The sequence below is a fragment of the Mirounga leonina genome, unplaced genomic scaffold (assembly GCF_011800145.1).
Source record: "Mirounga leonina isolate KUSES-001 unplaced genomic scaffold, KU_Mleo_1.0 Mir_101529, whole genome shotgun sequence".
In the NCBI taxonomy this organism is placed as follows: Eukaryota; Metazoa; Chordata; class Mammalia; order Carnivora; family Phocidae; genus Mirounga; species Mirounga leonina.
The window spans coordinates 1,434,372-1,506,460 of record NW_023270143.1 but is presented as its reverse complement, the minus strand read 5'-3'; positions in this window follow the sequence as shown (position 1 = coordinate 1,506,460).

The window sequence follows — 72,089 nt, the reverse complement described above, 5'->3', positions numbered from 1 at the left end:
CAAGAGCTTTGAATGATACATTGGACCAGATGGACCTCATAGATATTTACAGAACATTCCACCCTAAAACAACAGAATACTCATTCTTCTCAAGCACACACGGAACTTTCTCCAGAATAGACCACATACTGGGTCACATATCAGGTCTCAACCGATACCAAAAGACTGAGATCATGCCCTGCATATTCTCAGACTCCAATACTCTAAAACTGGAACTCAATCACAAGAAAAAAATTGGCAGAAATTCAAACACTTGGAAGCTAAAGACCACTCTGCTCAAGAATGTTTGGGTCAACCAAGAAATCAAAGAAGAACTTAAACAATTCATGGAAATCAATGAGAATGAAAACACATTGGTCCAAAACCTATGGGATACTGCAAAGGCGGTCCTAAGGGGGAAGTACATAGCCATCCAAGCCTCACTCAAAAAACAGAAAAATCCCGAATTCACCAGTTAACTCTACACCTTAAAGAACTAGAGAAAAAGCAACAAACAACGCCTAAGCCACGCATTAGAAGAGAAATAATGAAAATTAGAGCAGAAATCAATGAATTAGAAACCAGAAACACAGTAGATCAGATCGATGAAACTAGAAGTTGGTTCTTTGAAAGAATTAATAAGCTTGATAAACCACTGGCCAGACTTATCCAAAAGAAAAGAGAAAGGACCCAAATTAATAAAATTATGAATGAAAGGGGAGAGATCACCACTAACACCAAGGAAATAGAAACAATTATTAGCAATTATTATCAACAACTATATGCCAATAAACTGAGCAATCTGGATGAAATGGAGGCCTTCCTGGAAACCTATAAGCTGCCAAGACTGAAACAGGAAGAAATTGACAACCTGAAGAGGCCAATAACCACTAATGAGATTGAAGCAGTGATCAAAAACCTCCGAAAAAACAAGAGTCCAGGGCCTGATGGATTCCCTGGGGAATTCTACCAAACATTCAAAGAAGAAATAATACCTATTCTACTGAAGCTGTTTCAAAAAACAGAAACAGAAGGAAAACTTCCAAACTCATTCTATGAGGCCAGCATTACCTTAATCCCCAAACCAGGCAAAGACCCCATCAAAAAGGAGAATTTCAGACCGATATCCATGATGAATATGGATTCCAAAATCCTCAACAAAATCCTAGCTAATAGGATCCAACAATACATTAAAAGGATCATCCACCATGACCAAGTGTGATTTATCCCCGGGATGCAAGGGTGGTTCAACATTCGCAAATCAATCAATGTGGTAGAACACATTAATAAGAGGAGAGAGAAGAACCACATGGTCCTCTCAATTGATGCAGAAAAAGCATCTGACAAAATACAACATCCTTTCCTGATTAAAACTCTCCAGAGTATAAGGACACAGGGAACATTCCTCAAGTTCATAAAATCCATCTATGAAAAACCCACAGGGGATATCATCCTCAGTGGGGAAAAGCTGAGAGCCTTTCCCATAAGATCAGGAACACGACAAGGATGCCCACTCTCACCACTATTATTCAACATAGTACTAGAAGTCCTAGCAACAGCAATCAGACAACAAAAAGAAATAAAAGGTATTCAAATGGGCAAAGAAGAAGTCAAACTCTCTCTTTTCGCAGACGACATGATACTTTATGTGGAAAACCCAAAAGACTCCACCCCCAAATTACTAGAACTCATACAGCAATTCAGTAATGTGCCAGGATACAAAATCAATGCACAGAAATCAGTCGCTTTCTTATACACTAACAATGCAACTGTAGAAAGAGAAATGAGAGAAACAATTCCATTTACAATAGCACCAAAAACCATAAGATACTTCGGAATAAACCTAACCAAAGAGATAAAGGATCTGTACTCTAGGAACTATAGAACACTCATGAAAGAAATTGAAGAAGACACAAAAAGGTGGAAAAATATTCCATGCTCATGGATCGAAAGAATAAACATTGTTAAAATGTCTATGCTATCCAGAGCAATCTATACCTTCAATGCCATCCCGATCAAAATTCCAATGACATTTTTCAAAGTGCTGGAACAAACAATCATAAAATTTGTATGGAATCAGAAAAGACCCCAAATCGCCAAGGAAATGTTGAAAAAGACAAAGAAAGCTGGGGCATCACGTTGCCCGATTTCAAGCTATATTACAAAGCAGTGATCACCAAGACAGCATGGTACTGGCACAAAAATAGACATATAGACCAATGGAACAGAATAGAGAACCCAGATATGGACCCTCAACTTTATGGTCAAATAATCTTTGACAAAGCAGGAAAAAACATGCAATGGAAAAAAGACAGTCTCTTCAATAAATGGTGCTGGAACAATGGGACAGCCACATGCAGAAGAATGAAACTCAACCATTCTCTAACACCATACACAAAGATAAACTCAAAATGGATGGAAAGACCTCAATGTGAGACAGGAATCCATCAAAATCCTAGAGGAGAACATAGGCAGTAACCTCTTTGACATCGCCCACAGCAACTTCTTTCAAGATACATCTCCAAAGGCTAGTGAAACAAAAGCAAAAATGAACTTTTGGGACTTCATCAAGATCAAAAGCTTCTGTACAGCCAAGGAAACAGTCAACAAAACAAAGAGGCACCCCACAGGATGGGAGAAGATATTTGCAAATGACACTACAGATAAAGGGTTGGTATCCAAGATCTATAAAGAACTTTTCAAACTCAACATCCAACAAACAAATAATCAAGTCAAAAAGTGGGCAGAAGAGATGAACAGACACTTCTCTGAAGAAGACATACAAATGGCTAACAGACAGATGAAAAAATATTCATCATCATTAGCCATCAGGGAAATCCAAATCAAAACCACACTGAGATACCACCTTACACCAGTTAGAATGGCAAAAATGGACAGGGAAAGAAACAACAAATGTTGGAGAGGTTGTGGAGAAAGGGGAACCCTCTTACACTGTTGGTGGGAATGCAAGTTGGTACAGCCACTTTGGAAAACAGTGTGGAGGTGCCTCAAAAATTTAAAAATAGAGATACCCTATGACCCAGCAATTGCACTTCTGGGTATTTACCTCAAAGACACAGATGTAGTGAAAAGAAGGGCCATATGCACCCCAATGTTCATAGCAGCCATGTCCGCAATAGCCAAACTGTGGAAAGAACCAAGATGCCCTTCAACAGATGAATGGATAAAGAAGATGTGGTCCATATATACAATGGAATATTACTCAGCCATCAGAAAGGATGAATACCCAACTTTTACATCAATATGGATGGTACTGGAGGAGATTATGCTAAGTGAAATAAGTCAAGCAGAGAAAGTCAATTATATGGTTTCACTTATTTGTGGAACATAAGGAATAACATGGAGGACATTAGGAGAAGGAAGGGAAAAAGGAAGGTGGGGAAATCAGAAGGAGACATGAACCATGAGAGACTTTGGACTCTGAGAAACAAACAGAGTTTTAGAGGGGAGGGGGGAGGGGGGATTGGTTAGCCCGGTGATGGGTATTAAGGAAGGCACGTACTGCATGGAGCACTGGGTGTTATACAAAAACAATGGATCGTGGATCACCACATCAAAAACCAATGATGTATTGTATGGTGACTAACATAACATAATAAAATTAAAATATATATATACTAGATATCTGCTTCTCTCTGTACATTTCCCTCATGCTCCTCTCTCAACTAAGAATTTCAGCTGGCACTTGACCTGGTCCATAATGCCCATCTTCCAGCAGCATCCTGGTCTTCTGGACCTATTCGATCAACTACCCACAACTAACTGGCAACTCCTCTCTGAATCTCTCAGTTCATATTCTCAAAAAAGCAATTTGATTGGCCCACCTCATCTTTTCAAGCTGGGCAATAAAACACACACAGGTTGTGTGGTTAGCCTTAGCTCAGGTACTGTACTCTAAAAGAGGGGAGGATACAGAACATAGTTAGGCCTCCTTTGACCATTCAGCAGGAACTGTAAGTAGAATAAATTCTCCCAGAGGGGTTGCAAGGATGACAGGCAAGAAGGGGCATTTCTTTTTTTTAAATTTAATTTTATTATTATATTATGTTAGTCACCATACATCATTAGTTTTTATGTTCTGTTCCATGATTCATTGTTTTCCTATAATACCCAGTGCTCCATGCAGTACATTCCCTCCTTAATACCTATCACTGGGCTAACCCATCCCCCCACTCCCCTCCCCTCTAAAATCCTCAGTTTGTTTCTCAGAGTCCATAGCCTCTCATGGTTCATCTCCCCGTCTGATTCCCCCCCTTCATTTTTCCCAAGAAGGGGCATTTCTGATGCATGTGTGTAGCACAGTGACTGGTACATGGAAGTGTTTAAGAAATGGTCATGATTATTAACAGTAACATTACACCACCTCTTACAGAAAGCCTTCCCAGAATTTTCAAGCTTCCAAACATTTTCTACTACTACTACTGCAAGAATCATCCAATAAGAAACCAGTGAAGTTCCTTCGTTCTGGATAGACTTATAAGGTCTCCTAGGTGTAAAGGACTGTACTAGGCACTGGGAAGAGGGATATACAAATGAATCAGGCCCTTATCCTGTCCTCAAGGAGCTCCCAGAATAGTGCAAGGAAAAAAGCTACCTCAGCCATGAGAGATCCACAGACAGGGAGCTCTGGGAGATCAGAGAAAGGCAAAGACTGTTGTTTATCCATTTGTATGCCTGTCTCCTGGATACCTCCCCTTAGGTGTCCCAAAGGCACCTTGAACTAAACATATGTAAAACTCATCTCATCTGCCCCCTCCCAAACCTGTTCCTCTTCTCAGATTCCCTGTCTCAGTAAGTTAAGTTCATCCACTCCAGTTGCCCAAGTTTGAAACCTGAGCAGCATCGCTCACAGTATCAGCTGTTGCAGTTGCTAAAGTTGTCCCTGAACCTTTGGTGTGTGTCTGTCTTGCCCCAAAGGTCAGAACTAATAATAAACTTGAGCACCGGGGCAGGATGGAGAAATTAAAACCAGCCTGGAGACAGACAAGACATGGAATTCACTAGGATTGATTTTGGATTTGGTCTCTTCGTGTCAATGGGTACAATCCCTTTCAGGAAAGCAGGTTAACAAGAGCCCAAAATATGTTCAAGCCATTTTTCCAGTAATTCTGATCCTAAATCAATATCCATCCACTCCCACTTCCAAACAGGAAAAGCTCTAAGCACAAAACCATTTCTTGCAGGGCTATTTTCTGATGGTCAGAGAAGTAGTCTTAATATACAACACGAGGGGAAGGGTTAAGTGGTTCGTGGCAGTTGTCTGATGGAACATTCTACAACCATTCCCGAGGAATGGTGGCTGTGGAGATCCTATAGCAACGGGGAAATTTTATTATGTTGTAACTAAGGATACAGGGTTATATGTACACTCCAACTGCAACAACATAAAACCTGTGTGAGCTCAGGGTCTGCTGGTAGACAATTAAATGTCTTCTCTATGAAAAAAAGGGGGGGCTAAACTTTCTTTACATAAACTATAAAAATCTCTGAGCTTTTTTCCCCACAGGTGAATCACCCATGGTCTTTTCTCTGAGAGTATAGGGCAGAAAAGGAAAGAAATACAAAAAATTAACGGTTTCAAAATGTATGGGCCAGTCTGTGTGGCCCACTTGTGGGAGTAGGCAGGCACGGTCACCCCCTGGCGGCCACCCGACTCCCTACCCTTGGGTGGCTCTAACCTTCTGGGCAGCGGCTTTCGCTCTCGGGGGTCCAGCCCCAGCCTAATTCTCAGCGCGTCCAAGATGCCTCCCTCTCCCCTCTTCTGGGGCTCTTCATCTCCTAGTAGGTATTCCACCCTGGGCTACCCCCAGATTTATCCGACCCCGCTACTCGTATCCGAGTTCCTCCCTCCCCCAAAGCCACTCTCCTGGCTCTCACCTGCACGAGTTCGTCATTCTCACTGGTTCGCATGCGCCCCCACCACTGGCCAATTGGCTGCCTCTGCCACAGTGGGGCGGAGCTTCAAGCTCCAAACTTCTCCCTTTTCCTTTTTCTGAAGCTTTAAAAAAGTGGCAACGCCCTACTCAAGAGAAATTCAGGCAAACTCGTGGTTCTGAGGGAGGAATCCAAGAAAAAATGTGAACCCCAAACTCATTACTCCTTGGTCCGCCTTTGTCCTACCCACTGCTGAGATAGCTACCGCCCGTTTCTGACTCTTCCCACCTCCCTCCTCGAAGCGTGGGAATCAAAGCCGCACCCGGTGGGCGTCTTATTCCTCCGGATAATATCAGGTCGCTTTTACTCAATCCCAGCCGCTCTTGCATGTGCACACCCACAGGGGCGGGGCTCGCGGAAGGCTGAGGCAGTCCAGCCAAGTGGGAGCGACACATCGATTGAGATGGGGAGGTAGATTGGGAAGGAATATTCCAGTCCATTCAGAAACAATGTTCTAAATGAGACCTTAGTATATGTATAAGTGAAAGCTTGTGCCTTTTTTGGAGGCCTGTTTGATGGTGTCTATTACAGTTTTTAAAATGCATGTATCCTATTGTCTCAGCAAGAGCAGTGCATTAGAATCACAAGAGGGCTTGTTAAAACGCAGGTTGTTGAGGCCACCCCACTAGCAGAATTTCTGATTCAGTGGATTTGGAATGGGCCTGAAAATTTGCCTTTCTAAAAACTTCAGGGTAATGTTGATGCTAACTGGTTTGGGGACCACACTTAACCTTTGATCTAGAGGGGGAAAAAACTTTCAAGAAAGCATGTAGAAACAAGTATAAACCTTGCTAATTTGTTCGCAATAATGAAAAATTAAAAGCATTGCTAGGGAGGGTGATTTGATCAGTTAGAAATGGGCTATATATTTATAAACTGACATGGAAAGGTAATGGTGGTGGTGGTGATGATAGCTAACATATATTGAGCACTTACACAGTCCCAGGTACTGTGCTAAGGACTTAATACTCATTTAGTTCTACAGCAATGCTCACTGTTATGGCCCATAACTAATTCTATATTTCCAGTCCAGAACAGATTTTGGCACCAACATTCTTTTCAGTATATGTTTGTGGCCTCTTATAATCAGACCCACACCAAGTCTGGTAAAGGAGACAAAAATACAAGCAAAGGATGACTGTAACGAGGAATGGATGGGGCAGGGTTCCAGGAGGAGTTAGAACCTAAAATGTAGGTAAGAGTTTGCCAAAGAGAAGAAAAAGGCCATCTCAGACAAAATGAGTGAGTGACAAAACATCCCATTCCAAGTTTAGGACTTCAAAGGCCAAATAACACTTAAAAACTTTGTGAGGTGACATCAAATGCTGGCAAGGATTTGGAGCAACAAGAACTCTCAGTCATTGCTGGTAGGAATGCAAAATGATACAGCCACTTTGGAAGACAGTTTAGTGTTTTCTTACAAAACTAAACATGCTTGGGGTTCCTGGGTGGCCAAGAGGTTAAGCATCTGCCTTCAGCTCAGGTCCTGATCCCAAGGTCCTGGGATCCAGCCCTGAGTCAGGCTCCCTCCTGGGTGGGGAGTCTGCTTTTCCCTCTTCCTCTGCCCCTCCCCTCCCCACCCTGGGTTGTGCTCTCACTCTCTCCTGCTCTCTCGCTCTCAAATAAATAAATAAAATCTTAAAAAAAAAAAAAAAAACACTAAACATGAGCTTACCATATGATCCAGCCATCCCATTCCTTGGTATTTACCCAAAGGAATTGAAAACTCATGTCCACTGGCAAAGACTCTTTTTTTGACCAGACTTTAGTTAGGCTTCCCTGAACCCTCTGCCCAACAAGGCCCATGCATGTACTTCCTTGTATAACCCGGTTTTAGCAAGAATCCTGCTCAGTTAGGTTAATGAGAATTCCCTAACTTTGCTGTCTGATCAAATTCCTCATCGCCACTATCCCCCAGGTGATGTCTGATCACCCCAGCCTGCCCTCAGCAAGAATCCTATGAGGTCAGTTCCGCCAGAATCTTCCCAGACTTGATGTCCCTTAGTAATTCTCCATCCACCAATGCCCCCCAGTGTCAACTTGCTCCTTAATTATAAATCTCCACTTCTTCTGTTTGTATTCAGAATTGAGCCTAGTTCTATACTGGCATCTCTCTTCCCCTATTGCAATAACTAACTAAATAAAATCTATCTTCATCACTTTAATTTCTGTCTGGATTGGGTTCTCTTTAACAGTTTTTGGTGCCACAACTGGGATCTGGATCAGAACCACCATCAGGCCCTTGGGTGGGATAACCAAGCCTCCCAGCTCCCACCAAGGCCTTTTTTCTCCAGTCTTCTTGTTCATTTGGGTATCTGGTGGTGAATCTGACTCCAACCAAATTCCAGTGCTCCAGATAAATGTCCACTGAATCACAGTGAGGATAGACTTTGATTCTGAAGATTCTGAGTATACTCTAGAAGCTGGGTTAGAGTTCCAGACAAGCAGAAGCCAGGTAGAGTCCCAGATTTCCCTGTTTGTATCAACTGGGTTAGAATCCCAGGAAAACAACTGTTTCTAAGTATCTGGGTTAGAGTTCCAGGAAAACAGAGGCTGGGTTAGAATCTCAAGTTTCTCTGTTCATAAGTGTAAAGTTATCATTAGTCAGTAACATGGGAGTTTCTCAATTGCTGACTATCTGCTTCGCCATTATGGCCTTAATACTATCTGACAAAATTTGGCAAAATTTTACTTAAAACATCTCTTGAGCTACATGGCCGCTTTGGGGCTCCTAGGATATGCCCAAATTACTCCACTTATAGGGAGTACAAGAGCAAAAAGGAACAAGAATCTCATATGCACACTGGTCTGTTTTCTCTGGTGGTATGAAAAAGCCAAAAAAAAAAAAAGGCTAAATAATTCAAAACTCATTCAAACTATTGAGAGTCTTAAACAGTGTCTTCAGAAAAATTTTTCTGACCCAGTAAACTCACTAGCATCCTCCACAGCACCCTCCTATTCCTCTCCCAGCTCTCCTTTATATCTTCCTCTCCCAGAATGTCCCTCACCAATGGCATCCCCAGCCCCTCAACTCCCTGTAACTGTAATATTCAGTGGGCCTTCCTCTCTTATAGATGAAGCCCAGGGTGCAGCCAGTGCTTGTTCTCCAGTGAGGTCAACATAAGACATAACATTTAAACGTTGGTCTTGGTCCAAAATATGTGCCATCGTCAAAAACTTTCCTGACTCTCAGAAAGAAAGGAAAAGATTTCTTGAATTTAGAATGGTTCCGGGAGCATAGTCTCCATAATTCCCTGATTTATATCACCTTATCTACCCATTGGTCGGCCCTGGATTTGCTTCCCTTTGGTTTGAAAAAGCCAAATGGAACATCATTCCTGAAGCCTTTCAAGGGTCTCAGACAACCCTGTGATTCCCATAAGAAAAAAAAAAAATTACTAGGAGCCATTTCTCAGGTCTAGTCCACCAAAGTTGATCAGTCATGTATTCAAAATTGTAAATAATAAAAAGATAAAACTTTAGCTACCTACTGCCATCCATTAAAAACAACATGTAAAGAGCATTTGGGGCTGGAACTGACTTCCCAAACAGCCTCTAATGGGCCACAAACTTTATAAATGGTTTCAGACTGGAATTCAATGACACATTACAGAGAAAAAGAACATTAACTGGCAGAAGGCAAATATGTCTGAGTTCCAGATATTAGCCCAGCATTATGAAGATAGTATTTTTTTAAAAAAAATGGAAAATACACAACACAAGCTTATGGTATTGCAATTAAAACAACTAGAAAGACCTGAAAAATTTAATATATGGCAAGCCCCAAAATCATGTTCTCCCATTGATCAGGACACTTACCAAAATTGTAGGGGAAAAAAGGACACTGGGACCTTCAGAGACAAGAGGAAGCTCAAGTCCCCCTCCTCACCAGAAAATTACTGACTCTCCTCTGGGAAGGTAAATGTCCAATGCCCTCAACTGTGATTAAACTTGGAAGGGGAAATAACCCTGCAAGTGTAAGGATGCCCACCGCATTTCTCAATGATACCAGTGCAATCCATTCTACTCTTAATACTTCCTTGTTTCCTTTCAAGTTATATTACAAAGTTGTAGTAATTAAAACAATATGGTACTAGTCAGATAAAGACAAATACCATATGATTTCACTCATATGTGGAATTTAAGAAACAAAATAAACAACCATCAGGGGAAAAAAGAGGCACACCAAGAAACAGACTCTTAACTATAGAGAACAAACTGATGGTTACCAGAGGGGAGGTGGTGGGGGATGCGTGGAATAGATGATGGGGATTAAGGAGAGGACTGGTCATGATGAGCACCAGGTGATGTATGGAATTGTTGAATCTCTATATTGTACACCTGAAACTAATACAACACTCTGTTAACTACACTGGAATTAATTTTTTTAAAGTATTATCCATTAAAAAATATTTCCTTGTTTCTTGCTACCATTGTTTAGAGTCACCAAACTTTATCAGTAGTGGGTTTTGATGAGTCGCTTCATGATTTGCCTCTATCCCAGCTCCTCATTATTTCTATGAGACGTCTTAAAGCTCAACACAACTTTCTTTTCACTTCTACCACTCTAGTAAACGTGTTAGGAAGGAATATTCTTATGAATTTGGGTATAAAAATTCATTATGCTCCCAAAGGATTTGTTCTACAGGCCCCTGACTCCTCCCTTTCACATCTGTGTTCCCTAATGGCTTTGTCCAACTTCCCTGAGTTCCTTTGCCCCTTCAACCTAACGCCTATTTCACTGAAGATTTAAATCAACTATTAGAATTTCCTCTTCTTTATGGGCAAAAAAAAACACCACGAGTACTGGGCGCATATGGCATGCAGAACTTCTTAAGGTAAAATAGATCCTTCTGTGACCCTCCCCAGGATTCCCCAATATCATTTAAAGCCAGTAGGACTTGAGGAGTTCTGCTCAATAATCCAAGTCTTATTAGACAAAAACTTCTAGTCCCCACTTCTAGTCCATGCAGTACTCCGATTTTGGCCAAAAAAGAGAGTGAGGCTTGGGGAGGCTATTGGTTAGTCCAAAATCCAAGATCTAGCAATAAAATTGTCAAACCCAGATTTCCCTTGGTGCCTATTCCTAACTCTATCCTGTCTGCTCTCCCTTCCAACACCCAATATTCCATAGGCATCTATCTATGTTCTACCTTTTCTAATATTCTTCTTCATAAGCAATCCCAATACTTATTTGCCTTCACCTGGACTGTTATATCCCATGGATTTACTGAGTCCCCTACCTACTTATTGTGCACTTTAAATACCAGTTTGAGGGACTTAAAATTCCCAGGAGACTCCACTGTAATCCAATATGTAGATGACTTCCTTCTGTGTTCTGACAGTTATGACCACTCCCCCTTTTTTTAAATTTTTGTTAAGATTTATTTATTTATTTGAGAGAGAGAGAATGAGCTGGAGGGGCAGAGGGAGAGGGAGAGAGAATTTCAAGCAGACTCCATGCTGAGCATGGAGCCTGACTGAGGGCTTGATCTCACGACCATGAGCTGAAACCAAGAGTTGGGTGCTTAACTGACTGTGCCACCCAGGCGCCCCATGACCACTTCCTTTTAGACACTGAATACCTTCTTAAAGCATAAGAGGCAAAGGTACATAAGGTGGCTAGAGACAAAATTCAATTTTGCTCTCAAGTGTGTCTGATTTCTGGGTCATGCTATTTCAGCTGCAAGTAGAACTATCTCCACAGACCAAGACTTTACTACCAACATTTTCCTCTCCTTGAAAAAAACAACCAAGAGTTTTTTCTGGATCTTGTGGGGCATGGATACATAATTTCTCTGATTGCCTCACCTCTCTACACATGACTAGGGAGTCATATCTAAATCCAGTAGTCTGGAACTCCCTTTTCAAAGATGCTTTTGTGAACCTTAAGGTTTCTGTACTTTCACCTCCCACACTTGGACATCCGAATTACTCCCTGCCTTGTTCCTTGTTTGTACATGAATGAGAGAACTGGGAGTGCTATCTCAGAAGCATAATGTACACCAAAGACCTCTGGGATATTATCATTTGGCCTTAGACCCAGTAGCTAAGACCATTCCCCCTTACATTCAAGCGGTGGCTGCAACCACCAATTTTGTCCAAGCTACCTCTGATTTAGTGTTAGGTAATCTGCTTAACATGCATGTTCCTCATGCTGTGCAGACCCTATTAATGAAAATGCAGCACTGGTCTGTGTATCAGCTTACCCCATGAAATACTACTCTCTCCCATCACCATACATTGTCATCAAAATCTTAACCCTGCCATCTTGTTTCCTTTACCCACTGATGGGACACCCCACAATTGTATCATTAATACTATGTCATTCTCCTGTCCTAGACTAGATTTATCAGAAAACCCCTCCTCCAAGTTAACCTCAGTCTTCATATTGATGACTCCTACGTCCAGAAGGAAGATGGGGCCTTCCAGGCTGGATATGCCATCCCTGATCAACATAAATCTCTAGAATATTAAGCCCTGCCAAATGTTAAATCAGCTCAGGTCACCAAGTTAATTGCTCTAGGTATAAGAGCAGAGGGAACAAAGGTTAATATTTATACCAATAGCCACTATGACTTTGGGGTGGTACACGATTTTGGTATGTCCTGAAACACAGAAGATTCATGACAGCAGCTGGTACTCCAGTCAAAAATGGGCTCCAAATAGCAGAACTTCTGGAGGCATTGTTAATACTCCATCATATCATTATAGTTAAAATTGAGGGATGAAGCACAAATAAAATCAGATGAGGCTTGGGGAACTAAACTAGTAGGTAAATATGCCAAATTACCAGTATCTTCTACAACCACCCAAGAAATTGAAGCAATTTCCAAGCCTTGGACTATGCTCCTAGATCCCACATCAAGGTTCTAAACCTCTGGTGGGATTTTCACCATCCCTGAGAGAGAGAACTTCTTTAGGATGACTCCTAAGGAAATTGTGAAAGAGATATTCATAAACTAACAGCCTCAGACTCAGAAAGAATTGGATGGAGGAAATTTGGATGATCTATCCACTCAGATGGACTTTGAAAACACCAAGAAAACTGCCTGAGAGTTTTGAGAGTAAAGTCTACTTCTCAAGCCATTGTCTATGGTTTACACAACATGACTAACCATGTAAAGGATAAAATGCAGTATATAATAGACAAACAGTGGTTTGGACCCTTTAGTTTTATTTGGACCAAGCAGTTGCCATTTGCTTCATTCACCAGAAACATAATCCTGGAAAAACTGTGAAAGTGGGGGCAAGGAAAGGAAGTGGCTCTCCCAGACATTTCCTTCACTGACAAATAGGCTGTATTTTATCCAGTTACCAAAAGCAAAAGGCTACCAATATGTACACACTCTAATTTGCATGTTTTCTTTTTTTATTATGTTATGTTAATCACCATACAGTACATCATTAGTTTTTGATGTAGTGTTCCATGATTCATTGTTTGCATATAACACCCCGTGCTCCATGCAATACGTGCCCTCCTTAATACCTATCACCGGGCTAACCCATCCACCCACCCCCCTCCCCTCTAAAACCCTCAGTTTGTTTCTCGAAGTCCATAGTTTCTCATGGTTCCTCTCCCCTCCCCCCTGACTTCCCCCTCTTCATTTTTCCTTCCTACTATCTTCTTCTTTTCTTTTTGGTGGGTGTTGAGAGTGGTCTGGTAGATATCCAGCTCAACTCAGGGGACCGATTGTAATAGGGTCCCCTACTCTTCTACCATCTTTTCCTCCTCCCCTGTCTTCTCATTTCATCTAGGTTTCTATCTTTTGTGTGTTATGAAAACTTGTCATGTTTCATGTTCTTGAGAGTGATGCTATATTAAGAAGGGGTCATACACTCTCTAGAGCCTGGCACTTCAGGATGTGTTTCTGGTGTATGCTGTGTGCACTCTGCTGCTGTGTTTTGGCTGCTCTTTCCCACAAGTCAGTCTTCTGCAGAATTCCTCCTTGCTTGCAGTGGGGAGTGTTTGGACCTTTAACTAGGTGTGCTTTGATTTGTTTGTTAAAATAAGCCTGGTAAAAGAACAGAAAAGCATGATCCAAAAGAGATAAAAAGGAAAGGAACAAAACAAACAAACAAACAAACAAAAACAAGCAAACAGACAAACAAAAACCTACAAGCCTGATTCTAAAGAAAAAGAAAGAAAGAAAAAACAAAAACCCCCGTCTTATTTTCACCAGAACTGAAGCTGATGCTTTTGATCACTCTATGATCAGTAGACTTGATGCATGTGGTGGGCCTATGCTGATCCTCTGAGGGAGAGGCCCACTGGGCTGGCTTACAGTGAGACCCACCCTATTAAAGATGTCCCTGCAGGGCAGGGGGGTGGGAAAGGATGGGGTTTGTTGTAAATCCCTCCAGCCTCCACTGGAAGAGTTGTGTTCCTAATGGGGAGCAGGGAGGAAGATGGTGTCACCCTGCTCTCTCGTTCCCAGGGAGGGGATCTCACGACCACTGCTGTTCAGGAAGCCTTCACAGAAAAACAATCTCCCCTCTTGTGTCCCAGACTTCTGTCAGTTCTTTGCCCTTGTCCTGCCTGTTCCTGGGACTTTGGCATGACTGGCACCACAGTTCGGTGTTTTATCTCTGGCACATGGCTGGTATACAAAACCCCAAATCTTAAAGAACCCGGCAAGGTGTGGACATGCTCACCTCCTCCAGAGGATAGCTTCACAGTGCTGTGTCAGGTGTTGTATTGTCACAGAAAAGCAGTCTCATAGCTGTGCAGGTACTTAGAGTGCATGGTGAAGTGCAGCAAAAAAGCTGCCACCAGGTTATCTGCCCTTTGCCCACACTTCTATCCCTTGCTGATGAACGGCTGTTCAATGGTGCCCAGTGGGTCTTTTCTCCTTGGAGAGGAAGTACACCCTCTTCCAAATGTACTCCTGGAAGGGGAATGCTCTCGTCCAGTGTGACTCAAGGGCTCCCTACCCCACATTGTCCACTGTCCACTCCTGGGCCTCCACCTCCCTCTCTCCAGGAGCACCACAGCCCACCAGGCTTGACTCCAGCAAATGGCACGGGCTTCTAAAACCTCAGAATTTGAGCTCCATGGTTTGTAAAAACTTACAATAGTCAGTTCCTCTCGATTCTCCAGTAAATGACTTTGGGGGAGTGTTTTTCTTGTGCAAACCCAATGTGCTGCTCTCTCCCCCTTTCTCTTTCTCTCTGTTCTCTCTCCATGAAAAGTGTTCCCTCCCCTCTGTGGTATGTTCTCTCCCTCTAATTGTACAGATTGTTCTCTCAATCCTCAGATCAATTTCCTAAGTGTTCAAAATGATTTGATATTGATCTAGCTGTGTTCAAGGGATGAGACAAGCCCAGGGTCCCCTACTACTCTGACATCTTAACTCCCTCCCCCTTCCTAACTCCTTTGATGTGGCTTTTTCTCTCCCTTTAGTTGTGGAGTTTGTTCTGTCAGTTTTCAGGTTGATTTTTGGGGTACTTAGAATGATTTCATAGTTACCTAGTTGTGTTAATGGAATGAAACAAAGTATATGGTCCTCCTACCTTGCCACCATCTTTTCTTCAATGCAATTTTTTTTTACATTTTTTGCACAAATTAGCAACTAAATAAGGTAAAGGACATATCTTTAAAGCAAATATATTTTGTTTATCAAAAGTTCACTAAAGTGTCATTTTGCTTTTATAATTTCACTGCAAACTGGCAAAAACTTTGTCATGCTGGTGTACAAGACTAGTTACAAAAGACAAAGACAAAGACTAACTAGTATTTGGAAGCAGTGGCATAATATTCATTCACTCAGCAGTAGATAGTATATATATATATATCCTGATACTTTTATGGTAGGCACAAGGTAAACAAGACAAATACAGTCCTTGTACTCCTGGACCTGATATTCTAGTAAGGTAAATAGACAATAAACAAGTCAACAAATAAATCCAGAAATATATCCAGGATAATATTATGGTTATGATCAGTACAATGAAAAAAAATGAATAGAAAACATTAAGAAAATAAAAAGTGTTGGAGGCAGGATTTCAGCAAAATGGTGAAGTAGACAGCTCCAACCTGTTATCCTCCTACAGAAATAGCGAACACCAAGCAGAAACTGACAGAACCAGATTCATCAGAACTCTCGAAAGCAGTCAAAGGTTTATAATAACCGAGGGACTGCTGAATCAAGAAAAAGGCAACCCCCAAAATATTAAGAAAGCTTTGTGGTATTTTCACTTTTCTTGCCCTACACCATCTCCAGTGCAGCGGTGGTCTTAAACAAGTAAGCCCACATTCCCATACGGGACCTGGATGATGGATCAGGAAGGGAACAGAAAAGACCATATGTGCAAATTATTGTGTATGTATATTCTAACCTGCCTGGGGACTACCTGAAAGACACACAAGGCACTCATCTCAGTTCCATCTAACTCAGAACTCAAGCTATAAAAGCAGTAGACACTGTTAAAAATCAATGCAAACAAAAATAGCAACATGCAGATGCCTGGAGTAAAGGATTATGGCTAGAACATAAAATAGAACATCCCAGACATGGGAGAAAACGCTGGTGAACGTTTCCTTGATAAATTAGGACATTCAAAAGAAGTCATGTATATGGGAGAATTTAGAAAGATAAATACATGCCTCATGCAAGAAACATGCTCAGGAAAGTCTTGAGAAGAATGTAAATTTTCACAACAGTCTGATATCTAGGTTCAGTAAAAGCCTGGTTGAGTATTGAAGGAGTGCCCTAGAAAAAAGTGATTCTGCAAAGATGAGGAAGTGGAGCTTTTGTTTGTTTGATTGGTTTAGTTTTGGAGTTTTGTGGGGTTTTTTCCCAAGGAAAACTATAAAAACACTACCTGAACACAAACTAAGAAACAGGGACTTGCATGAATACAGTTTTTGCAAAAAGAAATAGTTTGGGAAAATCACTAAATAAATGGACTACTATAGCCTTCAAAAATATAAAATAAGATAAACAGCAAATCCAGGGATTGGGAGAGAATCTAATTTACAGAATTAACATTTTATGATATTTAAATGTAGTTTTCAAACAAAAATCATAATGTACACAAAGAAACAAAAAAGTATGTCCCATTCAAAGGAACAGAATTAATTGACATAAGCCATCTCTAAGGAAGCCCAGGCATCAGATTTATTAGCCAAATAGTTTAAAGACTGTATTTATTTATTTGTCAGAGAGAGCACAAGCAGGGGGAGTGGCAGGCAGAGGGAGAAGCAGGCCCCCCCGCTGAGCAAAGAGCCCAACGTGGGACTCGATCCCAGGACCTTGGGATCATGACCTGAGCCAAAGGCAGACACTTAACTGACTGAGGCACCCAGGCATCCCTTGCCAAATACTTTAAAACAACTGTCTTAAATATGTTTAGAGAACTAAAGAAAAATTATAGGAAATCAGGAAAATTATATATGAGTATAAATGAGCATATCAATAAAAAGATAGAAAGTATAAAAAGAAAACAGAAATTTTGGAGCCAAATGTATACTAACTAAAATGAAAAATTCACTAGAGGTATTAAACAGCAGATCCAAGCAAGCAGAAGAATCAGTGAACTTGAAGATAAGACAATTGAAATTATTGAGTTTGAAAAGTAGAAAAGAAAAAGAATAAAGAAGGTGAACAAATCTTACAGGACCCATAGTACACCATCAATCTGATTTACATAGACATTATAGGAATCCCAGAAGAGAGAAAGAAAGTATACTTGAAGGAATGATGACCAGAAACTTCCCAAACATCAGGAAAGACATGAATCTATGAATCCAAGAAGCTCTAACTCCAATAGGACCCAACCAAAGATATCCACACCAAAGCACATTATAATCAAATTGTTGAAAGACAAAGACAGAGAATCTTTTTTTTTTAAAGGTTTATTTATTTATTTGAGAGAGAGAGCACATGAGAGGGGGGAGGGTCAGAGGGAGAAGCAGACTCCCCGCCGAGCAGGGAGCCCGATGCGGGACTCGATCCAGGGACTCCAGGATCATGACCTGAGCCGAAGGCAGTCGCTTAACCAACTGAGCCACCCAGGCGCCCAAAGACAGAGAATCTTGAAAGCAGTAAGACTAGTCATATAAAATGCATTCTCAAAAGATTAACAGCTGATTTCTCAACAGAACCTATGGAGACCAAAACAAGTAATACATGAATTCAGCAATTCACAGGATATAAAATCAATGCTTACAAGTCAGTTGCATTTTGATACACTAATAATGAGGCAGAAGAAAGAGAAGTCAAGGAATTGATCAATTTACAGTTGTACCAAAAACTGTAAGATACCTAGGAAAAAACCTAACCAAAGAGGTAAAGGATCTGTACTCTGAAAACCATGGAACACTTATGGAAGAAATTTAGGAAGACACAAAGAAATGGGAAAACATTCCATGCTCTTGGATTAGAAGAACAAATATTGCTAAAATGCCTATGCTACCCAAAGCAATCTACACATTCAGTGCAATCCCTATCAAAATACCATCAGCATTTTTCACAGAACTGGAACAAACAATCCTAAAATTTGTGTGGAATCAGAAAAGACCCCGAATAGCCAAAAGATTATTGAAAAAGAAAACCAAAGCTGGTGGCATCACAATCCAGGCTTCAAGGTCTATTACAAAGCTGTAACATCAAGACAGCATGGTACTGGCACAAAAACAGACACATAGACCAATGGAACACAATAGAGAACCCAGAAATGGACCCTCAACTCTATGGTCAACTAATCTTTGACAAAGCAGGAAAGAATATCCAGTGGAAAAAGGACAGTCTCTTCAACAAACGTTGTTGGGAAAATTGGACAGCCACATGCAGAAGAATGAAACTGGACCACTTTCTTACACCACACACAAAAATAGACTCAAAATGGATGAAAGACCTAAATGTGAGACAGGAATCCATCAAAATCCTAGAGGAGAACACAGGCAGCAACCTCTTTGACCTCAGCCACAGCAACTTCTTGATAGACACATCTCCAAAGGCAAAAGAAACAAAAGCAAAAATGAACTAGTGGGACTTCATCAAGATAAGCTTCTGCACAGCAAAGGAAACAGTCAACAAAACTAAAAGACAACCTAGGGAATGGGAGAAGATATTTGCAAATGACATATCTGATAAAAGGCTAGTATCTAAAACCTATAAAGAACTTATTGAACTCAACATCCAAAAAACAAAAAGTCCAGTCAGGAAATGGGCAGAAGAAATGAACAGACATTTCCCCAAAGAAGACATACAAATGGCCAACAGACACATGAAAAAAAAAAATGCTTACCATCACTCAGCATCAGGGAAATACAAATCAAACCCACAATGAAATACAACCACACACCCGTCAGAATGGCTAAAAAAATTTTTTAAGATTTTTTTATTTTATTTTTTTGACAAACAGAGACAGCAAGAGAGGAACACAAGCAGGGGGAGTGGAAGAGGGAGAAGCAGGCTTCCCACGGAGCAGGGAGCCCAATGTGGGACTTGATCCCAGGACCCTGGGATCATGGCCTGAGCCAAAGGCAGACGTTTAATGACTGAGCCACCCAGGAGCCCCCAGAATGGCTAAAATTAACAACACAGGAAACAACAGATGTTGGCAAGGATATGGAGAAAGGAGAACCCTCTTACGCTGCTGGTAGGAATGCAAAGTGGTGTAGCCACTCTGGAAAACAGTATGGAGGTCCCTCAAAAAGTTAAAAATAGAGCTACCCTATGACCCAACAATTGCACTTCTAGGTATTTATCCAAAAGATACAGAAATAGTGATTTGAAGGAGCACATGCACTCCAGTGTTTATAGCAACAATATCCACAATGACCAAACTATGGAAAGAGCCCAGATGTCCATTGACAGATGAATGGATAAAGATGTGGTATATTTAGATATACAATGGAATATTACTCAGCTATCAGAAAGAATGAAATCTTGCCATTTGCAAGGACATGGATGGAACTAGAAGGTATTATGTTAAGTGAAATAAGTCAGTCAGAGAAAGACAAATACCATATGATTTCACTCATATGTGGAATTTAAGAAACAAAACAGATGAATATAGGGGAATGGAAGGAAAAATAAAATAAGAGGAAAACAGAGAGGGAGACAAACCAAAAGAGACACTGAACTCTAGGAAAAAACTGAGGGTTGCTGGAGAGGAGGTGGTGGGGAGAAGGGACAACTGGGTGATGGGCATTAAGAAGGGCACTTGATGTAATGAGCACTGGGTGTTATATGCAACTGATGAATCACTAAATTCTACCCCTAGAATTTATTTAGTAATAAAGTATATATTAACTAAATTGAATTTAAATTTAAAAAAAAACTGTTACAAGAGGCAAAGAAGGACAATATATATTGGTTAAAAAATAAATTTATCAAGAAGATATAATAAGAGGGATTCTGGGAAGGTAGCAGAGTAGGATGACCCTAAGCTCACCACACCTAGATAACAGCCATATCATTGCAGCTAACACAGAAAATGACCCAAAGCCTGGCTGAATAGATTCTTCATGGTTAATCATAGAGAAGAGGCCACAGTGAAAATGATAGGAAGAGCAGAGTCCCAGTTGGGAACCAAACTACAGGTGAGACTAGCCACAAATGGGAGAGACACCACAAGCATGGAGAAGGGAGAATTACAGACCCCACACCAGGAACCCCAGACATGATGGCCCTGCACTGGGAAGACAAGTCCCCATAACATTTGTCTTTGAAAACTAGAGGGGTTTAACATCGTGATTTTTACAGTCAGTGGAGCATAAACCAGGAACATTAAATATCAGCAGGTTTGGCCCTGGGAGAGCCAGAGGGAAATATGGAACTGAGTCTCCCAACCTAAAGAGGTGGGATAACATACATCCCTGCTGAGATACAGCATAGAAGCAGCAGTTTGAAAAGCACCTGGGGCACATGGGAATGATATTTATTTACTAATCTCATAACATGCACTGGAGGGGCAGGGATCTTTAGGAAATTTCTCCAAGAACAAAAGAGCTGGAGGGTGTCATTTCTCCTCCTCCCCCTAGCCTAGATACCGGAACACCTATGGTAACCACCACAAACATTTTAAATATACCTTGCTAATACAGCACACCTTGCTCCCGTGTTTTCCTGCTGACTCTCCCCATCCAATCCACCCCACTCAGCAGGAGTCCCTCAAAAGTCCCTCAAAAGCTTCATTCTGTAAGCAGCCCCAATAGTGATCAGTACCCTGATTCCAAGACCAGACACAGACACTACAAAAAAGAAACTACAGGCCAATATCCCTGATAAACATATATGCAAAACTCACCAACATATATGCAAATAGTAGCATACCAAATCCAACAATGCATTTAAAAAATCATTCACCATGTTCAAGAGAGATTTATTTCAGGGATGCAAGTGTGGTTCAATATTCACAAATGAATCAATATGATACATCACATTAATGAGAGGAAGGATTTTAAAATGTGATCATTTCAATATATGGGGGAAAAAAGCATTTGATGATGTACAACATCCATTCATGATAAATACTCTCAACAAAGTAGATTTCAAGGGAACATTTCTCAACATAGTAAAGGCCACTGATGAAAAACCAATAGCTAACATCATACTCAATGGTAAAAAACTCAGAGTTTTTCCTCTAAGATCAGAAACAAGACAAGGATTTCCACTCTTAACACTCTTATTTAACCTAGTACTAGAAGTCCTAGCCACAGCAATTAGAGAAGAAAAAGAAATAAAAGTCATCCAAATTTGTAAGGAAGAAATAAAATGGTCACTATTTACAGATGACATGATTCTCTATAAAGAAAACCTGACAGACTCCACCAAAAATCTACTAGAACTAATAAATGAATTCAGTAAAGTCACAGGACACATGGTCATACATACTCAACATACAGAAATCCCTTGCATTTCTATACACTAATAATAAAGCAGAGGAAAGAGAAATTAAAACAATTCCATTTACAATTGCACCAAAATAATAAATAACTAAGAATAAACTTAACCAAGGAGGTGAAATACCTATACTCTGAAAAATATAAAACAGTGATGAAAGAAATTGAAGATGGCACAAATGGAAGAATAGTCCATGCTCATGGATTGGGAAAACACATATTGTTAAAATTTCCATACCATCCAAAGCAATCTACAGATGTAATGTAATCTCTGTCAAATACAAACAGCATTTCTCACATAACTAGAACAAATAATTCTAAAATTTGTATGGAATCACAGAAGACCCTGAAAATACAAAGCAATCTTGAAAAGGAACATAACTGGAGATATTACAATCCAAGTTTCAAGACATACTACAAAGCAGTAGTAATCAAAACAGTATAGTACTGGCACAAAAACAGACACATAGATCAATGGAACAGAAGACAGAGCACAGAAACCAACCCATGCTTTTATCTATGACAAAAGAGGCAACAATATACAAAGGGAAAAAGACAGTCTCTTCAGCAAATTGTGCTGGGAAATCTGGACAAGTACAGAAAAAAGAATGAAAATGGACCACTTTATTACACCATACACAAAATATACCTAAAATGGATTAAATACCTAAATGTGAGAACTGAAACCATAAAATCCCTAGAAGAAAACATAGGAAATTGACATAAGCCATAAAAATTTTTTTCTAAATATGTTCCCTTTGGCAAGGGACACAAAAGCAAAATTAAACCATTGGGACTACACCAAAATTAAACGATTTTGCACAGTAAAGGAAAACATCAACAAAACAGAAAGAAAACCTACTGAATGGGAGAAGATATTTGCGAATGATATATCTGATAAGGGATTACTATACAAAATATATAAAGAATGGATACAACTCAACACCAAGAAAAAAAATAATCCAATTAAAAATGGGCAAAGGCATGAAAAGACATTTTTCCAAAGAAGACATGCAGATAACCAACAGACACATGAAAAGATGCTCAATATCACTCATCATCAGGGAAATGCAAATCAAAACCACAATACAACACCTCACACCCCTCAGAATGGCTAAAACAAAAAAAAAAAAAACAGGAAATAATGAGTTTTGGTGAGGATGCCAAGGAAAAGGAACCCTCAGGCACTATTGGTTGGAATGCAAGCTGGTGCAGTCATTGTGAAAAACATCATGGAAGTTCCTTAAAAAATTAAAAAGAGAATTACCATAGGACCTAGTAATTCCACTGCTGAGTGATTACTCAAAGAAAACAAAAACTTAACTCAAAGATATATACACCCCTATGTATATTGCAACATTATTTACAATACCCAATATATGGAACTACCTGAGTGTCCATCCATAGGTAAATGGATATCACATCTTCTTTATATCTATACCTATATCTATCTCTATCTATAAATATCTATATCTATATATATTTTATATATATATTTGCCTCAATCCCAGTGCAGTGGGCTCCCTCCTCAAAAATATATATATATATTTCAGTGGAAATTACTGGGAATGAAGGAAGTGTGACTGGGAAGCGTGGTTCCCAGTGGAGTGGGAAGAAGAAGAGAGGGAGAAGGGGGCAGAAATTTTATTTCAGGAAATAATAACTGAAAAGTTCCTGTATCTGGGCAAGGAAACAGATATCCATATATATAATTGAATTTTTAAAAATAAATTAAAAATTTTAAAGAGGAATATACAAAGGGGAAAAGACTGTTTCTTCAATAAATAGTGCTGGAAAAACTGACAGCTACATACAAAAAATGAAACTTGGAAGGGTGGAAGATGGCAGCAGAGTATAAGGACCCTAGACTCACTTCATCACAGAAATACAACTAGATAACTATCAAATCATCATAAATACCCCCAAGACATTGACTTGAAAATGGGCAGAACAAAGTCCACAACTAAAGGTAGAGAAGAGGCCACATTGAGGAAGGTAGGAAGTGTGGAGACATGGTTTGGGAGAGAAAGGGATCATGGCCACTGCAAAGGGTTGAGAGCCATGGTCAAAGACAAGGGCAAGAGACAGACGATCACATAGGGGAGCTCATGGGAAAAATAAATCCCTGTAGAAATTGGCTTGGAAAGTAAGAGGGGTCAAATTTCATGAGTTCTTACAACCAGTGGGGATAAAAGCCTGGACTTTTAAAGGTCAGCAGGCTTGGTGTGTTAAGAGCCCAGAGGGCATTTCACTGCTTTTAAACAGAAGGCAGTCAAACAGCCCAGACATACAGAGTGGAAACAGTGATCAATAAAGCGCCTGGGGCACACAGTGGGCAGGTTATTTGCTCACCTCAGGGCACATCCCAGACAGACAGCATTCATGGAGAGACACCTCCAGGAACAGATGAACTGGCCTGCACCATTTCCCTCCCCAACTGCTCAAGGCCACCTGCGGGAACCAGCGCAGTGCTGACAATCCTTACCTAACATGCTTACACCAAGCTCCACCACTCCACACTCAGGTGGAACCACCCTTCTCAGTCACAATTGCCTCAATCCCAGTGCAGTGGGCTCCCTCCCTAAGAATATTACCCAAACTGCTGCTAACGCTGCATCTCCTGATGGAGTTTTGGGGAGCCTCATTTCCAGCAGTGGTGGTGACAGATCACATTTCACAAACAGACCACAGCACACCTAATTAAAAGGTCTTACATTCAGGCCAGGGACCAAACACTGGTCACAACAGGCTGAGTACCTCTGCCGACAACAGGCCTGAAAGATAGAGTGGGCAGGACAAAATGGCAGAACACACACAGCACTTATTGGAGACACTGCTGGAAGTGCTAGGCCCTCGGGAACAGGGGCACCACACAGCAGTGCACTACAAGAACTCTTCTTCATAAGACCATTACCCTCAGGAACAGGAGATGTAGCTGACTTTCCTAACACAGAGAAACAGAGAGACTTAGACAAAATGAGAAGACAGAGAAATATACCCCAAATTAAAGAACAGGACAGGGACACAGCCAGAGATCTAAGTGAAACATATGTAAATAACATGCCTGAGAGAGAATTTAAAGTAATGATGACAAAAATACTCCCTGGACTTGAGAAAAGAATAGAAGACATCAGGGAGGCCCTTAGCATAGAGATAAGGAATAACATAGCAGAGACAAAGGGCTCAATAAACAAAATGAGAAAACGCTTGATGGAATGAACAGCAGGCTGGAAGAAGCAGAAGACAAATTAATGATATAGAAGACAAAGTAATGGAAGGGAATAAGTAGGAAAAAATAGAAAAAATAATTATGCAAAATGAAAATAGTCTTAGGGAGCATGGTGACTCCATCAAACATAATAATATTCATAATATAGGCGTCCCAGAAGAAGAAGAAGAGAGGGAGAAGGGGGCAGAAATTTTATTTCAGGAAATAATAACTGAAAAGTTCCTGAATCTGGGCAAGGAGACAGATATCCAAATCCAGCACTCACAGAGAATCCCCAAGAAAATCAACAAAACCAGACATACACCAAGACATATTGTAATTAAATTGGCAAAATAGAGTGATGAAGAAAAAACATGAAAAGCAGCAAGACCAAGGAACACAGTAACACACAAGAGAAAACCCATAAGGCTAGCAGGGGATTTTTCAGCAGAAACTTTGCAAGCCAGAATGATATATTGAAAGTGCTGAGTGGGGAAAATCTGCAGCTAAGAAAACTCTATCCAGCAAGGCTATAAGTCAGAATAGAAGGAGAGATAAAGAGTTTCCCAGACAAATAAAAACTAAAGGAATTAATGACAATTAAATCAGCCCTGAAAGAAATATTAAACGGGACAATTTGAATGCAAAGGAGAGCAAAGGTGACAGTATAAAGGTAGGACAACACAAAAGCAGTAAAGATCAATATTTCTGTGGGAAATTAGTAAAGGAACTCACAAAAAAAAGACCTAAGACGTGAGGAGGACAAGAGTAAAGAATGTGTTCAAACTTAAATGACCATCAACTTAATATAGACTGCTATATGCAGAAAAGGTTCTATCCAAAACCTAATGGTAACCATGTATTAAAAACAGCTGATAAGTATGCAAAGAATAAAGAGAATGAAATCCAAATATATCACTAAAGAAAATCAGCAAACCATGAAAAAGAGAAGGACAAGAAAGGATTAGAGAAAGTCTTCAGAAACAACTGCAAAACAAATAATAAAATGACAATAAATGCTTACAATAATTACTTTGAATGAAAATTAACTAAATGCTTGAATCAAAAGACATGAAGTGACAGAATGGTTAAAAAACAATACCCATCTATATACTGCCTCAAGAGATTCATTTTAGACATAAAGATACCAGATGCAGATGGAAAGTAAGGGGACAGAGAAATACCTATCATGAAAATGGATGTCAAAAGAAAGCTAGAGTAGCAATAATTATATATGACAAAGTAGAATTTAAAACAAAGTCTTAAAAAAAGACAAAGAAAAACCACAATAATGAGGGGATGATCCAACAAGAAAATATAACAATTGCAAGTATATATGCACAAAAAATAGGAACATTAAAATACATAAACAGTTAATAACAAACATAAGAGATTTAATCAATGATACAATAATACTATGGGACCTTATCACCCTACTTATGTCAATAGAGATCACCTAAACAGAAAATCAACAAGGAAACAATGGCTTTGAATGAGACAATGGAACAGATAGATTTAACAGGTATATTCAGAACATTCCATCCTAAAACAAAAGAAAACACATTCTTTTCCAGGGCACATGGAAGATTCTCTAAAATATAACATATATTAGCCTACAAAACAAGCCTCAACAAATTCAAGAATGACAAAGTCAAACCATGCATCTTTTCTGAAAACAATACTATGAAACTAGAAATAAACCACAAGAAAACAACAGGAAAGACTACAAATACATGGAGGTTACATAATATACTACTAAACAATGAATGAGTCAACCAGTAAATAAAAGAAGAAATTTAAGAAGTACTTGGAAACTAATGAAAATGAAATACAATGGCGCAAAACCTCTAGAATGCAGCAAAAGCAGTTCTAGGAGGGAAGTTTATAGCAATGCCAGATTTATCAAAAAAAGTGAAATGACTCAAATACATAAAAACACAAATGAGAGAGAAGAAATAACATCAAACACCTCAGAAATACAAACAGTTATAAGAGAATAATATGAAAAACTATATGCTAACAAATTGGACAACCTAGAAGAAATAGATAAATTCCAAGAAACATATAAACTACCAAAACTGAAAAGGGAAGAAATCGAAAACTTGAATAGACCACTAACCAGCAAAGAAATTGAACCAGTAATCAAAAATCTCCCAACAAATGAAAGTCCAGGGCCAGATGGCTTCACAGGGGAATTCTACCAAACATTTAAATAATAGTTAAAACTTATTCTTCTCAAACAATTCCAAAAAATAGAACAGGAAGAGAAACTTCCAAATTAATAGTATGAGGCCAGTGTCACCGTGATACCAAAACCAGATAAAGACATGCCACACAAAAAAAGAACTACAGGAAAATATCTCTGATGAACACAGATGCAAGTGTCCTCAATAAAATAGTAGCACACTGAACACAACAATACATTAATAAAACCATTCACAACAGTCAAGTGGGATTTATTTCTGGGTTACAAGTGTGATGTAATATTTGCAAACCAATCAACATGATACATCACATCAATAAGAAAAAGGATAAAAATGATGTGATCATTTCAATAGTTGTAGAGAAAGCATTTGATAAAGTACAACATCCATTCATGATATGAACTGTCAACAAAGTAGTTTGAGAAGGAACACCTCAACATAATAAATGCCATTTATGAAACATCTGCAACTAAATCATCCTTAATGGGGAAAACCTTAAAGCTTTTCCCCTAAGGTCAGGAACAATATAAGGATGTTCACTCTCACCACTTCTATTCAAGATAGTACTGAAATTCCTAGCCATACCAATCAGACAACAAATGGAAATGTAAGACATCCAAATCAGTAAGGAAGAAGTAAAACTCTCACTATTTACAGATAAATGATACTATATATAGAAAACCCAAAAGACTCCACAAAAAATTTGCTAGAATTCATATGTGAATTCAGTAAAGTTTTAGGATACAAAATCAATGTACAGAAATCTGTTGCATTTCTCTACACCAATAATAAAGCAGCAGAAAGAGAAATTAAGAAAACAATCCCTTTTATAACTGCACCAAAAATAATAAGATACCTAGGAATAAGTCTAACCAACGACATAAAAGACCTATACCATGAAAAGTATAAAACACTGATGAAAAATTGAAGACAGGGTAGGAGTTAATATGGCAGAGTATTAGAGGGACACTAAGCTTATCTCATTCCTCGAATACAGCTAGATAGTTATCAAACCATTCTGAACACTTGAGAAATCAATCAGAGTTCTGAGAGAACAAAAACTTCAAGTCTACAAGTAGAAAAGCGACCACTTTTTGGAAGGTAAGAGGTACGGGTACTTGAATTCAGGGAGATATAGCTGTGGATATGGTGGTGGGTAGGGAGCCTACTTATGGAGGCTACCAGAAAGTATGATAAGCAGGAGAGTGAAAAACCGGAACTTTTAGAAGTCTGTTACCATGGGAGATGTGCCTGGCTTACAGGTGCTTAGGTGGTAAAGCAGGGCAGAATCCCAGGAGTGACACCATGGCTTGAGGATCCCCTGGGTTGCAAGAAGAATGGGTGAAACCTAAGTGCTGCACTGTTTCCATGCATAGGAGCATGGAAACCAGTTGAGAACAGTGAATCTAAGTGCTGGCTTTCTGCTGTTTTGCCATAAACTGTGAACTACTGCACAGCCATGTGGCCACTTTCCTGAGACGGCCCAGCAATTGGGATAACGTGGGGAGGCACTCACCAGGAGGAACAGGATGGGTCACACCACGGGAATCCCCAAAATTTGGAGTTTTGAAACTCAGTTGGGAGCCTGAGATAAAAACCTTGGACACAGGCAGGGTGAATGTAGGGTTCTGATGGAAATGGGGGACACAAGAGTGATTGCTCTTCTGTGAGGGCTCACTGAAGAGTGGGGGAGGTGCAAAATCTCAGTTCCAAGACTAGAGAGCAGGATGCCGCCATATTCATCCCATCCATCAGTGATGAAAGACTCCCAGGAGCAAAAGAGTGCCACCTAGTGGAGTCCATACCCACTTACACCAAGCACCTGCTCCCCGCACCCTGGAGGCACATTTCTAATAGGGCAAGTCTACCTGAGAATCAGCACAACAGGCCATTCCCCCAGAAGAAAAGCACAAACAACTCCCTCCCACAAAGGTTACTGATAATACAGGGCTGCAAAGCTTCAGCTCTAGGGTAAAATCATATCTAAGTTCTTCTGTACTTTTATTCTTTATTTTTTATTATTTTTCATTTATTTTCATTTATTTTCTTATTTTTTCAATTATTTTTTATTTTTTATTATTATTTTTTTCTAATTTAAATATATATATATATTCTTTTGTTTACTTTCATTGTATTTTTTTTTCTCTCTCTTATTCTGGGATATAGATTCTTTTAACAAGTCAACCAAAACACACCCAAGATCTAGGGTTTTTTTTCTTTTCCTTTTTGTTATTTTGGTTTTATTTTTACTTTTTCTTTCTTTTTTTTCTTCTCTGGAAAAAATGACAACATGGAGAAATTCACCCTAAAAGAGAGAACAGGAAATAATACTCACAGCCAGGGATTTACCCAATACAGACATAAGTAAGATATCTGAACTGGATTTTAACACAATGATTATAGGACAGGAGTCCAATATGGTGGAGGAGTAGAAGACCTTAATTTCATCTGGTCCCAGGAATTCAGCTAGATAGCTATCAAATCATTCTGAACACCTGTGAACTCAACCAGAGATTGAAGAATAGAATATGTGCAACTCTACGAATAGAAAAGCGACAACTTTCTGCAAGGTAGGAGGTGCAGAGAAGTGAATCCAAGGCAATATTTGGGAAGATACACTGTGGGGGTACAGAGCCTCCATCAGCCAGCTACTGGCAAGTGATATAGTAGCAGAGCACAAACATGGAACTTTTAGAAGTCTGCTCCAGTGAGGGATGTCACTCAAGCTGCTAAGCAGGGATGGAACCCTAGGTGGGACAGTGTGGTCTCAGGATCCTCAGGGTCACAGGAAGATGGAGGATGCCTGAGTGTGGCAGAGCTCCCAGGCATTGGAGCATGGAAGGCGGCTGCAATCTGTGAGCCCAAGAGTGGGCTCTCAGCTCACTGTTGCCATAAACCACAAACAGTGGCACAGTTGGGTGACTGCTCTCTGAGCAGGGGCCCAAAAGGCAGCAGAACCCCTGGGAGGAGCAGAGCAAGAGCACGCCACAGGAGTATGCAGGATTTGGAGACTTGAAATGGGTAGAATGAGATAGAAGCACTGGGTAACATGGAGTGCAGCTGGAGACCAGGGAGACAAGAGTGATTGACTGCATTTCTCTGAGGGCTCACTGAGGAGTGGGGCCCTGAGCTTTTAGATCTGGGGCCAGAGGTTGGGAGGTTGCCATTTTCATTCTCATCCTCTAAAGCTGCGTGGAAAGCCTTCAGGGAACAAAAGCCACATAGAGCAAACTGGAGCAGATTACTTAGCCTGGTCCCCTGGCAAGGGTGGTACAATCCCACTTGGAGGAAAGACACTTGAAAATCAATGCAACAGGCCCCTCCCCCAGAAGATAAGCAAGAACATCCAGCCAAGACCAACTTCACCAATCAATGAGAACTGCAAAACTCCAGTGCTAGGGGAATACAACACATAGAACTCATGGCTTTTTCCCCATGATTCCTTAGTCTTTAAACTTTAATTTTTTAATTTTTTTTTTCATTTTTAAAAATTTTTCTTCTTTCTTGGGTGCCTGGGTGGCTCAGTTGGTTAAGCCACTGCCTTCAGCTCAGGTCATGATTCCAGAGTCCCAGTATCAAGTCCCACATTGGGCTCCCTGCTCGGCGGGGAGTCTGCTTCTCCCTCTGACCCTACCACCTCCTGTGCTCTCTCTCTCACTCTCTCTCTCAAATACATAAATAAAATCTTTAAAAAATTTTTTTCTTCTTTCCTTTTTTAAACAACTTCTTATTTTATCAAATCTTTTTAAAATCTTTTTTAATTTTCATTTTTAAAGTTACATTCTATCCCATCATTGTATTTAATCTTATTTTTGTATATATACAAGTTTTTTTTCTTTAAAACTTTGGGTTGCAGTTTCTTCTAACAGACCAAAATACACCCAAAATCTAGTGTATGGCTCTGTGCTATTCACCCAACTGATCATATTCCTTTTTGGTTTGTTTGGTTGGTTTTTTGTGTTTTGTAAAAGTCTTTTTTAATTTTCATATTTACAGTTACATTATATCCTTTCAATGTATTTAATTTTGTTTTTCTTTCTTTCGAATTTTGAGATGTAGTTTCCTCTAACAAATTGACCAAATACACTCGAGATAATTTATTGCTCTGTTCTGTTCACCTGTCTGTTTATATCCCTTCCTATTTTAGTTGCTGTTGGTTTATTTTCCTTTCTCTTTGGTTTTTTCTTCTCTTTTAATTTCCATTTTTACACTTACATTCTATCCTTTCATTGTATTTAATTTTATTTTTGTACGTATATAAGTTTTTCTTTCTTTACAATCTAGGGATCTAGTTTTCTAAAAAACAGACCAAAATACACACAGAACCGAGAGTATTGCTCTATTATGCTCACATATCTGATTATTTTCTCTACTTTTCTCTTTTCTTCTCTCTCTCTCTTTCTCCTTTTCCCAGTTGTGGGTACCTTCTGATTTGCTTAGTGTATATTTCTCTGGGGTCGTTCTTGCCATTTTACTATCTTGTTTTCTTGTTCATCTATTCTTCTCTGGACAGAATGGCAAGATGAAAAAACTCACCTCAAAAAAAGAGAACAAGACGCATTATGGACTGCTAGGGACCTAACCAATATGGACATTAGTAAGATGTCGGAATAATGATTATAACAATACTAGCTGGGCTTGAAAAACGCATAGAAGACACTAGAGAATCCCTTTCTGGAGAAATAAAAGAACTAAAATCTAACCAAGTCATAATCAAAAAGGCTATTAATGAGATACAATAAAAAAAATGGAGGCTCTAACTGCAAGGAAAAATTAGGCAGAAGAGAGAATTAGTGATATAGAAGACCAAGCAATAGAGAATGAAGAAGTTGAGAAAAAGAGACACAAACAAGTGGATCATGAGGGGAGAATTCGAGAGATAAGTGACACCATGAAGTGGAACAATATAGAATAATTGGGATGCCATAAGAAAAGGAAAGAGAGAGGGGGGCAGAAGGTATATTGGAGCAAATTATAGCAGAGAACAACCCTAATCTGGGGAAAGAAGCAGGCATTCAATCTAGGACAGAGAGAACCACCCTCAAAATCAATACAAATAGGTCTACACCCCAACATATAATAGTAAAACTTACAAATCCCAGAGACAAAGAAAATCCTGAAAGCAATTTGGGACAAGAGGTCTATAACCTACAAGGGTAGAAACATTAGATTGACAACAGACCTATGCACAGAGACCTGGCAGGCCAGAAAGGACTGGTATGATATATTCAGGGTGCTAAATGAGAAAAATTGCAGCCAAGAATACTCTGTCCAGCTAGGAGGTCATTCAAAATCGAAGGAGTGATAAAAAGCATCCAGGACAAACAGAAACTAAAAGAATTTATGATCACCAAACCAGCCCTACAAGAAATATTGAAAGGGGTCCTCTAAGCAAAGACAGAGCCTAAAAGTAACATAGACCAGAAAGGAACAAAAACAATATACAGTAACAGTTACTTTACAGGCAACACAATGGCACTAAATTCATATCTTTCAATAGATACTCTGAATATAAATGGGCTAAATGTCCCAATCAAAAGACACAGCGTATCAGATTGGATAAAAAGCAAGACCCATTGATATGCTGTCTGCAAGAGAATCATTTTAGACCCAAAGACACTTACAGATTGAAAGTGAGGGGGTGGGAACGAATTTATCATGCTAATGGGCATCAAAAGAAAGCTTGGAAGGCAATTCTTACATCAGACAAATAAGATTTTAAACCAAAGACTGTAATAAGAGATGAGTAAGGATACTATGTCATAATTAAAGGGTCTATCCAATAAGAAGATCTAAGAACTGTAAATATTTATGCCCCTAACATGGGAGCAGACAAAAATATAAGCCAATTAATAACATAAAAGAAACACATTGATAATAATACAACAGTAGTAGGGGATTTTAACACCTCCCTCACTGCAACAGACAGATCATCTAAGCAGAAGATCAAAAAGGAAATAAGAGTTTAGAATGACACACTGGACCAGATGGACTTCACAGATATATTCAGAGCATTCCATCCTAAAGCAACAGAACACACATTCTTCTTGAGTGCACATGGAACACTCTCCAGAATAGATCACATCCTGGGTCACAGATCAGATCTCAACGGGTACCAAAAGATTGGGATCATTCCCTGCATATTTTTGGACCACAATGTCTTGAAACTGGAACTCAATCACAAGAGGAAATTTGGAAATAACTCAAATACATGGAGGCTAAAGAGTATCCTACTAAAGAATGAATGAGTCAACCAGGAAATTAAAGAATTTTTAAAATTAATGGAAACAAATAAAAATGAAAACATGACAGTTCAAAACCTTTGGGATGCAGCAAAGGTGGTCCTAAAAGGGAAGTATATAGAATTACAAGCCTTTCTCAAAAAATAAGAAAGGTCTCAAATACACAACATAAACTTATATCTAAAGGATCTGGAGGAATAAAAGCAAATAAAGCCTAAACCCAGCATGAGAAGAGAAATAATAAAGATTAGAGCCTGAATCAATGAAATAGAAACTAGAAGAAGAGTAGAACAGATCAATGAAATTAGGCACTGGTTCTTTGAAAGAATTAATAAGATTGATAAGCCCCAGGCCAGACTTATCAAAAAGAAAAGAGAAAGGACCCAAATTAATAAAATCATAAATGAAGGAGAGCTCACAACCAACACCTAAGAAATACAAACAATTATAAGAATATATTATGAGCAACTATATGCCAACAAATTAGGCAATCTAGAAGAAATGGATGCATTCCTGGAGACATATAAACTACCAAAAGTGAACCAGGAAGATATAGAAAACTTGAACAGACCCATAATCAGCAAAGAAATTGAAGCAGTTACCAAAAATCTCCCAAAAAACAAGAGCCCAGGGCTTCTCAGGGGGATTCTATGAAACATTTAAAGAAGAAATCATACCTATTCTTCTGAAGCTGTTTCAAAAAATCAAAATGGAAGGAAAACTTCCAAACTCATTCTATGAGGCCAGCATTACCTTGATCCCAAAACCAGACAAAGACCCCACCAAAAAGAATTACAGACCAATATCCCTGATGAACATGGATGCAAAAATTCTCACCAAAATACTAGCCAATATGATGCAACAGTACATTAAAAGGATTACTCACCATGTCCAAGTGGGATTTATTCCTGGGCTGCAAGGGTGATTCAACATCTGCATATCAAACAATGTGATACACTACATAAATAAAAGAAAGGAAAAGAACCATATGATCCTCTCAATAGAAGCAGAAAAAGCATTTGACAAAGTACAGCATCCTTTCTTGATTAAAACTCTTTAAAGTGTATGGATAGAGGGTACATACCACAATATCATAAAGTCATCTATGGAAAACCCACAGCAAATATCATTATCAATGGAGAAAAACTGAGAGCTTTTCCCCTAAGGTCAGAAATATGGCAGGGATGTCCACTACCACATTGCTGTTCAACATAGTACTAAAAGTTGTAGCCTCAGCAATCTGACAACAAAAAGAAATAAAACTCAGGCGCCTGGGTGGCTCAGATAGTTAAGCGTCTGCCTTCGGCTCAGGTCATGATCCCAGGGTCCTGGGATCGAGTCCCACATCGGGCTCCCTGCTCCTTGGGAGCCTGCTTCTCCCTCTGCCTCTCTCTCTCTCTGTCTCTCATGAATAAATAAATAAAATCTTAAAAAAAAAAGAAAGAAAGAAAACTCATCTGAATCAGCAAAGAAGTAGTCAAATTCTCACTCTTTGCAGATGATATGATACACTATGTGGAAAAAACAAAAGACTCGACCAAAAATATTGCTAGAACTGATACAGGAATTCAATAAAGTGGCAGGATATAAAATCAATCCACAGAAAACTGTTGCATTTCTATACACTAACAAAGAGACAGAAGAAAGATAAATTAAGGAGTTGATCCCATTTACAATTGAACTGAAAACCGTAAGATACCTAGGGATACACCTAACCAAAGAGGCAAACGATCTGTACTCAGAAAACTATAGAATACTCATAAAAGAAATTGAGGAAGGCACAAAGAAATGGAAAAATGCTTCATGCTCATGGATTGGAAGAAAAAATATTGTTAATATGTCTATGCTACCCAGAGCAATCTACACATTCAATGAAATCACTATGAAAATACCATCAACTCTTTTCACAGAACTGGAACAAATAATCCTAAAATTTGTATGGAACCAGAAAAGACCCCAAATAGCCAAAAAATTATTGAAAAAGAAAACCAAAGCTGGTGGCATCACAATTCTGGGCTTCAAGGTCCATTACAAAGCTGTAATCCTCAATACAGCATGGTACTGGCACAAAAACATAGATCCATTGATCCATAGATCAATGGAACAGAATAGAGAATCCAGAAATGGACCCTCAACTCTATGGTCAACTAATCTTCGACAAAGCAGGAAAGAATATCCAATGGAAAAAGGACAGTCTCTTCAACAAATGGTGTTGGGAAAATCGGACAGCCACATGCAGAAGAATGAAACTGGACCATTTCCTTACACCACACACAAAAATAGACTCAAAATGGATGAAAGACCTAAATGTGAGACAGGAATCGATCAAAATTCTAGAGGAAAAGACAGGCAGCAACCTCTTGACCTCAGCCACAGCAACTTCTTGCTAGACACATCTCTAAAGGCAAGGGAACAAAGGCAAAAATGAACTATTGGGACTTCATCAAAATAAAAAGTTTTTGCACAGCAAAGGAAATAATCGAGAAAACCAAAAGACAACCGACAGAATGGGAGAAGATATTTGCAAATGACATATCAGATAAAGGGTTAGTATTGAAAATCTATAAAGAACTTACCAAACTCAACACCCATAAAAAACAAATAATTCAATCAAGAAATGGGTAGAAGATATGAACAGAATTTCTGGAAAGACATCCAAATGGCCAACAGACATATGAAAATGTGCTCACCATCACTCAGCATCAGGGAACTACAAACCAAAACCACAATGAGATACCACCTCACACCAGTCAGAATGGCTAAAATGAACAAGTCAGGAAATGACAGATGTCGGTGAGGATGAGGAGAAAGGGGAACCCTCCTGCACTGTTGGTGGGAATGCAAGCTGGTGCAGCCACTCTGGAAAACAGTATGGAGGTTCCTCAAAAAGTTGAAAATAGAGCTAATGTATGACCCAGCAATTGCACTACTGGGTATTTACCCCAAAGATACAAATGTAGAGATCCGAAGGGGCACCTGCACCCCAGTGTTTATAGAAGCAATCTCCCCAATAGCCAAGATATGGAAAGAGCCCAGACGGCCATCAACAGATGAATGGATAAAGATGTGGTATATATATATATATACAATGGAATGTTACACAGCTATAAAAAAATGAAATCTTGCCATTTACAACAATGTGGATGGAACTAGATGGTATTATCCTAAGCAAAATAAGTCAATAAGAGAAAGACAATTATCATATCATCTCACTGATATGTGGAATTTAAGAAAGAATGCAGAGGACGGAGGAGCAAGATGGCAGAAGTGTAGGAGACCTAAATTTCATCTGGTCCCAGAAATTCTGCTAGATAGTTATCAAACCATTCTGAACGCCTACAAACGCAACAGGAGATCGAAGAAAAGAATAGCAGCAACTCTCTGAACAGAAAAGCGACCACTTTCTGGAAGGGAGGATGTGTGGAGAAGTGAATCTGAGGAGATATTTGGGAAGATAGTTGGTGGGGAAGGGAGCCACCGTCAGCTGCTACCAGCAAGTGATAGAGACGTGGAGCACAAAATTGGAACTTTAAGAAGTCAGCTCCACTGAGGGACGTTGTTCCAGTGGCTAAGTGGGGGGTGGAATCCTCCCTGGGACAGTGTGGTCTCAGGACCCTCAGGGTCACAGAAAGACCAGGGGTGCCTGAGTGCAGCAGAGCTCCTAGGTATCAGAGCGGGGAAGCCGGCTGCAATGATGGAGCTGAGGAGTGGGCTCTCAGCTCGGGGTTGCCATAAACCATGATCCACAGCACAGTCGGGCCACTGCTCTTCCAGCAGGGAACTAACAAGTGGCAGATCCGGGGAGACACCCCTTCTTCCCCCCGGGAGGAGCAGTGTGGGAGCACAACACAGGAATCTGCTGGGTTTGGAGACTCCAAATGGGGTTGGGTGCCAGAGATAGAAATGCTTGGTCACAGGCCGGGGGAGCACCGAGTGCAGCTGGAGACCAGGGAGACAGGAGTGATTGACTGCTATTCTCTGGGACCTCACTGAGGAGTGGGGTCCCAAGTTTTCAGCTCCTCCCGGGCAGAGATTGGGAGGCCGCCATTTTCATTCTCGTCCTCCAAAGCTGTACTGAAAACTTTCAGGGAACAAAAGCTATCGAGAGCAAACCAGAAGAGATTACTTAGCCCGGCCCCAGCAAGGGTAGGGCAATTGCGCCTTGGGCAAAGACATTTGAGAATCACTGCAATAGGCCCCTCCCCCAGAAGACCAGCAAGAACAGCCAGCCAAGACCAAGTTTACCAATCAATGAGAATGGCAGAACTCCGAGACTAGGGAAATACAGCACATATAATTCATGGCTTTTTTCCCATGATTCTTTAGTCTTTCAAAGTTAATTTTTTTTAATTTTCTTTATTTTTTCTTTTTCCATTTTTCTTTTTCCCTTTTTCAACCAACATCTTATCAATCCTTTTTTTTAAATCTTTATTTTTCATTTTTAGAGTCATATTCTCTCCCTTCCTTGTAGTTCACCTTATTTTTTGTATATATATAAGTTGTTCTTTCTTTAAAATTTCAGGATACAATTTCTTCTAACAGACCAAAATATACCCTAAATCTCTAGTGTATGGCTTTGTTCTAGTCTTCTGCCTGATCACATTCTCTCCCTTTTTTTTTTTTTGTTCTTTTTTTAATTTCTCTTCTTTCTTTTTTCAACCAATTTCTTATCAATTCCTTTTATAAAATCTTTTATAATTTTCATCATTACAGTCCTATTCCATTCCTTCATCATATTTACCCTTATTTTTGCACATATATAAGTTTTTCTAGCTTTAAAATTTTGGGAGACACTTTCTTCTAACAGACCAAAATATGCCCAGAATCTAGTGTGTGGCACTGATCTATTCACCAGCCTGATCATATTTGATCATATTCTTTCCCTTTCTTTCCCCCCCCCAATTTCAAGTCTCTTCTGATTTGTTTAGTGTATATTTTTCTGGGGTCATTGTTACCCAGTTAGCATTTTGCTCTCTTATTCACCTATTCTCCTCTAGATAAAATGACAAGACAGAAAACCTCACTTCAAAAAACAAAAAACAAAAAAAAAAAACAAGAGGCAGTACTGACTGCCAGGGACCTAATCAATATGGACATTAGTAAGATGTCAGAACTAGAGTTCAGAATGACGATTATAAAGATACTAGCTGGGCTTGAAAAAAGCATAGTAGATACCAGAGAATCCCTTTCTGGAGAAATAAAAGAACTAAAATCTAACCAAGTTGAAATAAAAAAGGCTATTAATGAGGTGCAATCAAATATGGAGGCTCTAATTGCGAGGATAAATGAGGCAGAAGAGAGAATTAGTGATATAGAAGACCAAATCATGGAGAATAAAGAAGCTGAGATAAAGAGAGATAAACAACTACTGGATCACGAAGGCAGAATTCGAGACATAAGTGATAGCATAAGATGAAACAATATTAGAATAATTGGGATCCCAGAAGAAGAAGAAGAAAGAGAGAGGGACAGAAGGTATGTTGGAGCAAATTATAGCAGAGAACTTCCCTAATTTGGGGAAGGGAACAGGCATCAAAATCCAGGAGGCACAGAGAAGCTCCCTCAAAATCAATAAAAATAGGTCAACACCCTTACATCTAATAGTAAAACTTACAAGTCTCAGAGACAAAGAGAAAATCCTGAAAGCACCTCGGGACAAGAGGTCGGTAACCTACAATGGTAGAAACATTAGGTTGGCAGCAGACCTATCCACAGAGACCTGGCAGGCCAGAAAGGACTGGCATGATTTATCCAGAGCACTACTTGAGAAAAATATAGAGCCAAAAATACTATATCCAGCTAGGATGTCATTGAAAATAGGAGAGATAAAAAACTTCCAGGACAAACAAAAACTAAAAGAATTTGTGAACACCAAACCAGCCCTACAAGACATATTGAAAGGGGTCCTCTAAGCAAAGACAGAGCCTAAAAGTAACATTGACCAGAAAGGAATAGAGACAATATACAGTAACAGTCACCTTACAGGCAATAGAAGGACACTAATTCCTATCTTTCAATAGTTACCCTGAATGTAAATGGTCTAAATGCCCCAATCAAAAGACACAGGGTGTCAGATTGGATAAAAAGACAAGACCCATCAATATGCTGTTTGCAAGAGACTCATTTTAGACCCCAAACACCTCCAAATTGAAAGTGAGGGGGTGGAAAACCATTTACCATGCTAATGGACACCAAAAGAAAGCTAGAGTGGCAATCCTTACATCAGACAAATTAGATTTTAAACCAAGACTATTATAAGAGATGAGGAAGGACACTATATCCTACTCAAAGGGTCTATCCAACATGAAGATCTAACAGTTGTAAATATCTATGCCCCTAACATGGGAGCAGCCAATTATATAAGCCATGAAGGAAATTGAGGAAGATGCAATGAAATGGAAAAATGTTCCATGTTCATGGATTGGAAGAACAAATATTGTGAAGATGTCAATGCTACCTAGAGCAATCTACACATTTAATGCAATCCCTATCAAAATATCATCAACTGGGGCACGTGGGTGGCTCAGTCATTAAGCGTCTGCCTTTGGGTCAGGTCATGATCCCGGGGTCCTGGGATCGAGTCCCACATCGGGCTCCCTGTTTAGCAGGAAGCCTTCTTCTCCCTCTCCCTCTCCCCCTGCTATGTTCCTGCTCTCGCTATCTCTGTCTCTGTCAAATAAATAAATAAAATCTTAAAAAAAAATACCATCAACTGTTTTCAAAGAAATGGGACAAATGATCCTAAAAGTTGTATTAAACCAGAAAAGACCCTGAATAGCCAGAAGAATGTTGAGTAAGAAAAGCAAAGCTGGTGGCATCACAATTCCAGACTTCAAGGTCTATTACAAAGCTGTAATCATCAAGATAGTACGGTACAGGCACAAAAACAGACACATAGATCAATGGAACAGAATAGAGAGCCCAGAAATGGACCCTCAACTCTATGGTCAATTAATCTTTGACAAAGCAGGAAAGAATGTCCAATGGAAAAAAGGCAGTCTCTTCAACAAATGGTGTTGGGAAAATTGGACAGCCACATGCAGAAGAATGAAACTGGACCATTTCCTTACACTATACACAAAAATAGACTCCAAATGGTTTAAAGACCTCAATGTGAGACAGGAATCCATCAAAATCCTAGAGCAGAACACAGGTAGCAACCTCTTCGACCTCAGCTGCAGCAACTTCCTCCTAGAAACATTGCCAAAGGCAAGGGAAGCAAGGGCAAAAATGAACTATTGGGACTTCCTAAAAATAAAAAGCTTTTGCAAAGCAAAGGAAACAGTCAACAAAACCAAAAGACAACCGACAGAATGGGAGAAGATATTTGCAAATGACGTATCAGATAAAGGGCTAGTATCCAGAATCTATAAAGAACTTCTTAAATTCAACACCCAAAGAACAAATGATCCAATCAAGAAATGGGCAGGAGATGTGAACATTTTTCCAAAGAAAACATCCAAATGGCCAACAGACACATGAAACAGTGCTCAACATTGCTCAGCATCAGGGAAATTCAAATCAAAACCTCAATGAGATACCACCTCACACCAGTCAGAATGGCTAAAATGAACAAGTCAGGAAATGACAGATGTTGGCGGGGATGTGGAGAAAGGGGAACCCTCCTACACTGTTGGTGGGAATGCAAGCTGGTGCAGCCAGTCTGGAAAACAGTATGGAAGTTCCTCAAAAAGTTGAAAATAGAGCTACCCTACGATCCAGCAATTGCACTACTAGGTATTTACCCCAAAGATACAAATGTAGTGATCTGAAGGGGTACATGCACCCCAATGTTTATAACAACAATGTCCACAATAGCCAAACTGTAGAAAGAGCCAAGATGTCCATTGACAGATGAATGGATAAAGAAGATATGGTATATATATACAACGGAATATTATGCAGCCATCAAAAAAAACAAAATCTTGCCATTTGCAATGACGTGGATGGAGCTAGAGGGTATTTTGGTAAGTGAAATAAGTCAATCAGAGAAAGACAAGTATCATATGATCTCACTGATATGAGGAATTCTTAATCTCAGGATACAAACTGAGGGTTGCTGGAGTGGTGGGGGTGGGAGAATTGGGTGGCTGGGTGATGGACATTGGGGAGCACATGTGTTATGGTGAGTTCTGTCCATTGTGTAAAACTGATGAATCACAGACCTGTACCTCTTAAACAAGATAGTAGGAAGGGAAAAATGAAGGGGGGGGATCGGAGGGGGAGACTAACCGTGAGAGACTATGGACTCTGAGAAACAAAATAAGGGTTTTAGAGGGAAGTGTGTGGGGGGATGTGTTAGCACAGTGATGGGTATTAAGAAGGGCACGTATTAGGGTGCCTGAGTGGCTCAGTTGGTTAAGTGACTGCCTTCAGCTCAGATCATGATCCTGGAGTCCCGGGATCGAGTCCCGCATCAGGCTCCCTGCTCAGCAGAAAGTCTGCTTCTCCCTCTGATGCTCCCCCATCTCATGCTCTCTCTGTCTCTATCTCATTTTCTCTCTCAAATAAATAAATAAAATCTTAAAAAAAAAAAAAAAAGAAGGGCACATATTGAATGGAGCACTGGGTGTTATACCCAAATAATGAATCATGGAACACTACATCAAAAACTAATGATGTAATGTATGGTGACTAACATAATATTATAAAATTAAATTTTAAAATAAATAAATAAATAAAGGGAAGCTAGGGGGAAAAAAGAAAGAAACAAGGCAGAGGATCATAGGGGAAGAGAGAAAAAAATGAAACAAGATAAAACCATAGAGGGAGACAAACCATAAGAGACTCTTAATCATAGCAAACAAACTGAGGGTTGCTGGAGGGGAGGAGGATGGAGGGATGGCATAACTGGGTGATGGACATTGGGGAGGGTATGTGTTGTAGTGAGCACTGGGTATTATATAAGACTGATGAATCACATACCTGTACTCCCAAAACCAATAATACATGTTAATTAATTAAATTTAAATTAAAAAATAAACTTTTAAAATATCTTAAAAATAAAACAACGATTATAAAGATACTAGCTGGGTTTGAAAAAAAAAGCATAGAAGACACTGGAGAATCCCTTACTGCAGAGATAAAAGAACTAAAATCTTGTCACGCCAAAATTAAAAATGCTATAACCAATATGCAATCCCATGTGGAAGCCATAAAAATGAGGGTAGATGAATCAGAGAAGTGAATCAGTGATGTAGAAAATAAAATTGTGGAAAAATAATGAGGCTCAAAAGAAGAGGGAAATAAAGCTAATGGACATGAAGGTAGACTTAAGGAACTCAACAACTTATTAAAACGTAATAACATTTGTGTGACAGGAGGCCCAGAAGATGAAGAGAAAAAGGGGCAGAAGGCTTATTTGAACAAATTATAGCTAAAAACTTCCCTAATCTGGGGAAGGACACAGACATCAAAATTGAAGAAGTATAGAGAACTCCCATTAAATTCAACAAAAGCCAAACATAGCCAAGGTATATCATAGTCAAATTCGCAAAATACACAGACATGGTAAGAAACCTGAAAATAGCAAGGGAAAAAAGTCCTTAACCTATAAGGGAAGACAGATCAGGTTCACAGCACATCTGTGAACTGACATATTGCAGGTCAGAAAGGAGTTCAACGTGCTGAATGGGAAAAATATGCATCAGAGAATTCTTTATCCAGCAAGGCTGTCATTCAGAATAAAAGGAGAGATAAAGAGTTTCTCAGACAAAAACTAAAGGAGTTTGTGACCACTAAACCAGTCCCACAAGAAATTTTAAGGGGGACTCCTTGTGTGGAGAAAAAAAAGACCAAAAGCAACAAAGACTAAGAAGGAAGAGAGAACATCACCAGAAACACCAACTCTATAGGTAACACAATGGCACTAAATTCTATCTTTCAATAATCACTATGAATGTAAATGGACTACATGCTCCAATCTATATGCTGCCTACAAAAGACTCATTTTGGACCTATAGACACCTGCAGATTGAAAGTGAGGGGATAGAGAACCATCTAGCATGCTAATGGATGTCAAAAGAAAGCCAGAGCAGCCATACTTATATCAGACAAACTAGATTTTAAACCAAAGAGTATAACAAGAGTTGAAGAGCATTATATCATAATTAAGGGGACTATCCATCAAGAAGAACTAACAATTGTAGGGTGCATGGGTGGCTCAGTCAGTTAACCGTCTGCCTTTGGCTCAAGTCATGATACTGATCCTGGGATTGAGCCCTGCATTGGGCACCCTGCTCAGCAAGGAGTCTGCTTCTCCCTCCCCTTCTGATGCTACCCCCTTCTCATGCTCTTGCTTGCTCTCTCTCACAAATGAAAAAATAAAAAAATCTTTAAAAAAAAAAAAGAACTTACGATTGTAAATATTTATTCCCCTAACTTGGAAGCACCCACATATATAAATCAATTAATAATAAATATAAAGAAACTCATTAATAATAATACAATAAACCAGGAGACTTTAACACCCCACTTACAGCAATGGACAGATCATCTAAGCAGAAAATCAACAACCTAAAAATGGCTTTGAAAGACACATTGGACCAGATGCACTTAAAAGATATTCAGAACATTTCATCCTGAAGCAGGAGAATACACATTCTTTTTGAGTTCACATGGAACATTCCCCAGAATAGATCACATACTGGGTTATGAATCAGGCCTCAACAAGTATAAAAAGAATGATATCATACCATGCATATTTTCAGACCACAGTGCTATGAAAATTGACATCAACCACAAGAAAAAATTGGAAAGACCACAAATACATGGAGGTTAAAGAACATCCTATGAAATAATGAATGGGTCAACAGGAAATTAAGGAAGAAGTAAAAAAAATACATGGAAGCAAATGAAAATGAAAATATGACAGTCCAAAACCTTTGGGATGCAGCAAAGGCAGTCATAAGAGGGAAGTACACTGCAATACAGGCCTACTTCAAGAAGCAAGAAAAGTCTCAAATAAACAATCTAACCTTATACCTAAAGGAGCTAGAAAAGGAACATCAAATAAAGCCTAAAGCCAGCAGAAGAAGGGAAATACTAAAGATTAGAGCAGAAATAAATTATATAGAAACAAGAAATTGAAGATGACACAAAGAAATGAAAAAACATTCCATGCTCATGGATTGGAAGAACAAATATCCTTAAAATGCCTATACTACCCAAAGCCATCTACACATTATTGCAATCTCTATCAAAATAACAGCATTTTCACAGAACAAGAACAAACAACTCTAATTTGTTTGGAACCACAAAAGGCCCAAATAGCCAAAGCAACCTTGAAAAAGAAAAGCAAAGCTGGAGGCATCACAATTCTGGACTTCAAGTTATATTTCAAACCTGTAGTAATCAAAACAGCATGGTACTGGTATGTAGACACATAGATCAATGGAACAGAACAAAACCACAATTATATGTTAAATGAGTCTTCAACAAAGCACAAAAAAATATCCAATGCAAAAATTACAGTCTCTTCAACAAATAGTGCTGGGAAAACTGGACAGCCATATACAAAAGAAGGAAACTGAACCACTTTCTTACACCATACACAAAAACAAATTCAAAATGAATTAAGAACCTAACTGTGAGACCTGAAAACATAAAAATCCTATAAGAGAACACAGGCAGTAACCTCACTGACATTGCCATAAGCAACATTTTTCAAGATATGTCTCCTGAAGCAAGGGAAACAAAAGCAAAAACAAACTATTGGGACTACAGTGAAATAAAAAGCTTCTGCACAACAAAGGAAACAATCCACAGACAGCCTATGGAATGGGAGAATTTATTTGCAAAGGACATATCCAATAAAGTGTCAGTATCCAAAATCTATAAAGAGCTTATAATACTTAACACCCAAAAAACACTCTAATTAAAAAATGGTCAGAAGACATGAATAGAGATTTTTCCAAAGAAGACATACAGATGACCAATGGACACATGAAAAAATGTTCTTCATCTCCTACCATCAGGGAACTTCAAATTAAACTACAATGAAATATCATCTCACACCTTTCAGAATGGCTAAATTAAAAAACACAAGAAACAACAGGTGTTGAAGAGGATATAGAGGAAGGGGTACTCTCTTGCACTGTTGGTGGGAATGCAAACCGGTGCAGCCACCCTGGAAAACTTTATGGAGGCTCCTCAAAAAGTTAAAAATAGAACTACCCTATGATCCAGCTATTGCATTACTAGGTATTTACCCAAAGCATACAAAAATTCTAAATCAGAGGGATACATGCACCCCTCTGTTTATAGCATCATTATCTACAATAGCCAAATTATGGAAACAGCCCAAGTGTCCATTGACTGATGAATGGATAAGAAAGACTATATATACATATACATGTGTATATACATATATATGTGTATACACACACACACACACATGTAATGGAATATTACCCATAACAATGAATGAAATCTTGCATTTGTAAGGACATGGATGGAGCTGGAGAATATAATATTAAGCAAAATTAGTCAGTTAGAGAAAGACAAATGCCGTATGGTTTCACTCACCTGTGAAATTTAAGAAACAAAACAGATGTGCAAATGGGGGAAAAAGAGAGAGAGGCAAACCAAGAAACAGACTCTTAACTATAGAGAACAATCTGATGGTTACCAGAAGGGAGGGGTTAGGTGGGGTTGTGTTAAATAGGTGATGGGGATTAAGGAATGCACTTGTTGTGCTGAGCACCAGGTGATGTATGAAAATTTTGAATCACTATATTCTATACCTGAAACTAATATAACACTGTATGTTAACTGGAATTTTAAAATACTTTTTAAAAATGTTGTTGGTATTTTGATAGGGATTGCATTAAATCTGTAGATTGCTTTGGGTATTATGGACATTTTAACAATATTTGTTCTTCCAATCCATAAGTATGGATACCTGTTTACTTGTTTGTGTCCTCTTCAGTATCTTTCATCGATGTCTTATAGTTTTCAGAGTACAGGTCTTTCACCTCCTTGGTTAAGTTTATTCCTAAGTATTTTATTGTCTTTGGTGCAATTATAAATGGGATTGATTTATTAATTTCTCTTTCTGTTGCTTCATTACTAGTATATAATATGCAAATCAATGTACATTGATTTTGTATCCTGCAATCTTAATGAATTCATTTATCAGTTCTAGTAGTTTTTTGAAGTCCTTATGGTTTTCTGTATTTATTTTCATGTCTTCTCCAAGTAGTGAAAGGTTTTTTTTGTTGTTCTTCCTTACCAATTTGGATTCCTTTTACTCCTTCCTCTTGTCTGATTGCTGTGGCTAGGACTTCCAGTACTATGTTAAATAATAGTGGTGAGGGTGGACATTCCTGTCTTGTTCTTGACCTTAGGGGAAACGCTCTTGGATTTTCACCATTGACTGTGATGTTAGCTTTTTGAGTTTTTCATATATGGCCTTTGTTATGTTGAGGTATATTCCCTCTAAACTACCTTGTTTAGGGTGTTTATTATGAATGGATGCTGTACTTTGTCAAGTGCATTTTCTACATCTATTAAAATGATCATATGAGTTTTATCCCTTCTTTTATTGATGTGATATATCACACTGATTGACTGGCAAATACTGAGCCATGCTTGCACCCCAGGGAATAAATCCCACCTGACTGAAGTGAATTTTTTAACATATTGTAGGATTCAGCTTCCTACTATTTTTTGAGGATTTTTGCAACTATGTTCATCAGAAATATTGGCCTATAGTTCTCTATTTTTGTGGTGTTTTTATCTGGTTTTGGTATCAGGGTAATGCTGGCTTCATACTATGAATTTGGAAGTTTTCCTTCCCTTACTATATTGGAATAGTTTGAGAATAGGTATTAACTGTTCTTAAAATATTTGGTAGGATTCATTCATAGAATTAATTAGGAAGTTTTTCTTCCTCTTCTATTTTTTGGAATAGTTTGAAAAGAATAGGTATTGACTCTTCTTTAGATGTTGGTAGAATTCACCCATGAATCCATCTAGCTCTGGACTTTTGTTTGCTATTTGTCTTTTGATTATTGACTCAATTTCATTGCTGGTAAGTCATCTGTTCAAATTTTCTATTATAGTCTCTCTTTTGCTTTCACACAGTTTTCTTCTGGTGCCTGATTGCCCTGTCTCCCTGTTGGGAAGAGACTTTGCCTTCTAAGCTTCAGGCTGCACTCATTTAGGGATATTGGAACTGAGGGGGAAAGATGGAAAAACATATAATGATAGCCAGTTTAACTTTACAAATAGGAGGAGAAAATACTATAACTAATAAAATACCTCCACACATCTTCACTAAAGTATATTTTATGAAAAATAGAAATCCCTGGATTTCTCTCCCATAACCATCTCTCTCAAACCAAATGTGAGCTATCATTGGAAAAGGCAATATCCAATAAGGCGAGAGGCACAAAGGGGCATTCAGCTGATAATCCAGAAGTTTTTAAAATATGGATTATTAACTCCTTGCCAATTGCCTTGTAATACTTCCATCTTACCAGTTAAAAGGCCAAACTGGGAATATTGCTTTGCCCAGGATTTAAGGGCAATCAACAAGGCGGTAATTCCTATTCATCCTATAATTCCCAGCACTTATACTATTTTTTCTAGATGCTCTCTTTTCTTAATTTGGTTACTTAACATACAGTGCAATATTGGTTTCTGGAGTAGAACTCAGTGATTCATCACTTACATACAACACCCAGTGCTCATCACAAATGCCCTCTTTAATACCCATCCCCCATTTAGCCCATCCCCCACCCACCTCCCTCATCAACCCTCAGTTTGTTCTCTAACATTAAGAGTCACTTATGGCTTGTTTCCCTCTCTCCTTTTTTTCTCCCCCCCCCCCCCCCCCCGTCCCATATGTTCATCTGTTTTGTTACTTACATTCCACATATGAGTGAGATCATATGGTATTTGTCTTTCTCTGACTGACTTATTTCACTTAGCATAAAACACTCTATCCACATCATTGTAAATGGCAAGATTTCATTCCTTTTGATGCTAAACCTTATACTATTAACTGAAGTTCCCTCAAGTGCCAATTGGTTCATGGTGCTAGATCTAAAGTATGCATTCTTCTGCATACTCTTGATGTGCAGTTCTGCATACTAATACACTCCAGTTCCCAATACCTTTTTGCTTTTGAGTGGACTGACCTTGATAATTGTGAGGCCTCCCAGGTGATTTGGACCAGTGTTACTTCAGGGATTCTGATTCAGTCCACATTTGTTTGAGAATGCTTTGGAAAGAGAACTGAGGGACATACAGCTTATCAAAGGAACTTTACTTCAACATGTAGATGATATATTGATTGCCAGCCCAACAAAACATTCTGATGAAAATAGAATTCTCACTCTTAACTTTTTAGGGCAATGAGGGTACAGATTGTTTCCCCAGAAGGCCCAGATCTCTAAACAAGAGGTTCAGTATTTGGGCTATGTCCTTATTCCTGGAGCTCAAGCACTAGCACAGGACAGAAAGTCAGCTATAACTAACATTTCAGCCCCACAGACAAAAAGGCAGTTGAGAACATTTGAAGGAATAGTTGGCTATTGCCACATCAGGATCCTGGGATTTAGCCTCATAGCTAGACCCCTTTATAAGGCCATGCAAGGAAGCATTCTGGATATATTAGAATGGGATGACAATTTTCACCAAGACTTTAAAGAACTCAAAGAAAAATTAAGTACTGCTCCTGCTCTAGGACTTCCTAATTTAGAAAAGTCCTGTATGTAGGAAAAAGGAAAGGAACAGCTTTTGGTGTCTAACTCAATAGCTAGGACCTATTCCTAAACCATTAAACTACTTCTCCAAGCAGTTAGAGCCAGTAGCAGGATGATGGTCTGGATGTTTGCAGGCCATGGCCACTATGGCTCTACTAGTTGGAGAATCCAGTAAATTTACTTTGGGGCAAAATCTGGATGTCATGATCCCACATCAAATTCAAGAAGTTTAGAAGCCAAAGGACACCAATGGCTAATGGGAGAAAGGTTGCTAAGATACCAACACCTTCTCCTTGACACCCCTAGCACAGCCTTCAGGGTGTGCTGAGTTTTAAACCCAGCTACTTTACTCCCAGATGAGAATGACAAGGGACTTGCAATTCACTTTTGTGTGAAGACTATAGAACAAGTGTATTCAAGCAGGCCCAATTTAAAGGATGCATTTCTGCTGAATCCAAAGGCAGAATGGTTTACAGATAGGAGCAGTTTTATGCATAAAGGAATAAGGAAAGTTGAATATGCTGCTCTCAGTCTGCAGGATGTGACTGAGGGCAAAGCTTTGCCTCCTCATACTTTGGCACAGAAGGCCAAATTGATTGCCTTAATTTGAGCTTTACAATTGGGTAAAAATTTAAGGTTAAATATATACACAGACTCAAAATATGGGTTTTTAATACTCCATGCCCATGCAGTTATCTAGAAAGAATGAGAACTATTAAGTTCAAAAAGTTCTCCAAAGATATAAAGAGGAAATTCTGTCCTTACTAGAAGCTGTACAACTCCCCTGAGAGGTGGCAGTCATGCTTTGTAAGAGACCTCAAACAGATCACTATGTAATGAGTAAGGGAAACAATTTTGCTGACAAAATAACAAAGGCAGCAGCAAAAAATGAGAAATATGGCAAACAATATGGCCTTAGTTCCAGAAGCTCCTCTAAAAGGTATACATCCAAATTATACTCCTTTGGAGGCCCAGTAGGCTTTATTAAAAAGACTTGAGTTTAATCTTGATGGATGGTATGAACTAGAAGATAAACTTCTACTACCTGAGGTCTTATAGTAGAAGATAATTAAACAAGTACATGATACTACCCATTTTAGTAGAGATGTAATGGGAAATTTATTACATCAGACCTTTAGAGGGAGAGGATTAACTAAAGTTATAAGGGAGACCACTAGCTCTGTGAGATTTGTGCCTGAAAGGACCCTGGATCCAATCCATTGCCCCCCGCCCCCCCCCCCCCCACTGCTGAAACAAATCCAACATTGAGGCTCTTATGCTGGGGAAGACTGGCAAAACTATTTTACTCAAATGCCACCCTACCAATGGTATACTTACCGGCCTATGTTGATATTTTCAAAGGATGGAGATAGGTCTTTCCAACCAAAACTGAGAAGGCCACGGAATTTTCAAAAAAGAGAGAGAAAGAGAGGAAGGAAACAATAAAAGAGACTGTTAAGTATAGAGAACAAACTGAGGGTTACTGAAGGGGAGGTGGATGGGGGGACAGGGTAAAGGGGTGATGGGTATTAAGGAGGGCACTTGTGATGAGCTCTGGGTATTATATGTAAGTGATGAATCACTCAATTCTACTTCTGAAACTAGTATTACCTTATATGCTAACTAACTAGAATTTAAATAAAAACTTAAAACATAAAAAGGTTTCCAAAACATTATTAAAAGAGATAATACCTAATTTTGGGCTTCCCTGTAGCCTCTAAAGTGATAATGGCCCCTCTTTCATGGCCAAAATAACCCAGCAGTTGTCCATTGCCTTGGGAATTAATTATCAGCTCCATTCCATATGGAGACCTCAATCCTCAGGGAAAGTTGAAAAACAACTATACTCTTAAGAAAACCTTGGCAAAACTTTGTCAAGAAATTCATGAGACTTGGTTTCAGTTGCTTTCTATAGCCCTGCTGAGAATATGAATGGCACCAAAAAGTAACATTAAACTAAGGCTTTGGGGTTAATTTATGGAAAGCCCTTTTTATCCACTATCACATGGTTCAATGGGGAAACTAATCAAGTCCTAAAGTATGTTGTCAGTCTGAGCAAAGTGCAACAGGCCATACAAGAATATGGGAATAAAGTGCTTCCATCTCCAATAAATTATGGTTGTTCTGGGACTATAGAACCAAGGAGTATGGTATTACTAAAAACATGGAAGCTGGGATCTCCAGAAGAGCAACTTAGACCCAAATGAGAAGGACCCTATCAAGTTTTACTTAGTACCCTTACAACTGTAAAACTAAAGGGAGTAACAAGCTGGGTGCACTTATTGATAATTAAACCTGTTTATTTTGAGTCCCCACAGGATCCAATAGAAGAGACACCTGCCTATACCAGCAAACCTGTAGAAGACCTGAAGTTGCTGCTCTGAAGGACCAATAGGTAAGGATCAAAGAAGCTTTTAAAGTAATTTATCTTTCTGGGTTTTTTCCTTACATAGTTATCTCTAGGAAAACCAGATGGCCCCAACTTATTTTTGCAGTGGGCTCAACATTATGCAGGTAGCTTACAGAAAAGTTCTCGCTGGATTTGTTGTTTCCTCCCTTTATGAAGCATTTTAGGCCTTCCTTGGTGGGTTTCTCCACTACAAGGTATGGATTGGCATTATTTACACCAATATATAAAAGATATGATATACAAGGCAAATGCCAGCACATATAGAGACATCTCTAATAACAAACATGTTTCTTGTTGGCCCATGATAAATACTACATGGAATTCTCCAGACCATAAAAGAGCTTTTTCCTATCCTCAGACAATTAAAATCATGACTGAATATGCCAACTCCAAAATTAAAGATAAAAAAACCTCGTGCGGAAGAGCTAAACCCAATAATATGAGATATACTAATGATGGCTATTTTCTTTTATTTTCTTTTTCTTTATTAAGTTCAATTAGCCAACATATAGTACATCATTAGTTTTTTTAAATTTATTTATTTTTTATTTTTTTATTATGTTCAATTAGCCAGCATATAGTGTATCATTAGTTTTTGATGTAGCATTCAATGATTCATTAGTTGTGTATATCACCCAGTGCTCATCACATCACGTGCCCTCCTTAATACCCATCACCCAGTTGCCCCATCCCCCTGGCCCCCTCCCTTCTGTAACCCTCAGTTTTTTTCCCAGAGTCCAGAGTCTCTCATGCTTTCCCTCCCTCTCTGACTTCTTCCCATCCAGTTTTCCCGCCTTTCCCCTATGGTCCTCTGCACTATTCCTTATATTCTACATATGAGTGAAACCATATGATAATTGTCTTTCTCTGCTCGACTTATTTCACTTAGCATAATACCCTCCAGTTCCATCCATGTCGATGCAAATGGTAGGTATTCATCCTTTCTGATGGCCAAGTAATATTCCATTGTATATATGGACCACATCTTCTTTATCCATTCATCTGTTGAAGGACATCTTGGCTCCTTCCACAGTTCGGCTATTGTGGCCATTGCTGCTATGAACATTGGGGTGCAGGTGACCCTTCTTTTCACTACGTCTGTATCTTTGGGGTAAATACCTAGTGGTGCAATTGCTGGGTTGAAGGATAGCTCTATTTTTAACGTCTTGAGGAACCTCCATACTGTTTTCCAGAGTGGCTGTACCAGCTTGCATTCCCACCAACAGTGTAAGAGGGTTCCTCTTTCTTCACATCCTCGCCAACATTTGTTGTTCCCTGTCTTGTTCATTTTATCCATTCTAACTGGTGTAAGGTGGTATCTCATTGTGGTTTTGATTTGTATTTCCCTGATGGCTAATGGTGTTGAACATTTTTTCATGTGTCTGTTAGCCATTTGTATTTCTTCTTCAGAGAAGTGTTTGTTCATGTCTTCTGCTCATTTCTTGACTGGATTATTTGGGGTTTTGGGGGGGGTGTTGAGTTTGATAAATTCTTTATAGATCTCGGATACCAACCCTTTATCTGAAATGTCATTTGCAAATAACTTCTCCCATTCCATGGGCTGCCTTTTAGTTTTATTGACTGTTTCCTTTGTTGTGCAGAAGCTTTTTATCTTGATGAAGTCCCAAAAGTTCATTTTTGCCTTTGTTTCCCTTGCCTTTAGAGATGTGTCTTGCAAGAAGTTGCTGTGGCCGATGTCAAAGAGGTTACTGCCTGTGTTCTCCTCTAGGATTTTGATGGATTCCTGTCTCACATTGAGGTCTTTCATCCATTTTGAGTTCAAAGATAAACTCTTTGTAGTTTATGGATGATGGCTATTTTCAAATATGGGATGAATATGTGGCTTACTCCTACTATAAGTCAAGTAAATCAAAAGGCCCTTTTGTGTTGGGAACAGAAATCATACCTGTGATACCTGGTGTAATAGCACCTGTGAATTAGGATGGCTCTTCCCAAAAGCTTACATCCATACTTTGTTTTATGAGCATCCAGTTGGTTTGCTACCAACTGGATGAGATGACCAGGCATCAGATGGCTAGCACCCAATGGAACTCAATGGCTACGTGGTACATATTTGTGGCTATGGCTAACCCCTGGATGGATAGAGCACTGTACCCTAGGCTATCGCTGGATGCAAGGGAGATGGAATAAAGAAATATCTATGCTGCAAATTATCCCCAACTACTTTATCACTGGACATGGTCAGTCTTTCACCTGCTAACTATTTTTATGCCCAAACTGGGAATAGAAGACATGATCAGGCATGTGGAGCCCCTAATGAACTATACCCCACAAGTCTTTAATGATACTACACTTGGGTTCTCCTTGTTAAACTCTGAAGTTGCACTAATGAGAAAAGCTATATTATAAAACAGGATGGCCTTGGATATAATAACAGGAGCTCAAGGAGGAACTTCTGCTATTATTAAGACTGAATGTTGTGTATATAGCCCAGAAAACTCAGCTAATATATCCAAAGTTTTAGCAGACATGCATATTCGAATTAAGGCAATGTCTGATTCCTCTAGTTCTCTCAATAATTGGATTTCTTCCTGGTTTAGCAAAAATGGATGGTCGTGGTGGAAAAAACTTTTTACCAGTAATAATAATAATTATGCTAGGTCTTCTTCTTTGCTTCAGGGGCTATTGTTGCTGCATATTCTGCATAAATATGTCGGAAAAATTATCCGAATGTGTGCTCTCTAGGAAGCATCTTATTCATATGATGAGGTCTCATGCACACCTCCAAGTCAGACAATCTACAACTAGGACCCTTCATTTATCAGACAGTTCAGGATTTTTATGCCTCTCAATAGACAGGGTCTACAATCCCTTGAAGAAGTTACAGAAGATGAGATCTTCACACTTCAACACCCCTTAAGAATAAGGATGATGAAAATCCCAAAAAGGGGGGGTTAGATGAGATAGGGAAACTGAAGGGACCCCATGAATGACTGCTTGTTTTTTGTCCTTTAACTTGCTTCTATTCTTGCTAGGACCTGCACCCTGAATTACACACACTTATAGTACAGATTATGTATGTCTTCCTTGTAAAGGTCAAGGGGTTTAATGATTTCTTTGGAGTCTTCCAGCACAATAGATAACATCTAAGGAGTGAATGGGTGAGATCATCGTGTACATTTTCCAGACCACTGACTCACCAAGACCCCTGGATCCGGGCATAGTGACTTATGGAGGACACCTAAACATTCATCTTTATTTTAACCAGTTCCTGGATGCCTGAGAAGACATATGCACTGAACTACAATCCTCAATAAAAACTCCAGACCCAAGCAAAGGTGAGACTCATGCCTCCTTCCTTTCTGAGTCTCCCAGATGCTCTGTCTGTATCTACACTCTCTATATATCCTCAATAAACTCAGCTCTGACTTCCTCTCAGCTTGTGTTTGATTTCTGTCCTGTGTGAAGCCAATGACCCTCTTGGCTGATCCTGTGGGACCCCTTCTGGGTCCTCAGACCCAGCCAGACTGTGTCAGTGGGCACAGAGAGGGGAGAGGACCACATCCTCATACCAAGCATCCCAGGCATGGGGAACCCACGTGAAAACCACAGGGGCATAATTTCATGAGTTCTTACAATCAGCAGAGTTTAACACCTGTAAATTTAAAAATCAGTGGGCTTGGCTCTGGGAGAGGAGGAAGGTGAAAGGAAACTGAGTAACCAACCTAAAAGAGATAGCACAATAAACATCCCCACATAGATACAGCATAGAAGCAACATTTTGAAAAATGCATGTGGGACACAGGAAAGAGATTGGTTTACTAATATCAGAGCATGTGCTGGAGGTGCAAAGATTGCTGGAAGACTTCTCCAAGAACAGAAGAGATGGGGGGGTGTCATTTCCTTCCCCTGCTCCCCACCATATATACACGGACACCTGAAGTTACCAGTGAGCAGCAACACTACCCATCTACCCTACTAAAAACACACCCCACCCTCACACTCTTCTGTGGATCCACCCCCTCCAGCCAGGCCCTGGATCAATGTCTCCTCTCACAGCAGACAAGCATAGACGATACTGGTACCACATGCCCCACCACTCCATTCCCCTGTGGACCTGTGCCATCAAGACCTGTTACAGGAGTTTTCTTTTTTTCTAGTTTGAAGTTTTTATTTCAATTCCAGTTAGTTACCATACAGCATAATATTAATTTCAGGAGTAGAATTTACTGATTCATCACTTAAATGCAACAACCAGTGCTCATCACAAGTGCCCTCCTTAATACCCATCACCCATGTAACCCATTCTCCTGCCCACCTTCCCTCCAGCAACCCTCAGTTGGTTTCCTATGATTTAGTCTCCTATAGATTGCCTTTCTCGGGCACCTGGGTGGCTCAGATGGTTGAGCCTCTGCCTTCGGCTCGGGTCATGATCCCAGGGTCCTGGAGTCAAGACCCACATCCGGCTCCCTGCTCAGTGGAGAGCCTGCTTCTCCCTCTGCCTCTGCACCTCCCCCAGCTCGTGCTCTCTCTCTATCTCTCTGTCTCAAATGAATAAATTAAAAAAAAATAGATTGCCTTTCTCTTTCTTCCCCTATGTTCATCTCTTTTGTTTCTTATATTCCACATATGAGTGAAATCATATGGCATTTGTCATTCTCTGAGTGACATTTCACTTAGCATAATACTCTCTAGCTCCATCCACATCGTTGCAAATGGCAAGATTTCATTCTTTTGATGGCTGAGCAATATTCCATTGGATATATATACCACTTCTTCTTTATTCATTAATCAGTCAATGGACATTTGGGCTCTTTCCATAATTTGACTATTGTTGATAATGGTGCTAGAAGCATTGGGGTGCATGTTTCCCTTCTAATCAGTATTTTTGTATCCTTTGGGAAAATACCTAGCAGTGCAATTGCTGGATCATAGGGTAGTTCTATTTTTAAATTTTTGAGGAACCTCCATACTCTTCCAGAGTGGCTACACAAGTTAGCATTCCCACAAATACTGTAAGAGGATTTCCCTTTCTCCACATCCTCACCAACATCTGTTGTTCCCTGTGTTGTTGATTTTAGCCATTCTAACAGGTGTAAGATAATATCTCATTGCAGTTTTAATTTGTATTTCCCTGACGAGTGATGCTGAACATCTTTTCATGTGTCTGTTAGCCATTTGGATGTCTTCTTTGGAAAATTATCTATTCATGGCTTCTGCCCATTTTTTAACTGGATTATATGTTTGTTGAGTGTTAAGTGTGATAAATTCTTCATAGATTTTTGATATTAACCCTTTATCATATGTCATTTGCAAATATCTTCTCCCATTCCCTAGGTTGACTTTTAGTTTTGCTGATTATTCCCTTCACTGTGCAGAAGCTATTTACCTTGATGAAGTCCCAATAGTTCATTTTTGCTTTTGTTTCCCTTGCATCCAGAATCATATCTAGTAAGAAGTTGCGATGGCCAATGTCAAAGAGGTTGTTGCCTTCATTCTCCTCTAGGATTTGATGGCTTCCTCTCTCAAATTTAGGTCTTTGATCCATTTTGAATTTATTTTTGTGTATGGTGTAAGAACGTGGTCCAGTTACTCTTTTTAAAAATATTTTATTTATTTATTTATTTGAGAGAGAGAATGAGAGAGAGCACGAGAGGGAGGAGGGCCAGAGGGAGAAGCAGACCCCCACTGAGCAGGGAGCCCAATGCAGGACTCGATCCTGGGACTCCAGGATCATGACCTGAGCTGAAGGCAGTCACTCAACTGACTGAGCCACTCAGGCGCCCAGGTCTAGTTTCATTATTTGCATGTTCCTGTCCAGTTTTCTCAACACCATTTGTTGAAGAGACTGTCGTTATTCCAATGAATGGTCTTTCCTGCTTTGTCAAAGATTAGTTGACCTAGTTTTTTTCTGAATAGTTAAGACTGTCTTATGGTTGGGACATCTGGGTGGCTCAGTCGGTTAACCATCTGCCTTTGGCTCAGATCATGATCCCAGCATCCTGGGATCGAATCCCGCATTGGGCTCCCTGCTCAGCGGGGAGTCTGCTTCTGCCTCAGCCTGCCGCTCCCCTGATTGTGTGCTCTCTCTCATGCACACAAATAAATAAATAAATAAAATCTTTTGGGATGCCTGGGTGGCTCAGTCAGTTAAGCATCTGCCTTCAGCTCAGGTCATGATACCAGTGTCCTGGAATCAAGTCCCACATCAGGCTCCTTGCTCAGCGGGGAGTCTGCTTCTCCCTCTGCCTGTGGCTCCCCCTGCTTGTGCGCTCTCTCTCTCTGTCTCTGACAAATTAATTAATTAATTAAAATCTTTTAAAAAAAAGAATGTCTTATGGTTTCCTTCCCTCTCATTTTTTCTTTCCCCTATGTTCATCTGTTTTGTTTCTTAAATTCCACATATTACTAAAATCCTATAGTATTTGTCATTCTTTGATTGACTTATTTTGCTTAGCTCCATCCACATGTTTGACAATGGCAAGATTTCATTCTTTTTGAGAGCTCAGTAATATTCCATATACCACATCTGATTTATCCATTCATCAGTCAGTGGACATTGGGGCTCTTTCCATAATCTGGCTATTGTTGATAATGCTTCTATAAACATCAGGGTGCATGTGCCCCCTCAAATCCATATTTTTGTATCCTTTGGATAAATACCTAGTAGTGCAATAGCTAGGTCACAAGGTAGTCCTATATTTGACATTTTGAAGAACCTCCATACTGTTTCTGAGTGGCTACACCAGTTTGCATTCCCACCAATAGTGTAAGAGGTTTCCCCTTTCTCCACATCCTCATCAATATCTGTTGTTTCTTGTGTTGATTTTATACATTCTGACAGGTGTAAGGTGATCTCTCCTTGTAGTTTTCATATGTATTTCCCTGATGATGATGATGTTGAGCATCTTTTCATATGTCTGCTAACCCTCTGGATGTCTTCTTTGGAAAAATGTCTATTCATATTCTCTGACCATTTCTTTTTTTTTTTTTTTTTGTATGCATTATATAATATGGATATCTAGTTAAGCTAAATATCTTTTTTAAATTTTATTTAAATTCAATTAATTAACATATAGTGTATCATCAGTTACAGAAGTAGAGTTCAATGATTCATCAGTTGCATATAACACACAGTGCTCATTGCAACATGTGCCTCCTTAATGCTCATCACTCAGTTACCCCATTGCGCCACCCACCTCCCCCCCAACAACCCTCAGTTTGTTTCCTATAGTTAAGAGTGTCTTATGGTTTATCAAGAAATGGGCAGAAGACATGAATAGACATTTCTGCAAAGAAGACATACAAATGGACAACAGACACATGAAAAAGTACTCAACATCACTGGGCATCAGAGAAATACAAATCAAAACCTCAATGGGATACCACCTCACACCAGTCAGAATGGCTAAAATGAACAAGTCAGGAAATGACAGATGATGGCGGGGATGCGGAGAAAGGGGAACCCTCCTACACTGTTGGTGGGAATGCAAGCTGGTGCAGCCACTCTGGAAAACAGTATGGAGGTTCCTCAGAAAGTTGAAAATAGAACTACCCTACAACCCAGCAATTGCACTACTGGTTATTTACCCAAAAGACACAAATGTAGTGATCTGAAGGGGTATGTGCATCCCAATGTTTATAGCAGCAATGTCTACAATACCCAAATTATGGAAAGAGCCAAGATGTCCATCAACAGATGAATGGATAAAGAAGATGTGGTATATAAAAAAAAAAGATGTGATATATATATATACACACACACACACAATGGAATATTATGCAGCCATCAAAAAAACCCAAAATCTTGCCATTTGCAATGACATGGATGGAACTAGAGGGTATTATGCTAAGTGAAATAAGTCAATCATAGAAAGACAAGTATCATATGATCTCACTGATATGAGAAATTTGAGAAACAACACAGGATCATAGGGGAAGGGAGAAAAAATGAAACAAGATGAAACCAGAGAGGAAGACAAATCATAAGACACTCTTAATCTCAGGAAACAGAAGGTTGCTGGAGTGGTGAGTGGTGGGAGGGATGGGGTGGCTAGGTGATGGACATTGGGGAGGGTATGTGCTATGGTGAGCACTGTGAATTGTATAAGACTTGAATCACAGACCTGTACCTCTGAAACAAATAATACATTATATGTTAAAAAAAAAAAAAAAGATAGTAGGAAGAGAAAAATGAAGGGGGAAATTGGAAGGGGAGACAAATCATGAGAGACTATGGACTCTGAGAAACAACCTGAGGGTTATAGAGGGGAGGGGTGGGAGAATGGGTTAGCCAGGTGATGGGTTTTAAGGAGGGCAGGTACTGCATGGAGCACTGGGTGTTATACGCAATGAATCATGGAACACTACATCAAAAACTAATGATGTGGGGGAAGGAGCAAGATGGCAGAGGAGTAGGAGACCTAAATTTCTTCTGGTCCCAGGAATTCAGCTAGATAGGGATCAAACCATTCTGAATACCTATGAATTCAACAGGAGATCGAAGAAAAGAACAGCAGCAACTCTCTGAACAGAAAAGTGGCAACTTTCTGGAAGGTAGGATGTGCGGAGAAGTGAATCCGAGGTGATATTTGGGAAGATAGACTGTGGGGAGAGGGAGCCTCTGTCAGCCACTACCTGCAAGTGATAGAGCAATGGAGCACAAAATCGGAACTTTTAGAAGTCTGCTCCGCTGAGGGACATCGCTCTGGTGGCTAAGCAGGGGGTGGAACCCTCGCTGGGACAGTGTGGTCTCAGGACCCTAGGGGTCACAGAAAGACCGGGGGGTGCCTGAGTGCGGCAGAGATCCCAAGTATCGGAGTGGGGAAGCCGGCTGCAGAGATGGAGCCGAGGAGTGGGCTCTCAGCTCAGGGTTGCCATAAACTGTGATCCACGGCACAGTTGGGCCACTGCTCCTCCAGCAGGGACCCAACAAGTGGCAGATCTGGGGAGACGCCCCTTCCTCCCCCAGGAGGAGTGGCATGGGAATGCACCACAAGAATCTGCTGGGCTTAGAGACTCCACACGGGGTCATGTGACAGAGATAGAAATGCTGGGTCACAGGCCGGTGAGCACGGAGTGTGGTCGGAGACCGGGGATGGGAGTGATTGACTGCTTTTCTCTGGGGGCACACTGAGGAGTGGGGCCCCAAGTTCTCAGCTCCTCCAGGGCAGAGATTGGGAGGCCGCCATTTTCATTCTCGTCCTCCAAAGCTGTACGGAAAGCTTGCAGGGAACAAAAGCTCCCTAAAGCAAACCCGAGCAGATTACTTAGCCTGGCCCCCGGCAAGGGCGGGGCAATTCCGCCTCCGGCAAAGACATCTGAGAACCACTGCAACGGGCCCCTCCCCCAGAAGATCAGCAAGAACAGCCTGCCAAGACCAAGTTTACCAATCAATGAGAACGGGAGAACACCAGCGCTAGGGAATACAGCACATAGAATTCATGGCTTTTTTTCCCCATGATTCTTTAGTCTTTCAAAGTTAATTTTTTTAATTTTCTTTTTTCTTTGAATTTTTATTTTTCCCCTTTTCAACCAACATCTTATCAACCGCTTTTTTAAAAAATCTTTTTTTATTTTTCATTTTTAGGGTCATATTCTATCCCTTCATAGTAGTTAACCTTATTTTTAATATATATATATATAAGTTGTTCTCTCTAAAATTTTGGGACACAATTTCTTCTAACAGACCAAAATATACCCTAAATCTCTAGTGTATGGTTTTGTTCTAGTCTCCTGTCTGATCACATTCTCTCCCTTTTTTTTTATTCCTCTTCTTTCTTTTTCCAACCAACTTCTTATCAATTCCTTTTATAAAATCTTTTCTAATTTTCATCTGTACAGTTATATTCCATCCCTTTATTGTATTTACCCTTATTTTTGTACATATGTAAGTTTTTCTTTCTTTAAAATTTTGGGAGGCACTTTCTTCTAACAGGCCAAAATATGCCCAAAATCTAGTGTGTGGCACTAATCTATGCACCAGCCTGATCATATTTGATATTCTTTTTTTTTATCTTTTTCTTTTTCTTTTTTTTACTTTTTCCTTTCTTTCCCTTTCTTTTCTCCTGGTTTCAGGTCTCTTCTGATTTGTTTAGTGTATATTTTTCTGGGGTTGTTGTTACCCTGTTAGCATTTTGTTCTCTCATTCATCTATTCTCCTCTGGACAAAATGACAAGATGGAAAAAATCACCTCAAAAAAAAGAACAAGAGGCACTACCGACTGCCAGGGACCTAATCAGTACAGACATTAGTAAGATGTCAGAACTAGAGTTCAGAATAATGATTTTAAAGATACTAGCTGGGCTTGAAAAAAGCATGGAAGATATTAGAGAAACCCTTTCTGGAGAAATAAAAGAACTAAAATCTAACAAGTTGAAATCAAAAAGGCTATTAATGAGGTACAATCAGAAATGGAGGCTCTAACTGCTAGGATAAATGAGGCAGAATAGGGAATTAGTGATAATAGAAGACCAAATGATGGAAAATAAAGAAGCTGAGAAAAAGAGAGATAAACAATAACTGGATCACGGGGCAGAATTCGAGAGATAAGTGATACCATAAGACGAAAAAAAATAAGAATAATTGGGATCCCAGAAGAAGAAGAAAGAGAGAGGGGGGCAGAAGGTATATTGGAGCAAATTATAGCAGAGAACTTCCCTAATTTGGGGAAGGGAAGAGGCATCAAAATCCAGGAGGCACAGACAACCCCCCTCAAAATCAATAAAAATAGGTCAACACCCCAATATCTAATAGTAAAACTTACAAGTCTAAGAGACAAAGAGAAAATCCTGAAAGCAGCTTGGGACAGGAGATCTGTAATCTACAATGGTAGAAACATTAGATTGGCAGCAGACCTATCCACAGAGACCTGGCAGGCCAGAAAGGACTGGCATAATATATTCAGAGCACTAAATGAGAAAAATATGCAGCCAAGAATATTATATCCAGCTAGGCTGTCATTGAAAATAGAAGGAGAGATAAAAAAGCTTCCAGGTCAAACAAAAATTAAAGGAATTTGCAAACATGAAACCAGCCCTACAAGACATATTGAAAGGGGTCCTCTAAGCAAAGAGAGAGCCTAAAAATAACATAGACCAGAAAGGAACACAGACAATATACAGTAACAGTAACCTTATAGGCAATAAAATGGCACTAAATTAATATCTTTCAATAGTTACCCTGAATGTAAATGGGCTAAATGCCCCAATCAAAAGACACAGGGTATCAGATTGGATAAAAAAACAAGACCCGGGGCGCCTGGGTGGCTCAGTCGGTTAAGCGACTGCCTTCGGCTCAGGTCATGATCCTGGAGTCCCTGGATCGAGTCCCGCATCAGGCTCCCTGCTCGGCGGGGAGCCTGCTTCTCCCTCTGACCCTCCCCCCTCTCATGAGCTCTCTCTCTCTCTCTCATTCTGTCTCAAATAAATAAAATCTTTTAAAAAAATAAAAAATATATATTTAAAAAACAAGACCCGTTATATGCTGCCTGCAAGAGACTCATTTTAGACCCAAAGACACCTCCAGATTGAAAGTGAGGGGGTGGAAAACCATTTACCATGCGAATGGACACCAAAAGAAAGCTGGGGTGGCAATCCTTATATCAGACAAATTAGATTTTAACCAAAGACTATAATAAGAGATGAGGAAGGACACTATATCTCCCAACAAACAAAAGCCCAGGGCCAGATGGCTTCCCAGGGAAATTCTACCAAACATTTAAAGAAGAATTAATACCCATTCTTCTGAAACTGTTCCAAAAAATAGAAATGGAAGGAAAACTTCCAAACTCGTTTTATGAGGCCATCATTACCTTGATCCCCAAACCAAAGACCCCATCAAAAAGTAGAACTACAGACCAATATCCTTGATCAACATGGATGCAAAAATTCTCACCAAAATACTCACCAGTAGGATCCAACAGTATATTAAAAGGATTACTCACCATGGCCAAGTGGGATTTATCCCTGGGCTGCAAGGTTGGTTCAACATCCGCAAAACAATCAATGTGATACAATACATCAATAAAAGTAAGAACAAGAACCATATGATCTTCTCAATAGATGCAGAAAAAGCATTTGACATTAGTGATATAGTGATATATACAGCATCCTTTCTTGATTAAAACTTCAGAGTATAGGGATAGAGGGTACATACCTCAATATCATAAAAGCCATCTATGAAAAACCCACAGCGAATATCATTCTCAATGGGGAAAAACTGAGAGCTTTCCCCCTAAGGTCAGGAACACAGCAGGGATGTCCACTATCACCACTGCTATTCAACATAGTACTAGAAGTCCTAGCCACAGCAATCAGACAACAAAAAGAAATAAAAGGCATCCAAATCAGCAAAGAAGAAGTCAAACTCTCACTCTTCACAGATGATATGATACTTTATGTGGAAAACCCAAAAGACTCCACCCCAAAACTGCCAGAACTCATACAGGAATTCAGTAAAGTGGCAGGATATAAAATCAATTCACAGAAATCAGTTGCATTTCTATACACCAACAACAAGACAGAAGAAAGAGAAATTAAGGAGTCGATCCCATTTACAATTGCACCCAAAACCATAAGATACCTAGGAATAAATCTAACCAAAGAGGCAAAGAATCTGTACTCACAAAACTATAAAATACTCATGAAAGAAATTGAGGAAGACACAAAGAAATGGAAAAACGTTCCATGCTCATGGGTTGGAAGAACAAATATTGTGAAGATGTCAATGCTTCCTAGAGCAATCTACACATTTAATGCAATCCCCATGAAAATACCATCAACTGTTTCCAAAGAAATAGAACAAATAATCCTAAAATTTGTATGGAACCAGAAAAGACCCCAAATAGCCAGAGGAATATTGAAAAAGAAAAGCAAAGCTGGTGGCATCACAATTCCGGACTTCAAGATCTATTACAAAGCTGTAATCATCAAGACAGTATGGTACTGGCACAAATACAGACACATAGATCAATGCAACAGAACAGAGAGCCCAGAAATGAACCCTCAACTCTATGGTCAACTAATCTTTGACAAAGCAGGAAAGAATGTCCAATGGAAAAAAGACAGTCTCTTCAACAAATGGTGTTGGGAAAATTGGACAGCCACATGCAGAAGAATGAAACTGGACCATTTCCTTACACCACACACAAAAATGGACTTAAAATGGTTGAAAGACCTCAATGTGAGACAGGAGTCCATCAAAATCCTAAAGGAGAACACAGGCAGCAACCTCTTCGACCTCAGCTGCAGCAACTTCTTCCTAGAAACATTGCCAAAGGCAAGGGAAGCAAGGGCAAAAATGAACTATTGGGACTTCATCAAGATAAAAAGCTTTTGCACAGCAAAAGAAACAGTCAACAAAACCAAAAGACAACCGACAGAATGGGAGAAGATATTTGCAAATGACATATCAGATAAAGGGCTGGTATCCAGAATCTATAAAGAACTTCTTAAACTCAACACCCAAAGAACAAATGATCCAATCAAGAAATGGGCAGAAGACATGAACAGACATTTTTCCAAAGAAGACATCCAAATGGCCAACAGACACATGAAAAAGTGCTCAATATCACTCAGCATCAGGGAAATCCAAATCAAAACCTCAATGAGATACCACCTCACACCAGTCAGAATGGCTAAAATGAACAAGTCAGGAAATGACAGATGATGGTGGGGATGCGGAGAAAGGGGAACCCTCCTACACTGTTGGTGGGAATGCAAGCTGGTACAGCCACTCTGGAAAACAGTATGGAGGTTCCTCAAAAAGTTGAAAATAGAGCTACCCTACAACCCAGCAATTGCACTACTGGGTATTTACCCAAAAGATACAAATGTAGGGATCCAAAGGGGTACGTGCACCCCGATGTTTACAGCAGCAATGTCCACAATAGCCAAACTATGGAAAGAGCTAAGATGTCCAATGACAGATGAATGGATAAAGAAGAAGTGGTATATATATACAATGGAATATTATGCAGCCATCAAAAGGAATGAAATCTTGCCATTTGCAACAATGTTGATGGAACTGGAGGGTATTATGCTGAGCAAAATAAGTCAGTCAGAGAAAGACATGTATCATATGATCTCACTGATATGAGGAATTCTTAATCTCAGGAAACAAACTGAGGGTTGCTGGGGTGGTGGGGGGTGGGAGGGATGGGGTGGCTGGGTGATAGACATTGGGGAGGGTATGTGCTATGGTGAGCACTGTGTATTGTGTAAGACTGTTGAATCACAGACCTGTACCTCTGAAACAAATAATACATTATATGTTAAAAAAAAAAGAAGATAGTAGGAAGGGAAAAATGAAGGGGGGGGAATCGGAGGGGGAGACGAACCATGAGAGACTATGGACTCTGAGAAACAAACTGAGGGTTCTAGAGGGGAGGGGGGTCGGGGGATGGGTTAGCCTGGTGATGGGTATTAAAGAGGGCATGTACTGCATGGAGCACTGGGTGTTATAAGCAAACAATGAATCATGGAACACTACATCAAAAACTAATGATGTAATGTATGGTGATTAACATGACATAATAAAAAAAGGAAAAAATTAATGATGTAATGTATGGTGACTAACATAATAAAATAAATTTTTTTAAAAAAGAGTCTCTTATGGTTTGTCTCCCTCTCTGATATTGTCTTACTTTATCTTTCCCTCCCTTCCCCTATTACCTCTGTTTTGTTTCTTAAATTCCACATAAGTGAAATCATATGATAATTGTCATCCTCTGATTGACTTATTTCGCTTAGCATAATACCTTCTAGTTCCATCCATGTCCTTGCAAATGGTAAGATTTCATTCTTTTTGATGGTTGAGTAATATTCCATTGTATATATGTACCACATCTTCTTTGTCCATTCATCTATTGATGGACATCTGGGCTCTTTCCATAGTTTGGCTATTGAGGACATTGCTACTATAAACACTGGGGTGCATGTACCCCTTCGGATCATTATGTTTGTATCCTTTGAGTAAATACCCAGTAGTACAATTGCTGGGTGGTAGAATAGCTCTATTTTTAGCTTTGTGATGAACTTCCATAATGCTTTCCAGAGTGACTGTACCAGCTTGCATTCTCACCAGCAGTGTAAGAGGGTTCCACTTTCTCTGCATCCTCGCCAAAATTTGTTGTTTCTTGAGTTGTTAATTTTAGCATTTTGACTGGTGTGAGGTGGTCTCTCATTGTGGTTTTGATTTTTATTTCCCTAATCAGGCCAGGTAAGTTTTAAAACTCCAAACTTTAGGGACCTCATGTGCCGGGGACCTGCACTGGTTTTCTGGGGGAATGTCTCACCACACTGTGATGAATGCAGGTTTGACCCAGAAGGGCCATCATACCAGAGTACAAGAGCATGCTCCAAAAGCAAAGTGCACTAAAAAGCCAGTATTCAGGTTAGCTGCCCTCAGTAGGTGTCTCTACACCTATGCTAAAATGGGGGGAAATGTTGCCCACCATCTCCTTTGTTCCCTGAGAGGCAATGCCACCTCTCAGATGCACTCCAAGCAGGGGGAACTGTCTCTCCCAATGCATCTCAAGTGATCCACAAATCGCAACCTCTTCCCCTAGGCTACAGGAATACTGCAGCAACCTCAGAACTTTATACCAGCCACACCATGGACCTCTAAAACCAGTTTTTGAGCCTTATGGGTTGCAATACAAAAATCAGCCCCTCTTGTTTACCCAGGTCTGAAAAGGAAAATAGGAAAACCATCTCATTTACAATAGGATCAAAAAGAATAAAATACCTAGGACTAAACTTAAAGAAGGAGACAAAAACTTTTACACTGAAAATTATAAGAAGTTGATGAAAGAAATTAAAGAATACACAAATCATAAGACATCCCATGTTTATTGATTCAAAGACTCATTATTAATATGTCCATACTACTCCAAGTGATTTACTGATTCAATGAAATCTCTATTGAAATTCCAAGGAAAAATTTTACAGAAATAGAAAAAACAATTCTAAAATTCATGAGAAATCACAAAGAACCCCAAATATTAAAGTAATCTTGAGGCAATGTGTCTACAGGGGCTGGGCTAGAGCAATATCATGGTATTCTCTTACTTAAAAAAAAAAAAGTGTGTATTAGGAGGAGAGAGAGTTAAAAAAAAAAGAGGAAAGAAGGGGAAAAAAGAATAAAAAAAGAAAAACGGAAGATGATTTTGAGGTTAAGATGGTGGAGTAGTAGGGGACCCTATATTGGCCTTATCCCTCAAACATAGTGAGACAAATATCAAATCACTCTGAACACCCAAGAAATTGATCTGAGAACTGAGAGAACAAATCGCACATCTCAAAGGAGAAAAACAGCCACACTGTGGAAAGTAGGAGCTGCAGAGAGTTGATTTGCAGGAGAAAAGAACTGTAGGTGCAGTGGAGGGGAGGGAGCCCTGATCATGGAGAGAGGACAGAGAAAGAGAGAGAGAGCACTGTGCAGGGGGTTGCGCTATAAAAACTCTTCCCCAAAACCACTGACAGGGAAAAGGAGAGGGGCTAATTACTACAAGTTTTTATAAGCAGCAGAGCTCAAAGTCTGAAGTTTTAGAAGTCTGCACCATGGCCAGGGTGGTGCCTGGTGGGCTTACCGGTGCTCCTGTGGGGAAGGAGGTCAGAGACCCAGGAGCAGACAGTGTGGTCTGAGGATCCCCTGGGTTTCATGAAAAGAAACAGTTCTCCTTCTTGGAGTGCAATTGGGAGAGGTGGCGTGGCCTCTCTGGAGAGCTGGCAGGTGCCAATGTTCCACCTTGTTCATTAGCATAGGGACAGAGACACCTGCTGAGGGCAGGAAAACTTGGTGTTGGTTTTTTTCTGTGCTTTACAACAAACTCCGAACTGCTATGCACTCATGCAACTGCTTTTCTGGGACAAACCGGCACGAGCCACAGCATGGTGAGACCCTCCCCCAGAGGATCAATGCAGGTCCCTAAAATTTGGAGCTTTGAAACCCAGCCATGTGCTTGAGATAAAACACAGGAGAACTGAGGCCAGGAAGACAAATGGCTCAGACACAGACAGGGTGAAAGCAGGGTTCTGATAGAAGCCTGGGACACAGGAGGGGAGATTATTTGCTCTTCTGGGAGGGCTTTCTTAACAGCAGCGGGCAGAAACTCCCCTCATCAGGGATGAGAGAGTGTGTTGACGCCATTTTCCCCCTGCCCATCAGCACAGGCAGACTTCAGTGAGCAACATAGTGCCCCCAATGGAGGCTGGAATGGCTTACACCAAGGCTCGCCCCACTGCACCTTGCAGGTGCATTTTTACAAGGACAAATCTCTCTGAGAACCAGCACAGCAGGCCCCTCCCCCAGAAGACCAGCACAAACCCCTCTTGCACACCAACTCTACAGATCGTAGAGTGCTAAAAAGCTTCAGGTCTAGGGGAAATAGTATCTAGTTTCTTTTAACAAGCAGACCAAAACACACATAGTTAAAACTTGCAACACAGTGGACAAGGTCCAAACATCCCCCACTGCAGGGAAGAGAAACTTGGGACTGACTGAGGGAAAGAACAACCAAAACACAGCAGCAGAGTGCACACTCTGAAACACTTCTTGAAGCATCAGGCCCAAGACAGTATAGGACCTATTCTTAATATAGCCATTACTCTCAGGAGCAGGAATATAACAGACTTTCCTAACAATCACACAAAAAATTGTGACCTAGACAAAATGACAAGATGGAGGAATTCAGCCCAAAAGAAAGAACAGGAAGAAGTCAAGGCCAGGGATTTAATCAAAACAGATATAAGTAAGATACCTGAACAAAAATTTAAAACAACAATCATAAGGATATTATCTGGGCTTGAGGAAACCATAGAAGACAAAAGAGAATCCCTTACTGCAGAGATAACAGAACAAAAACTAGTCAGGCTGAAATTAAAAAATTGTATAACTAAGGTGCAAAACCAACTGGATGCAAAGACAATGAGGATGTATGAGACAGAGGAATGAATCAGTGCTATAGAAGATAAAATTATGGAAAATAATGAAGCTGAAAAGAAGAGGGAAAGAAAAGCATTGGATCAAGAATGTAGTCTTAGGGAACTCAGTAACTCCATGAAGCATAAAAACATTCATATCAAAGGAGTGCCAGAAGAAGAAGAGAGGAAAAAGGGGGCAGGTTTATTTGAGAAAATTATAGCTGAAAACTTCCCTAAGCTGGCTAAGGAAGCATACATCAAAATCCAAAAGGCACAGAGAACTCTCATCAAATTCACAAAAGTCAGCCATCACCAAGACATACCATAGTCAAATTCCCAAAATATACAGACAAGGAAATAATCCTGAAAGCAGAAAGGGAAAAAAAGTCCTTAACATACAAGGGAAGGCAGATCAGGTTCACAGCAGATCTGTCCACTGAAACATGGCAGGCCAGAAAGTAGTGGAAGGAAATATCCAACATGAGGAATAGGAAAATCTATAGTCAAGAATACATTAGGGGCGCCTGGGTGGCTCAGTTGGTTAAGCGACTGCCTTTGGCTCAGGTCATGATCCTGGAGTCCTGGGATCGAGTCCCGCATCGGGCTCCCTGCTCGGCAGGGAGTCTGCTTCTCCCTCTGACCTTCCTCCCTCTCATGCTCTCTGTCTCTCATTCTCTCTGTCTCAAATAAATAAATAAAATCTTTAAAAAAAAAAAAAAGAATACATTATACAGCAAGGCTGTCATTCAAAAAGGAGAGATAAAGAGTTTCCCAGACAAACAAAAACCAAAGGAATTCATGACCACTAAACCTGCCTTGCAAGAAATATTAAAGGGGACTCTTTGAGTGGGGAAAAAAAACAAAAGCAACAAAGACTAGAAAGGACAAGAGAACCTCACAAGAAACACTAATTTCACAGGTAACACAATGGCACTAAATTCATATCTTTCCATAATCACCCCAAATGTAAATGGACTAAATGCTCCCATCAAAAGACATAGGGTATCAGAATGGATAAAAAAAAAAACAAGACCCATCTATAAGCTGCCTACAAGAGACCCATTTTGGACTTAAAGACACATGCAGATTGAAAGTGAGGGTGTAGAGAACAATTTATCATTCTAATGGACATCAAAAGAAAGCTGGAGTAACCATACTTATATCAGACAAACTAGATTTTAAACCAAAGACTGTAACAAGAGATGAAAATGGGCACTATATAATTACAAAGGGGTCTATCCAACAAGAAGATCTAGCAATTGTAAATATTTATGCCCCCAACTTGGGAGAACCCAAATATATAAAACAATTAATAACAAATATAAAGGAACTCATTGATAATAATACAATAATCACTAAATTCTACTCCTGAAACCAATATTACACTATAGGTTAAGTAACTAGAATTTAAATAAAAATTTGAAGGGAAAAAGGGGGTCATTCACAATGATTAAGTGGAATTTAATCCAGGAATACAAGAATGGTTCAATACCTGCAAATCAATCAATATGATATACCACAACAACAAAATGAAAGGTAAAAATTTAATCATCTCAAAGATGCAGGAAAAACATTTGACAAAATTTAACATCCACTCATAATAAAACTCTCAACAAAGTGGGTTTAGAGGAAACATATCCCAACATAATAAAGGCCATACATAAAAATCCCACAGCTAACATCATACTCAATGGTAAAAACCTGAGAGCTTTTCCTCTAAATTCAGGAATAAGACAGGGATGTACACTCTCATTACTTTTATTCAACATACTACTGGAAGCCCTAGGCGTAGCAATCAGACAAGAAAAAGAAATAAGAGACATCCATAGTGGTAAAGAAGAAGATAAACTGTCACTATCTGAAGATGACATGGTAATCTATGTAGAAACTTCTAAGGACTCCAATAGAAAAACTACTAGAAAGAATAAGTAAATTCAGTTAAATTACACAATACAAAATTAATACCCAGAAATCCATAATAACAAAATAGCAGAAAAAAAATTAACAAAAAACTGCATTTACAATGACACCAAAAAGAATGAAATACCTAGGAATAAACCTAACCAAGGAGGTGAACGATGTGTATTCTGAAAGCTATAAAAGATTAATAAAAGAAATTGAAGATGACACAAATGGAAAGATACTCCATGCTCATGGATTGGAGGAATTAATATTATTAAAATGTCCATATTACCCAAAGAAATCTACATCTTTAATGCAATCACTATCAAAATAACAACAGCATTTTCCTTGGAACTAGAACAAACTATCCTAAAATTTGTATGGAACCACAAAAGATACCAAATATCCAAAGAACCCTTGAAAAAGAAAAGCAAGGCTGAAAGTGTCACAATCCCAAATTTCAAGATATAATACAAAGCTGTAATAATCAAAACAATATTGTACTGGCAAAAAATAGACACTTAGATCAATAGAACAGAATAGAGAACCCAGAAACAAACTCATTCATATATGGCTAAATAATCTATGACAAAGGAGGTGAGAATATGCAATGAGGAAAAGACAGTCTCTTCAATAAATGGTGCTGAAAACTGGACAGCTACATGTAAAAGAATGAAATTGGACTACTTTCTAACACCATACACAAAAACTAACTCAAAATGGGTTAAAGACCTAAATGT